Genomic DNA, 72,089 nt, shown 5'->3' with positions numbered 1-72,089 from the left:
GTAAGCAGGGGAAGAGAGAGAATCTAGAGAGAGAGGAAGAGTGCGGGAATCTCTTTTAGAGAGATGAAGTGTGCAGGGGAGGAGAGGGACAGGGACAGGGAACCAGCAGGAGAGAGAGAGAGAGACACACACACACAGGACCAAAGCCAGAGAGAGAATGGGAGGGGCCCGTAGAGAGAGAGAGACCGGGTGGAGGAACAGGGGAGGAGAGAGAATATGAAGCCCCGCTAGAGAGAGAGACCAGGTGGAGGAACAGGGAAGGAGAGAGAATGGGAGGGGCCCGTAGAGAGAGAGAGAGAGACCGGGTGGAGGAACAGGGGAGGAGAGAGAATGGGAAGCCCCCCTAGAGAGAGAGGGAGACCGACTGGAGGAACAGGGGAAGAGAGAGAATGGGAAGCCCCTTAGAGAGAGAGAGAGACCGGGTGGAGGAGCAGGGGAGGAGAGAGAATGGGAAGCCTCTTAGAGAGAGAGAGACCGGGTGGAGGAGCAGGGGAGGAGAGAGAATGGCAGGCCCCCCTAGAGAGAGAGACCTGGTGGAGGAACAGGGGAAGAGAGAGAGAGAGAGAGTCTAGAGAGAGAGGGGAGGTAGAGAGAGAGAGAGGTGGCACGTGTGGTGGCCCATTGCTTTCCGATGTCAGCGCCGCAAAAGTAGAGAAAGAAAAAGCCCCCCCGCCCAAAAATAAAAAAGACGTGCCACGTCATGCCCATATCACCACCACTACCAATATTGTCCATATTATGTATGTAATGTATGTATGTGTAAATTATAGATTATAAGCTACCTGCGTAATTAAATAAACATGAAGGGCCCTCCCTAGGCACGTCCTCACCACCCTCTCCACACTATGTGTACATACTTCTCTATGTACTCTTACCTTTCCATCTCTACCTTTACCATGTTTAATTTCCATAGAATATACATCCTTTTTTTCTCGTATTCCTCGACAACTGCTTGACACGACTATGCATGTATGCATTGTTTTATGTATGTAAGTATGCATGCGTGCATTTTATGTATATATCTTAGTGTATGTATTGTATGTATGTATCTTAGCGTATTTATGCATTGTATGTACATATGTATATGTCATGTGGTTTCTACTTGCTCACTGCCTCCAACCGTGCACCTCCTTGCCTAGGACTAGCTCGCTAAAAGAGGACCCCAAATATTCGGGTAGGTACTTGCGATATAGGTATATTACCCACTCATCAATCAAAACAAGTATGATGATGTATGTATATATATATATATGCTTGTCTCATCATGATGTAGGATCTCTATAGAGCATCTAGCCAACCACAAATCATAGTCCTTTCTCCGACATTGCTCTCTCTCTCTCTCTTGCACGTGAATCTCACCCACCATCTCTACATTCCAAAGCTTTCCTCCATTGTCAACCAAATGGACAATGAAGCTGGGGACAAGGGGTCATCTATGTTTCCCCTAGAAATCACCAACCCCTTACACCACCTCATTCGTTGTTTTCTCTTCACCATTATCACCCATTAATGTGCTTTCTTGATTAAGTACCCCTTCACATTATGCGAATCTTTTTCTTTTTCCAATAACATTATGTGAACTTTTGAACGTGCCTGTGTTTCTTAGGCCATGAGAAGTCCAATGGCATTGGAAAAGTTGTTTTTCTTGGTGAAAACCAGGATTTTGAATAGTTAATTTTCGCAATGAAAACTAGGATTTCTCTCCTCATTTTTGCAGTATCTATGTAATGATTTCCATCATTAAATGATGTGTACCTTTTTGTATTCTCTACCATTTACTTTCTCTCTTAATTTCTCTCCCATGTACATAATTGATCTTCTATGCTTTATTGAAAAATTCTCTCCTCTCCTCTCTTATTGACCCTTACTCTTAGGACATGGATGAGCAACTTTGTTTGTCCAAATACCTTTGCTTACTTTGTCTTGTGCGGTGGTGCATAAAGAAAGACAATGTGAGGGTGCATAGATGCCCCTCGAGGGTCGAGAATGGATATGTATGTAGAGGGGATATCACCCAAATTCTCATCCACATCTATTTGTTCGAGGTAAGTATCAGGCTTTATGGAGACATTTTAATAGGAACCATGAAGTTGTACAAGCGATGTAGGATGCTTCGAGTTGGTTACAATAATCGATGACAAAAGTGTGTAGGAAAAATATGAAAACCAACAAAGTAATATAAAATCTATTACATTGATGGTAAAAAAGTGTCCTATGTTGGTAAGAAAACCAAGACATTAGCATCGCATTATACATCATGTAAGAGGCTTCAGATGTTCCAATAAAGGATGGCTTATAGATCCATGACATTACCTTATTGATTCTAAAATTCCAATAGGTAATAATTATGGTGTAGTGGTAAAGCTTGTGCTTTTGAACATAAGGATTTCTCCCACATCCCAATGAGTGAAAACGATAACATTGCACTTTTTAAGGCAATCCTAAGAAATGTCCTCGTGAGAAAATATTTCCTAAGAAGCCACCACCTAGATAGATATATAGACAAAAAACACACAATGTATGCTAGTAGTACCAAGGTGGTTCCTTGATGGAGTTAAGAGTGAACGAATGGAGGAGAGAAGCCTCAAGTTACTCGTCCATGTGTGATATGGCTTCCTTCAAGATTTTCTTGTTCAATCTCCACTTCTTGGGCAATTCCCATGAGAAGGCAAAAGCTTGGAATGACAATTTCCTCTAGCCCAAGGATACTTTTTAACAAACCTAAACATATTTGGTGTCATTATATAATCAAAAAGATTTTATGAAATTTCTCTAGCAGTAAGAGGTTGGTACCTAGCAATCGAGTTCGAACTAGACCAAGTGATATTGCAACCAAAAAGGCGTTGAACCTCATAAAGCACATTGTGTATTATAGTTGAAGTTTTATTTGCCTTCTCCATAATATTTTTACTTTAAGTATATTTCCATGTGCATGATTTGAGTGTGATTAAAGCTCCAAGCATTGCTCTAAGTAAGTTCTCACGTCAATATGTTCCTCGCCATATGGAGTTGAACCCCACTAATTTATCAACAATGTGCGAGCAAGAAAATTTCATAAAGCGGTTTTAAGATCCTTGCCTGAGAATAGGTTCCTCATTATCTTGGATGGAGCAAATAATAAAAATTCACCCCATGCAAAGGAACATTGTTATAATCCCTCCCCTATACCTAAATTGTACCCCTAGAGGAAACATGTTTCAAATGCCTTGATTTTAGAGAGACTTAAGCAACTCAAAGACCCTTGTAAGACGAGGCCCCTAATATTATCAAGCACTAACTCAAACTCTACTTGAATATTTCGTTCAACTTTATATTGAAATGAACCATAGTTTTGGTGTTGTAGGATGATTACCCCCTTAATAGGACAATTTATACAACTAGTGGGAAGGTGTATAGCCTTTGACACGAATAACATGTGTGTTCTCCGTAGTGTGACTACATCGAGGAGAATCTAAGATGCATTCTCATTAACTGAATACAAATGTTAAGTGCATGCAACTAAACTTTTTAAAATGAACCCTAGAAGTGAGATTGTAAATTGTACTCACTAACCCAAAGAAGTCATAGTGGGGGGATCCCAAAAGACAAGTCAAGACAAAGAAAACAAGTGGGACGTAAGTTGTAACAAAAGACCAAGTGAAGACAAGAAACACAACTGACATGAAAGGGTTAGCTTTTCAAGATTGCTAGCAAAATCTTGTTTGTTGATGGAGATAGCCCTTATCTTGTGAGTGGTTATCCTTGTTTCTTTTATAAAGAAGTTACAACCATTGCCAGATTAAAAATGGCACTCTTACCCCTCCTCGAAAGTAACATGTAAAAGAGTGAGTTTTCCCTTCTATACCAAAAAGTAAGAGCTAAAAATTAATGCTTCACTTTTGAAACATGCTCTAGTGAATATGAATTAAATGCACGGATTAAGGGATGGGGGGATTAAACATGTTTATTAGTGTAAAATTATGAATTAATCACAATAATTAGGTCGGCTAGTCCTTGGTTTAATTTGAAGCATTATGCATGTAGCAACTAGACAACGAATCAAAACCGATTTGTATCAAGACCAATTGTGAGGTTGGTAATCAAAATTTTAAACTCAACAGTTTGTAAGTAAGGGTAATGCCAATATTGTTAGAATCCAAAGGGTCGTAATGCCGATATTCTTAGAATCCAAAGAGCCATAACGCTGATATTTTTAGAATCTAAAGGGCCAATAGTTGATATTACTCGTTATGCAAGAACAAGATTGTAGATCTTTCCTTATTAGAGACAAGTAAAATATGAGCATGTGCCATGCATACTAGAAAAGTTCAAGCAAGAAAATTTTAATCTTATTTCTTTACTGAGAAAATTACCTACGAAATCCAATGGCCTTGTTGTGTGCATTGACCCGAAAACTTGTAATACAATGCAATGTGATGTGAAATCATATCAATAGGCTCCTTTGGGAGATGGCGAGGGAATGCTAGTCATTACATTGGTGTCTTATGTTCAACTAGCTTTTGGTGGTCATAGGAATTTGAGATACCATGTGGACCATAATCAATGACATGCTTTATGAGAGTTCACACAATGTCGTACCTATGTTTGATCTCAAAATTCTTCCCAAGCACCATTCTTGATTACAAGATTACGATTGCAAGTGGAGAGGAGTGTGATTGCTCTTCTGGCATTAAATGGGCATCAAGGATGACAAAATGTGTTGGGCGTGGCCCATCATTTTTTAGTATGTTTGGCATGCTTGTTCTATTCCTGGTTGTGAGTGCACCAAGTGTACTTGATTTGATGTACATTGTGATCATATCATTAGTATCGTTCAAGTTTTGTGGCTGTGTTGTGTGCCAAGCTAGAGGAGAGACCTTTCTTATTCGTTTTTCTTCCATGTTTTTTCGTTGAATCTACCTTACCTCCTTTACCCTAGCCACCTATATATTGGTCTCTCATGAGACTCTGAGCATCACTACATATATTGTGGTTACCTTGATTTGAAGGTGGCAAAATTTTGCCACTTCACCTAGAAAGGGATGATATTTCCTCCCCATACCTCTAGACCATGTTGCAAAACTTGGATCACTAAAACAAATTATCTTTGCTGACAACTACCAAGACAGTATGATAGTAGGTTTTTTGTATGGCCATGTTGTTTTTTGTATGTACCGCATTTGCAAAGAGAGAAATGAGTCATGATTTTAGGAACAACAAGGGTTTTCTATATTGGCATGCCATCTTAAGATATACATTGCTTTTACACCGTGTTAGAGACACTTGAATAATATCAGCACTTGTTCGTGCATTTGTAGCAATAATTTTATGATACTAATGCATACATTGGTAACACAATGGATACCACCAAGAGCATGGAAAGTCTATAGGGTGATATAACGAAAACATTTGAGTAATGAGAATTGTAACCCAATTGTACACATCATGGTGAGCTTGGAAATATGATAATGGCTTCAAACATCGTAGAATATCAATATTTCCATAGTATAATCAAGGGATATTTTTGGTGAATATCCAAAAACTTAGGGTATTATTGTGTTTTTCCTTAAAAAATAATTAAATGTCTAAACTTATAAATGATAATATATAAGGTATCAAAACTTTTGATTCTACTAGAGCATGTGGGGCCGGGGTTTTGTCAAAATCCAACAGTATAAGACTTCAAGTGGACCAATAGGTAACTCTATTGAGGTAGCTCGTACCACCTTGTTAATGGTCATAAGAAATAGAATAAAAATGTTTGAACTTTCAACACTAGCAAGGCATAATCAATGACTTTTTTACTGAGCATATAAACTAGAGTATCTTGGTCAAGTAGACATCCACAATAGACAAAATAAAAAACATTTTGATGTTGTTAATAGTTCAATGTGCATTCCCATTTTTCTTCGGTAAGAAAATAAATAACTACATCGCCTTGTGGTCGTTTATTGTCAATTTACACATAACAGATAGATACATAATTTTTTGCTATTCTTAGAGGATATTCACCAACCATCTTGTTACTATTTAGTTGCTTATAGGAACCATTTTTCTTGAATTAATTATGTTCTAGTATTTTATTGTCTATTGGTATAAATCATACATGCTAGTGTCAAATATAGCCACATTTTGGCTTCTTTGTCAATCACCACTTGATACTTTATTTGCTACTTGCAAAACCTCGTATTTGTCTCCATCTGCTTTCATAATAGAACGTTACACCAAGGGGTTTTCGTATTTTAATTTTAGTGATAACAATGTTGTAGAAACTTTAGGGTTATACAAGAATGGGCTATCTACTACCATGAATGAGTAAAATGATGTTTCAACAAATATTAATGACTTGGCCTATATAAATGTTGATTCAACATTATAAACAACAATGATTTTATCTCGAGCTTATCATGGTTGTTGTAATATCACATTGAATGCAAATGCTTAGTTGCTTTCAATTTGTCATGAAAGGTGGAATCAACATGGATAGCATGGCTATTGAGAAAATGCCCATACACTCAAGTCAAATTAATGATATAAGCATGGAAAGAGCTCAATATTCTTGTCATCACTATTGACCAGTTAGCAACTATAGCTCAATTCATGTTGCTATCCTAGACTTTTGATTGTTTAGTATTCTGATAACTTTTGTAGGACATTTACAAATATGGTTTGCAAAACTTTCAATGTTTTTGGTGCAAAGGTAACTTTTCAAAGCTAGTTGGTTTCTAAGTTAGGGGTTAAGATGCTAGTAAAGCCCTATGATCTTCTCCACAAATGACCCTTCTTTCTCCCGCTAGCGTGTATAACGGACTTCATTCCCACTTCATTCTTTTGATGTGCAGAAGGCCCTTATTGTGAGTTCTAAATTGCTCTAAAGGATTCTCCTTGCTCATTATACCAAATTCCAATGTGGAATCAAGACTAAATCATGCCTTTATTGGTGCACTTATATCAAAGGGGATGATAATCCTAACATCAAAGCATAAATCCTACTCACATGAACCAAAACTATTGAGCCAATAACAAGAAAACAGTGGGAGTCACTCAATCACATCTCCAACACAATGCACCAATTTCACACAACTTCAAGTGGGACACATTCACCCTTATCCCATGTGTTTTACCCTTTGTAATATCATAAGAACCTCTTTGAATTCGTTTTTTAGTTCCCATGCTTCATGTCACTCAATCATATGTGGATGGTACTCTTTGTCTTTATGTTTGTCTCTACATTGCTATCATTTTCATTGGTTCTACTGTCAAAACCATGTAAATGTCAATTGCAAAGCTATTTTGTGGACAAGGGTGAGCTTTTTTTGTCTTTTGTGTGTTTTAGAGAGCTTCTTTTTTTTTTTTTTCCAAAAGAAGAATATACTCCATTAGTTAAAATGACATACACTACACAACTTTAGACATTACCTACTTCCATATGGACTACATCACTTATTTATCTTACACTAAATAGCCCACATGTTTGTTCTCCATGTTTGTCATGTCATTCACGCCCCTCTATCATCTAATGGGAGGGGGGAACAACCATCTCGGTACTACGTTCTGCCATCGTATCTCCACTCCAATTTCTGTAGCCATCGGTGTAGTACACCATCGTTTTCTGAATTTCAGCCTCATTAAATCTGAAGCATCATCTGTTCCATCAATCCGCTCATATTGGGCCCTCAATGTAGTTATTAGCATGTGCCATATTAGCTTAATAGATTCTGTTGGAGGCCGTTTGTTTGCTGAAAATACCCTGGTACATCTTGCGGTCCAAATGTTCCATATGATAATGGGTGCTAGCAACATCCATAGATCTACAATTTTCTGCTTCTGGGCATTACTTCTAGGTGCATTGTTACCAACGATCACTCGAATAGTTCCATTCTCCCCTCTGTACATAGTTGTACATGTGCTATCAAAATTCTCTACGTCATCATCAAGACAATTCCAACAAGCATGTCCCCAATTGAGGGTAAATGAGCTAGAGGCATGGCAAAGCAATCGTAATGCCCTTCTCCATACTACTGTAGCCTCATGACATTCCCAAAGACAATGGGAAATGCTTTCTAGTTGTCCACATGCACTACATCTTGGGTCTACATTGGGGCCTTTAGCCCATGCCCCTACTGGCAAGGCTCTATGCACAATAAGCCATAAGCACATCATTATCTTGTGGTCACCGTTGTCATGCCATATCATTTTCCAGAATTTAGCTAATCTCCTTTCACTAATGCCCTCTTGTATCCAAAATTTACGAGCTACAATATCTTGGTGTTCTTGTTTTAGGATAATTTGCCTCCCGATTTTCGTGTTATACTTGAAAAATTGCACCAACTTGGCACCATCACTTGGACCTTGAGTTTTCCAGAAATACATCGCGGGGTCCCATGATAGCTGATTTGTATGCCCTTCTATCGGCCAACACACTGTCGTTGGTTTCAGCTCACTCGGTTCGGGGTCAACTATCATAGCCTTTCCATTTTTTGCAAGCAACCTAATCAGCCTTTCAGTTTGATAGGCTGGTTGCTCACATATTACCCTTCTATGCTTTATTTTGTAGTAGCATGCCTCATTAGAGTCGGCTTTCGTTCCCTTAATTCCGACTATATAATTTTCAGCATCGATGAGTCCTGTCCATTCCATTTTAGAGGGGCTTATGGCTGCTTCTTCCAAGATTTGCCCGCTGCGTTGTCGTGAAGGATTTGCTTCACGATATAAAAATAAATTTAAATATTGAATTCAATAATATTTCAAACACTTGAACCCGTGCTTCACTATATAAGAATAAACTTAAATATTGTATTAAATAAAATTGAGAGACTTGAACTCTCAACCTTGTATGCCAAACACAAAGTATACACCACTGAGCTAGGTTAGTTATTTTAGAATGCATTTTTATCATTATACTTATCCCATATTTACTTTCATACATGGGAGCTCAAGTGAGCATGATGGCTACCATGCATCACGTGCAATACATGTGCGCCAAATGGCGATCATGCATTACATGTAACTCATGCATTGCATGCATGCCATGCTCCCATACATTATCATATGCATGCCAACACTTATATAAAGAGGGGCAAGGAAAACAAGAAGGGAATCAAGAGAAAGTGGGAGAAAAAGGAATCCAAGCAAGTGTTAAAGATATCTTATTCGGTGAAGAGCCTCACGTTTCAAAGTGGAAGTCGTGGGTTGAAATCAAGGGTCGATAGAAAATGTGTTCAAGCTCATTGGGTGGAGAACCTCTCGTTTCGAAGTGAGGTCGTGGGTTGAAATCAAGGGTCGGTATTGAAAAGATTCATCTTACGATCAAGGATTGTGAAGTTGGTAAAATATTATATTTTTAATATACATCATGTTTATATCATATACTCTTGTTTCTAGAATCATATTTTGTCTAAATCTTCTTTCTTGAATCATACATTGTCTCTATCTTTTATCTATGCTCGTCTCTCTCTGTCTCTCTCTCTGTCTCTCTCTCACACACACACACATTACTTGTAACTCTTCGTCTTACTACCCTTAACCATTCTATCATCACCATACAAGCCTTATTAAAAGTTAAGTTTCTTCAACTCCCCTTAACCTTAGTCCCCGCGACTTCGCCGCACGAACCACAACTACCCCAACAGCGTGCAAAGGCATCTGTAATCCTCATTAGCATGCATTTACCCCTGTTTATCCTCCATATTCTAGCCTTTTGAGTGCCCACATCATTACGTAGAAATCTCTTCCAATTTGCCAATGTATTCCCTTGGGCATTGATTAAATTGGCCCATTTGAAACCTGTTTTTTGTCCTATCATCAGCCCATCCACATCTCTAATTAATGGGTTCCAAACAATAGGCATGTACATTCGAGCATATGCATCATTTCTCCACCTACAAACGATTCCCTTTCTTATTCCATTCCATGCCTTCATAATTCCAACGAGCTTATTTCTTCCGACCTACAGAATCATGAATTGTTTTTATATTGAAAGCAACATCAAGCTCTTGCTTGCAATTTGATGCAAAACTCCTGGTTACATATTCAAAGTTTAAACTTTCACGAAGATAACTTTGTGAATCCTATTAGAAATTGTTGGTGAAGATGTCAAAATTATTTGATGTAATGTTTGAAGGAAATGTTTTCATATTATTCTTTAGCTCATAGGGTTTGTCTTATAATGTTTAAGCAGACCTTGCCTATCCTAACAAAACATATTCCTTATTTCTTTGATTCTTCGTAAAACATCTTAATCATATTAGTCTAATTCCTCGTAACTACGTCTTCTTTATTTATAAACTTTTAAGTGAAGCTTCACAAACATAGACAATTTACTTGTTTTTAGGTAAGGCCACACATGTCAGAGACATTTGACAATCAAGTGTTGAGATATATTAGGATTCATGAACAATGTTCTGGATGCCCATCTACATGGTTCCCTATTTATAGGTGTTTGCCTATTTTAAGTTTTGAGATATGTTAGGAGTAAAATCAATCATGTCCATCTTCATGTTTTCCCTGTTTCCAACATTTTGCCAAAATTAAGTCATGATATTCAGGTTTTGTGATAAGTTAGGAACAAATTTGGGGGCTGTCCATCTACATAGTTTCCCAATTTACAACGTTTTGCTTGTTTTAGGTTTTGTGATAAGTTACGAATAAATTTGGGTCTTGCCTATTTTCGGTTTTGAGATGTGTTAGGAACAACATGATGTAGGCCCATCTTATTTGATCTTTCTATTGAATGTTTTGCCTATCTCAAGTTTTCTCATGTGATTGCAACATTTTCCTTGTTTTAAACAATCAAGTGTCTTTTCCCTATTCCCAACATTTTGCATATAATTAGTAAGTTGTCAAGTGTCAAGAAGGTAAGTTTTTTTACTTAATGGGGAGGATGGGTGGGCCTTAACTAACATAAATAATCACATCTTGGAAATGACGGGTACCAAATCAAGTTGGGAGGTCTTCAAATGATCCTAATCCTCCATTGTGGACAATGTTATGTGCATCAAACTGGACAATCAAGATCGTGAACCATTTAGACACACATTGATTGAATGGGCAAGATGGGTGGACCGAGAATTGAGAAGCTCCCAACTAAAATAAATAAAGAAACTTTCTATATACATTGTAAAATAGAAGAAAATTCAGGAATGGCTAGATGATGATGTTATGTAGTTGTTGCTTATGAAACTAATATATTCTTTATCTCTTACAAGTAAACCAACACCATATAGTAGAAATATGATATTTCTAAACATATATCGAGACATATTCCTTGATTGACATTATGCTCTTCCATGATTTAAACCATCACGTGTAACCTCTTCAAAACTTGTTGCATTTGGTGCATAGATGATGACCATGAACAATAATAAACTTCTAGAGAGAGAGAGAGAGAGTTGGCTTTGATTTTATTCCATTAAAGAAAATCTTCTTTCACTTGCAAGTAATGATGGTGACAAAACAAAGACCATCCTCCTAAGTTTCAGGCTAGAAAAGTTGGCTCCCATTCATCATGATTACGACACTCTTTCCAAGACTCTTGCATGTTTTTATCTCTATGACAATTTTTTATCCTCAAAATAAAAATCCTCTATCTCCTTTACATTCTTCTTCGTTAATCAGCAAGCATCCGATTTGCTCAAATCTTTACCATAATACTTTGAACATATGAACTTTGCAACAAACAAGTGCATAATGGATTGAGATAAATAGACCATGTTTTAGCTGTAGGTACTTACACTAAGTAGGCACTGTTTTATTTGTAGGTACTTACACTAAGTAGTCCATCCGAAAGGCAATGTAACTAGTCTCAATTTCTAGAACTTGATCGGAGGGGATTCCCCGATCTATGCTTAAGCCTCCTTTTACAGTCTCTTTGTAATAATCTTACCTAACTAATGGGAAAGTAGCTTCATTTTGGAAAAAAAGAAGAAGACCATGTTGAGCATTTTCCATGTCCCACATTTCATGCATATTTCACTTCACCACTTTTATACATTGGATTGTAATGTAGGACATGACTTTTGGTGTAAAATGCCTTCAACAACAATAACGTAAGTCATGAGCCATTCTCATTAAGTACCTTTTTCATTCAATATGAAATGCATCAACAAATGTATTGCCTAGGAATGACAAATGGAAAGTTTCAATAATTGATTTGAGATATTCTCTAATACTAATGATATTTGGATGTGCCTATTGAAATTTACATGAGCAAAAGTTGCACCTTGCAGTGAGTCAATATAAATGTAAACTGGCTTAATTACTTAGAGTATAGACAACAAATTCCAATTTTCAAACATTACATAAAATTCTAATTTAGCTATACATTACTTGAGGAGGATTTAGGGGTTATAAAGGAAAAGTTTGGTATATATTCCATATATTTTTGATCTGCTATTTATCTTTCAATCATGAGAACCATCCTTATTAGTTGCTACTACCTAGAACGTACAAGTGTAGTAAACTTGTTATATGATTATACATATACCATATCAATTATGGCATATTTTGGAGATGATTTATGTCATTGCCAATACAAGATCGAGCCGACATACTCCATGGAATTAGGGGAGGTTGGACTATGAGATTTGAAATTATGATATTGCTTAGGGAGGCTGCTCTTATCACAAGACGACAATGGAGAAGTGGATAGGCTACGAGGAGGAGGGCTCTTTGCTCCTAAGAGGTAGGGAAACACCGGATAGGATCGAAGGCCATGAATTGTGAGACAATTACACTAAGTTTTGGTAGAAAATCTAGAAACAACAACACGCGAGGTGAATTACTACGTTTTGATAGCAATTAGAGTGTGGAAGTGTGAGAACCTTAGCTCTCCCAAATTTGTAGCATGCCCAAATGCAACAAAGACAATCTGACACACTTTATGGGATTGCCCATAGACCCATTGAATATGGCAGGGGGTTGACTGCCTTTTGCAATTATGTCAGGTGCAAGGCACAATCAAGTGGGGGAATGTATGTTGGTTATCATGGTAGGCCATAGTTGACAGGTATGAACATCAGGAGGAGGGGATAGCTTTGGTGATAAAAGCACAAGAGATTTTTTTTTCCACCACAATATCCACTCAACTCCGATTAATGCCAAAGCTCAAGTTGTGTTAGAATTGATCAGCCCAATAACTCTTTGGATTCTATGGAAACAACAGGGTAGATGAGTCATCTCGAATGAAACCATGCATCAAGTAATTTTAATGCAAGAGATATGGAGTGAAGTTGTAGCCATTCTAAATATCCAATACGATGGCCTCATAGGCGGATATGATGGAGTTGAAAGACAAGGATTAGCCTTCATCCAACAATGGTCGTCTTCTCCCTTTGTTGAGTAAGTGGGCATCCACATAAGATGGAACTATTGCGTCCCTACAAGGATTTGTATATAACACTCTCATCTCTAAAATTTTATAACTAACTGAAAATAAAAATAAAATTATGGCATATTTTTAAATGTTATGTGACATTTTCAAAGGTCTTGAACATATGGGCAACGTTAGATCCTACACTTGTGGAAGAGCATCACATGAAAGATGTTTCGTTTATTAACTTGTTTTTATGACACTTAGGACGTTGATTCTTAGACCACCAACATGCTAGTTCGTCCAATCTTTGTGCCCCTACATTATCACAAAACCCCAATCATCAAGCAAAAATAACCTATATGGGAGTTAGTGCCACGTCCCTAATACATCTGAATGGGTGTTATCCATGTGCTCTTAGATTCTTGACCTAGGTGTTGACGCCCCTACATCCAATGAAAGCTTGTAATATATGGGAGGTATGTCCGCATTTCTTTATGCTTATTTCCCCACTCTCCATTTCCTAGGTGTGATGAGTTGGCGTAGACATTATTTGGAGCTCCCTATGAGTAGATAACAAAGGATGGACATTTATATATTTCCCTTTTTCTGACACTTTGCTTATTGATTAGGTTTTCCCTATCTCCAACATTCTACAAATGTTCAAGGTTAGATCCTTATAAGCTAAAATCAAAGTTCAAGGTTTCACTCTTTGCAACAAATTGTTTGCTTTTGGATGAGGTGTGCTTATAAGCTAAAACCAATGTTCAAGGTTTCACTCTTTGCAACAAATTGTCTCCTTTTCAATGAGGCATGCCTACATCAGTATAAGCTTAAAACATTTCGAGAACGTCTAAAGTGGATGAAATTGCAAAATTGTCATTGCATCAAATAAATATATGGATGTAATAGCTTCTACCTATTTTCAGAATACTCAACATGTGTTCTACATTTGAATTGGCCCTCTATAAATTTATTAACTCCAAGTGTCTACACAAATGTTTAATTCCAAAGATTGTGTGCTTATACGAAGAGAACATAAATTATGTTTACAAGAATTCTTTCGCAATGTGGGTCTCTCCATTACATTGACCTTCTAAACCTCACACGATTAGATTGCATAAGAACCTCTTGATGTTTCTTAGTATGCATCTCGATGTTCTACACTCTACTAGTATACAATGGGAAATGTAGAGATACATGTTAATAAAAGAATCAGCTCAAACCGTAATCAGTGCTTGTGTAAGAACCTCTCAATATAGAGATTTGACCTTCTTTCAACATTACTTCCTCCTCTAATTTATCTGCTATCTTTTTCAATTCAGCCATCTCTAAAGTTAGCCTTAACACTTCTTTACTCATCTCTTCAGCTTCTTTCCCCATTTCATCTCGCTGTCTCCTAACTTGAGGAAGCTCATTTTCAAGCTGCATTTTCTCTTTTCCATGCTTTTCTATCTCTGCCCGAAGTGTTTCAATCACCTCCTCTTTGCTACCAATCTGGTAATGACAAACAACAAAACAGTTCTTCAGTATGGTAAAGGAAATAAAGCATATGCTTAAGACAATAAAAAACAGTTTTTAGTACAAGAATGAATATCCTAACAGATACAAAAATAATTGAAAGAGAATGAAGAACCACAAAGCGAAATAACAAATCTCCTAACACAAACAAATAGTACCAGTACCACAAAGGAAATAAGAATTATCCCAAGATAACAAAAACGTGTTTAGCACTACCCCACAAACGGAATGAAAAATTTTCTAAAAATGTGCAAAGACATATCATATCTGAAATCAAGAAGGAGAGTGAGGTTTTTAGGACCACAAAAGCAACAAGAAGAAATCGCCTATGACAAGCAAAGATAGTTCTTAGTACATACAAGGAGAATGGAGAAACAAACTCTCAAGATAAATAAAATCATTTTTCAGTACCACAAAAGGGCATAAAAACACTTCTCGTATCACTAAGGGAATGAAAATCCAGGAAAAATCAAGCGGAAGATAGTTTTTTTTAAGACAAATGATAATAGCTTGTTCAGTACCTCATAAGACAAAGGGGATGCAAAATGTTTGGCAAAACGAAAACAGTTTTCCACTTCAAGTAAAAATGCTATAAGGAAATGGAAACCAAATAATAACTTATTATTGACCTTTTTTCCAAGCTCTTGAATCTGATGGTTTGCTGTACAAAGCTTTTCATGGAGATCATCTACCTCAGTTTGTAGGTAATCCCTACTGTTTATAAGTTCTGCTACCTCTTCATCCAATTGGTCTATCTCTGCTTCTCTTGATTTAAGCTTGGATTGGAGGAACTGAAGCTTTCCGTCTTCTTCTTCTTCTTCCTCTTCAGACATCCGGATTTTCTCTAATTTCTTTCCATTTTTCGTTTTTGGCTCGGATTGCATTAACATAATAGCTCGCTCAGCATCCCCTTTATCCCTTATAGCTGCCCTTAAACTCAAAGAAAGTTGCCTATTTTCTTCTTGTAAAGTAGCAACTTTTGTCTGTAGTTTTGTTATTCTTCCTTGCGTATCATGATTTAATTCTATGATATCAGCTGTATCCCCTGGGCGATCGCAACCTCTCTCCTCTTTCAACTTAGATAATTCCGAATGCAATGCATTTACTTCATTTCTTACAACTTGTTCAGCACGAGCAAGTCTCAACAATTCCCTTTGAAGTACAACTACATGCTCACTTTTGCATTCAAACGACCCATTCACTGCTTCATCAAGTTCTTGCCATAATCCTTCAATACTCATTTCTTGATCATTGCATACCCTTCGAAGCCTAGTTAGTTCTTTCTGCATTTCAAAATTCTCAATCTCTAAGCATTTATTCCTCTTAGTTACGCTCTCAAGCTCAGCATCTGAAGATCTTAACTTATTCATTAACTCTTCGGATGAACTGAGCTGCAGCATTACTTTTTCTTCACTTTCTTGAACTCGTTGCTTAAGTGTGGATATGGATTTTTCATAGTCTTTCACTTCTTCGATCCATGATGCTTCTTTGGCTTTCAAAGATGCGATGATCTTTTGTAGCTCACTTCTTTCTTCTGCCATCTTGGTCACTCTTTCCTTCAATTTCCTCTCTTCAGCCCTAATCTTTGAAAGCTTAGCTTGCCATTCTTCTGATCTTCTTTCAATCTCCCTCTCCAAACTTTCTTGAAGGCTAGCCTTATCCTTCTCAATGGCAGACAGCTTCTTTTCCATTTCGTCATCCTTACACTTGGATGCATATAATGCAGATTTCTTCTCAGAAATCCGTGATCGAATCTCACCAGCCACTTCCAATGCTAAATCCCTCTTCTCTCGTTGTAATTTTCTGATCTCATTCTTCAATGCATCAAAGTTTTGCAAAGTCACATATTCTACAGAACTCATATGTCCATATCTACCATCGTTACAAGAGCTCCTATCTTGTTCTAGGTTTGTCGCCAGCTTCTCTCTTGCAATAGCTCTTGCTTCAAGGCTCTGGAGATTGAAAACATCAGTTTTCTCATCAAAAGAGGCTTTTCTAGATACAGATGTGATAGTATCAGAAGAATCCACATCTTTCCAAGGAAACCAATGGTCATTGTGAGTCTGTCTTTGCATTGACTCGAATAACTTAGAAGAAAGGTTAGAATCTAGCCTTTCCATTGGATCTTCAGAAAATACATTTCCTTCCTGGTGGTTTGAAGCATCGTTTGTTTCTTCGTCATAAGACGGTCTAGCTGATTGCCAATGAAGTTTTTCTTTACCCAAAACTTTCACAAGTTTTTCTGCTACCATTCGAGCATTCAAGTATTTAAAGGGTGCACTTCCACCGTTCACTTTTCCACTACTTGAACTCTTTTTTGAGCCAATGGATTCAGAAACCATGGATCTCCCTGAAGAGCTCTCTGTAGTTTTTGTAAAACAACTACTGAAATCAGAGGATGTTTCACTATATGATCTTTCTGATGTTGTCCGAGATAGGGATCTTGGACGAGGGGGTAATGTATCTGACATTGGGGAGCCAGGCTCTGGATCCATATCTTCAGCATTAGGAAACTTCATCCACTTTGGTAACTGAGAAGTTCTCACTGAGGCGGTTGTAAGGTTTTCTTGTTGATCAAGAAATGGCTGATTCTTTGGGACACCAAGGGGCCTCCCGTCACTGTCCTTGATTTTGTTTGTATTAGAATCCCTGGCATGTTTTGTTCATTAGCTCCAAACCAATCAATTTTCCATGCCTAACTTGACATTAGAATTTAAGATGCTCATGCTAACACAATCAATCGGAGTGCTATTCCTAAGCTTGAAATTGGAATTTAACATCCTCAGGCTAACACACTAATTTACTATTATTTGCAGAAACTAGAATATGTAAGTCACTGTGGATAATAAAATATGTAAAACATATATCATAGTTCTATGAAAAGACTTTTTTTTCAACTCACATCAGGATTTCAGAGTTTAACAGGCTCCAACTAATTACATACCATTTCGTTTGATTCTTACAGGTGATAAAAAAAATGGCCGATTGCCTTAATAATGTGAGGATGAAAGGCGTTAGCATTAAAATTATTTTTATTACGCTTCAAAATCACAAAGTCTTAGAATGTAACAGGATTGGGCAGCTAACAAACAAATCTACCAATCTTTGCAAATATATGTAACTATATATGTTGCTCACAACAGAAGATTATGTTTTTGATTAAAGGGATCAGAATTTGAAAGGAAAAAAGATTTATCGTCTTAGAGTTTAATATGGCCCAGGATAACAAAATCTACCATTCTTCGCAGATATAACTACATTATACATATGTACATTGCAAAAATGGTTCTTTCTTTTCAAACATAACTATAGGCGTAACTCACAGTTAAAAATGATAAAACATTGATAGTTATTCTATCCACAGCTATAAGACATGTAAACTCACTCGATAATAAAAAACAGGCTCATTCTTTACACAGCTATTAAACACGTAAAAGTTCATTCTTTTCATAGATAAAAATTATAATAAAAAATGGTTCATTGTTTAGAAAACATTACTATGATATATGCTAGTCACAGCTCCAGATAACCAAAAATGGGACATTTTTAATAGACAGTCTAACTCAAAACAGATCATTAGAAAAAATGTTCATTGTTTGCGAATACAATTACTAGACAAGTAGCTCACAGTTACAGATGATAAAAAGATCATAAAACTTACTGATGAGATGTCGTCATTGCACTGTTACGTTGCTGCTTCTCTACTCTAGCATTTTCTCTAACATTTTCCCGAGGTTTTTCTGACTGAATTATTAAAGAGCTATAACGACCTGAAGAGCTAGCTGTGAATACAGGATATGCAGAAGCTCTATGAGGTCTGTTCTGATTATTCATCGCAAGTTTACTAGACTTGGTTGAAGTAACCTCATAATTGTCAAGGCTATTCTGCCTTATATAATGAAATGGAAGGTTCTCGTCTCCACTCTCAACATTGTTAGGACTGCTGTCCTTAGAGTTGAGTAAATCGCTGTTTAATTTCCTCATCAGTTCAAAATCATTAACAGAATGAGGTTCAAATTCATGGCCTAGCTGACCGATATTATATTCAATCCGCTGATTGTTTACTTTCACGTGATCATCCAGAAATTTGCTCTGATCTTTCTCGTTCAATTCTTCGGCATTAATATAATCAGATGTGCAATTCTCTGACGATTTGAGAGGAAAAATGCGCCGCATAACTGGAATGGACAGATCTGATCCAGAAAGAAACTTCACTGAAAGAAGCTGCCAGAGAAACGGTTATTATTATAAGGCTTGTTTTCTCTGAGCAATCTGCTCCTATAATTGAACTGCCAATCGTATCATTCAGGTTCCCTTCTGCGCTTTTCTCCGATCCTTAAAAAGCTAGCTCCCTTTCTGAAGTTCTTCTTTTATCTGATCAAAGTGCTTCTTCTGAACTGCTAATAAAAAGCACTCTTATAAAAAGCACTCTTATAGTCTTGTCAGTGTGCGAAAAGCTTCTTTACAAAAGAAGAAGTGGAAGACAAAGAACAAAATAACTGTGCGAAAGGTTCTTCTTCTTCATCTTCGGCTTCATAGAATAAACTAACTTAGAAAGAAATACAAACAGGCGATATGGAGTTGTGTCAAACAGAGAAGGCCACTTTTCCAGAAAGAACTAGATTAGAGATTGCAAAAACAGAAGTGAAACTGTGAGAAAGAATACTCGTCAAAGAATAAATGTGGTATAATAGAAAGAAAGAAAAACGGCCATGAATCTGTGAGAGAAATCTTCTTCACAGAATGTTTTGTAGTGGCATGGATCAGCTTGTGATAATATTCAGAGATTGAATGATCATATATTTCCTTGACATGGACGAAAATCGAATATCTCTCTTGGCGAGAATTAAGAAGAAAACTGACTATGGCCATATGATTAAGCTAAATCAGAGACGGTGGAGATACGACAACTGATGGATAGAGAAAGAAAGACAGAAATTGAGAGAGAAGAAACGAAAGGTGAAAATGATTACCTTGATAGCTCATGCTGAAGAGGAACGAAGAAGAAGAAGAAGAAAACGGATGACAACGATGGGGGTGAGGACGAGAAGCAGATAAAAATCAGAGATGGGGGGGATTACGACGGAGGAGGTAAAGAAATAATTAGCAGAAGAAGAAAGAAACGGAAGAAGGATCATTACCTACAGGAATCCTGTTGAACGGCGGCGGCGGTAGGAAGAAGAAGCTTCGTTGTCGTGGCTATGGCGAAGAAACAGAAGAAGAACATAATAATAATTTTTATTTTTATTTTTATTTTCATTTTTATTTCTTATTAGAAATTCTCCTTCTGTTTGAATGGATTAAATTTTCTTGCCAGGTTATTATTATCATTAATGTTTATTTATTTATTTTATTCACGAATGTGCATTTATATTTTATATTTACATACATTCTTATGTGGAAATAAAGTAAATAAACGCGAACAGCCTTTTGTTTTTTTTGTTTTTTTTAAAAACAAGTAAAATACATAAGAACAAAAAACTTTTACGTTATGCGAATTTAAGAGCTCTTCACTTTTCCAACCAAAAATATTTTATTTATTATTAATGAGAATAATAACGATAGTAGCATTGTTTTTTTTTGGGGGGGGGAGGGGGTTTCCTTTTTTAGGACACTTCCTTAAAATAGACAGGTGGAATGAGGAAGTAAAGTAAGTTATTAAAAAAACAACAATTAGAAAAGCTTTCTGACATAGAATCAAAAATAATGGTGGGCACTGGGGGGATCTCCTCCTCCTACAGACACACACGTACACACATTGAGTCATGATAGATACATAGATACATTCATTGTCCCTACACATTGAGTCATTATAGATACATAGATTATAGATACTTCGTCCCAACAAATTGAGTCATAATAGATACATAGATACATAGTCCCTACACATTGAGTCATAATAGATACATAGATACTTAGTCCCTACAAATTGAGTCATAATAGATACAATCCCAACACTTTGAGTCATAATAGATACATAGATACTTAGTCCCTACACATTGAGTCATAATAGATACATAGATACATAGTCCCAACACTTTGAGTCATAATAGATAGATAGATACATCGTCCCTACACATTGAACGATAATAGATACATACGTAAGTACCATCTGGAAGAGGATTAAGAGTTGGCCACTCACCGAGTCCCATGTCCATCCATCATTCAAGTCGAACCTCGATTCGACTCTTCAAAGCTCACACTACCCTTGACTTGCCTCATTACATATCGGCCCCGAGTCTCCTGAGGCTCATGCACCGGCTGTCTTGGAGCTCCTTACAATAGGCTAGTCATGTTATCTTTGGGTCCTTGCCATGATTTCAAATGCATACCTTGAAATTCTTCACTGATGTAGTTTTCGGAACTCTCTAGTCAAACCCATATTTGATGCATCGTAAGAGTGGTTTATTTTTCTACTTGAATAGGTTCTATTTGACCCTCTTAAGATGACATTGGAATGCACCAATGTGAGCGTTGAACAAAGGCCAAAAAAGGTCAAGCACACATCGTAATCCATAGTAAATATACCACACAACTCATTAGGCTCCCATAAACATCTAATAAAGGAAACACAAACAACTTTTTAAAACATGTGTTTTGTGTCCCTTAAGCCCATTGAAGCCTTTCCCTTATTTGATTATAGGACATTTTGACACAATTTCATCACTGATTCATAACAATCAGCAGAACATTACCAAATTTCTCATCCTTTAGAAGGGGCCTTGAACCATCCCATGCTCGAGATACCATCTAGGCAATTCTCGTGGAACATTGCAAGAATTTATCCAAGAAAAGCTTTTGTTCCAAGAGTGAACAAGATTCATATCACTCTTGAGTTGTTAAGTTTGCTATGCTACTCATTTGTCCTTCCATATGCACACTAAAATTGCCTTCAGGTTTTACTGAATTCCATGGTTTGAGAAAACCCTTGATGTGTAGAATAGTTATCATCAATTACCTACATCAGAATGTAGAGACTTTGTCTGGTCATGAAAGATTTAAGCCTCAATGGTGTCCATGAATACGAAAATGGGAAAGTAGTAACATGTACACTCAGAATGAAAAGTGACAGTCCAACTAATTCCCCATTGATACCACAACTGAGGCCCAGATCCATGACCAAATAGTATGTAAATCCTTCTGGCACAGCATGACAACATAGGCAGACCTATATATTAACCCAAACAATGTTTTTTCTCATATTCACACAGGAACCAACAATGACAACACATTACTATCAATGTATCATGTCAGGAAGGAAATTAAAAACTAGAAAAGAGAATCTTGATCATCACTAAAATGAAGTGACCATAAATAATTGTTTATATTTGCATGCGTGGTGTTTAAAAGCTAACTATTGTTTTCAAACATTCCTCCTTTCCATGCTGAAATGTACAACAAAACGTGCACATAAATTGCACATTCATACACCTTTCCACAGTTTACAAAAGAATAGTCAGTACTAATGATCCAACATAATATGTTACTCATGAATACAACATTATGGATACAGTCATATGACCTAAGCTACATAAGAGATTCTTATCTCTTGCCATCTGACAAAATGCTGATGCTAACACTTCCCGAACCAAGGTTCTACAACAAAATGGTTTTCGGCGTCATTTCATTCAATGCACTCTTTCAAGATGAAATGGAAGACATGTTGATGATGGCAGTGACTAATAAAAGGGTAGAATTTCCTCCCATATTTCCATCTGCCTTAAAAAAGCCCAGACATTTGATGATCCTGAAACATCTGGATACACATAACTACTGATTAACGTCTTTCCAGCTATCGGTATTTTGGTTTCAACTCCATAAACCACTCAGGCTATCAAAGATTGAAGATCGACAAAAAACGCAAAAGATGGGAAGAAAGAAGATAAAAGATAAACATAAAAAACATGTTATTGCCGTTGATGTGTGGGCAAAGGAAGTTGGCCATAGTATCCAACCGGTGGCTGCATGGCTTGAAAAGGTCCTTGATTAGGGTTAGGGTTAGGGTTTTGTGGTTGCATGGGCGTCGACGGTATACCAGCAACTACCTGCCTCTGCATAGGAGGCATTGGTGGGGGCATACCATAGCCAAAACTTGATCGAGGCACATTTTGGGCTTGTCCCATGTATTGTTGTGGTGGTGCTGGTGCTTGTTGAGGTCGAGGAAGAAGTGTAGGTGGAAGAGCTTGAGAAATCTGACCTTGCACGTTAGACGATGTGTTCGATGTATGTTGTGGTTGGTGGTGATGGTGGTGTTGCTGCTGTGGGTGGTGGTATTGTGGTGGTGGTTGATGCTGTTGCTGTTGGTGGTGGTGGTGGTGGTGTTGTTCTTGTTGTAGCTGTTGTGTTGCAGGTGCGTGTAATAATGTCATGCTTTGTCGATGTGGCATAGGTGCCGAATGTATAGGATTTGATGGACTCCCCTCTGCATTTTGAATATGTTCATTTTGTCCATTCAATCTTTGCCTTTTGTCTGGAATAAAGGTCCCAGGGGGTGCTTCATCTGCAAGCAAAGAATGTGAAGTAGAAGCTTCTTCCGCAACAAATGATGATAAGACTGATGTTAACATCTGCGCTGAAGAGGCTGATGCTGCCAACTTGGCAGCCACCTCAGCAGCAACGGAGGCAGCACTTTTGGTAGTCTTTGTTTCTTCGGGTATCGAAGATATAGTTTCTACAAAAGGAACAGCTGGCCATGAAAGAGATCCTCCAGCTGGAGACTGTGTATGATGAGAACCTGCATGAGAATCAGGAACAGTTCCCGAATCCTTATTGCCATGATCAACTTTTGGAATATCAGAGCTACTATTATTGGTTAAGAGTCGTTGGCACAAATCTTCTGATCGCTTCGCTTGAGCACGGGCAGTCTGAAAAAATGTAAACCCTCTTTTTATACCTCGCACTTTTATCATAAGTAATTACTTTTTTAACGAACAATGTGATCTTCATCAAGCACAAAAACCAAAAATAACCCCAACTTGTTGGATGTTTACCAGAATATCCTAATTTTTTAAACACTACAAGAATAAGCATGTGTAGTAATAATTGTCTTTGTAGACGGAGTATTCTGCTTACTTTTGAAAAGTTAAATTAGTATTTCAGTGTGTTTCCCCTTAGTAAATAATATCAATAGTTTTAAGCTTAGGGTTAGATGGAAAATTCATGAGTTAAGAATATGTAACCTGCAGTTGTGTTCGGATGAGCTCGAGCTTGCTTTCCTGATTTCAAATGATCAAAATGATAAGGATATACTTTCTATCATTCTCTCACATGTGAATTTCTTATTCAAAAAGATCTACCTGTTCTCGCAATGCCTCCTTTAAGTGAGAAATTAGGGCTGCACGGGCCAACTCGCTCATCTCTAGCTGTTCGACACAATGAGTGAGGATATTCTGTTGCTCTTGCAATTCCTCTACTATAGTGACATTCTGAGGTTCCCCTGCTATATATACCAAGTGAACACAAATCACATGTGGAACAAGATAAAATTTCACAAATACTACGGGTAACAGCAAACTGGTTTTGAAATATTGTAGTGAATAGTATAAATTTTGATGATTATGAAAATAAAATCTAGATTTAATAGCCAGATCACTGGTGAGAATTGAGATATGACAACATGCCTTTGGTATGATGTGTTGGGTCTTTCATTCTTTCATATCTATAATAAAGCGGGCACAGTTGTTCTCTTGCAAGAGAAAACGTGCCCATTTGTAGAACATATGGTCTATCCTTTTAATGTTACAGATCACTATGCCATAAAACTTGGAATCAATTGCATTGAGTTAGATATAGAAATTTTGATGGACACATATAGCACATTTTGAGTTCACCTTGCACACAACTATAGATGTTCATTAGTAAAAGAACTAAAGACATGATCAAGTAAATATCTAAACTACCAAGATACACATTGATACTGCATATCGTGATAGCAGTATTAGTGTCTAAGATTAACGCTCATAAAATAATGCACAAACTTTCACACACTTAGGAACTAAGTGATCAGAATTGGGGGTCTAGGGCAGTTTAGGAAGACTTTGCACCATATCCGGACTAATCTAATACCAATATGGCAATAGTGCATCGGCACAAATACTTCGTTGTCAAATTATTTAACCCTACATTGCAACTAAAGAAAAAGCTAGTGCATGGGGGTAGATGCATAAGTATATATTCAATTGTAGGGAAGAGATCTCACGTCATATTCTTGTATGGTCCAAAATACAAAAGCCATCATTGTTGGCTTGAAGAGAAATACGAATGATGTTCACTTGCAGATATTCTCTAATTTGAATTAAGAAAATAATTGAGGAAAGGATTCACTCACAAGATTTCTTCGAAGTGATAGATTCCTTTTCTATGCCATCAATCCTATTCACTGCAGCATTGCATCTACCCAATGTTGCATCTTCGTCAGGTGCAACATCACTAACAGATCGATATGCTGATGTCAACTTTTCTAGAATACCTCCTACTGGTACCTTCTGCAATCCAAAACAACATTACCAATAAATCGAGGATAACTTAGCCACGACTTACAATCCAGACCATGTTTTGGTATGTGCTTGAAAACGGCAAAGATGGAAACAATGTTACAATTCTAATCGTATGACTTGGTTTAACTTGTTGCTCAGGTAAATCAGTAGGCGGATCATCTCCTAATAACTCCTCTCTTAATGTTCGTGCTCTTGATCCAAAAACTTTCCTTTCATCCCAAATGTCAACCTGCAGCAATCAATCATAATACTCTGCAATTAGACAGAAATCTTTCCACAATTTTGTAGCACAAAAATTCCTTACTCTTGTAAAGGATATTGGTAGAATAACTAATTATTCATAGGGAAAAACTCCCAAAATAACCCTGCATTTCTCATTATTTTCCAAAATGCTATTGGTCAAACCCATCCATCTTGGGCAATTGTATGTGTTATCTGAGCATTTATATGGTAAGTCCATCCCCCTTTTCTCTCTTTCATTGGGATGAGCAGGACATTTGGAAAATAACAAAATCATACAGGTAATCTGATAAAATAAAGAAAAACTAATGGATATGTTCCTATCTTCCCTTTCTTATATTGTAAGTAGTGGTCAAAGTGTTTTACCCCTTGGCAATTTTTGTATCATATACAAAATATAGAACCATTTATTGTCATATAAAAGAAAAACTTACCAATCGAAACACGACAGTGTGTATACGCTCGTCACCTTTTTCCATGACATCCTTCAAAGCTCCTGGAAGAATCCTCCAAAACTCAGCAACAAACTCTCCACCCCTACGTCTGCTGTTTTGCAGAATATCATTTGCAAGGTATAGTAGGGGTATTTGCTGCTCCCTTGTGAGGTCTCGAACTTGTGTATCCCATGTCTCCACCACAAGACGTGCTTTCTTCCGGTGGAAGATGCACCAATGAGAGAGAGCTGATTTATTGTTAAGAATAACATATCACAAATGAAAAGGAGAATCATAAATTTTGATTGAATTAGAAATCTATTATCAATGCAACACTTCATATCTCAGGTAAAGTTTTGAAGATACTTTCAATGCTTTGTTGTGAATTGTTCAATTTCCTCAGCTTTTCAGCCAAAATCTGGTTATTAAATGCACTATTCATCCTCCTCTATTTACGACCTGGAATACAGCATTACCACCTGCAATTTCAAGTGCAACTTAAGTTTTAATCAAAATATATATCGCACCACAATTGTAAACTAGCTGCAATCACCCATATAATTTGGAATTTAAAGTGCTAACTCAAGACTCTTAACTGTTTAAATCCTCTAAATCATTTTATTTGAATTAGCCCTAATCATAAATCGATATTGAAATACATCGATGTTGATGAATTTGAAACACAACTGATGATCTTCCAAATGATTCGGGGTTGAGATTAGAGGTAGGCAAAGACCCAAAATGTAGACAAACAACATCAATGTCATTCCATGTGCAATTTCAGAATCATCAGAGCTTATTGAAATGAATTCTAGACTCTAACATTAAATTGTCCTTATTTCTATAGTCCACATCAATCAGGTTCCTCATCACCATCCATCAAACTGGAAGAAAACTGGAGATGACTTTGTTGACTAAAAACATGCAAAAAAAGTTCTGAGACAATAATATTTAACAACAAATGCATACCAAAAATGTCAAATTACAAAAATTTTGATGGAAAGAAAACCAGATGAAACCCCATAACCCCGTACTTCAAAGTTGCCACACAGTGTGGCCGCCCTCTAAATAATAATAGTGAGTCAATTCAAAGGAAATTCATAAGCATTCCTACTAACGTAAGAACAGTTTGTCAGCCAAGAACAGCACACTTCACATGGCAAGTACATTCTCCTCCAATCAATTCTCATAAGATCAAGATTCAATACATTGTATCTAAGTCCTGAACCACAAGTAAATTACATGGAAATAGATGTCTCTACCCATGACTAGTTCATCACAGCTTATGGACACAATGTATATAGTTTATGAAGTGGCAGACCCAACCTCTAACACTGGAAACATCAGCCTCAATATTGACTCTTTTCCTATACAATTTGAACCCCAAGTTCTTGTCCTGTTTTACTCAAGGCTTTAGATGTAGCAATCTTTACCTCCTTTTATAAATTAAATTTTACAGCAACAATCTTTCCAAGATCAAGTAGATGTTGTGGATAAGTTTAGATTGAAAGGAAAACATTTCTCAGTGTATAATGCTATATTCCTCAAATACAAAGTTCAACAACAGAAACTACTCCAGTTCATGCATACTTATGATTTTAGTTTCGTTTCAAAGTGCTCTAGACATCATAATGCCTTTTTTACCAATGATAGATATGTTTGGCAACATCGAACAGAGAATATGGCTGACTAATATGGTTTCTATAATTGATCTGATGTAAGAAACGGGCAGACGGTAACGCATAAATCTGCATTTGCAGAATTTCATAACTGTATTAGGCATTAAAAAGGTTTGTATACTATCAAGATCTACTCCCATAAATCGAATTGAAATAATGAAAGGAAAATTGTAATGGCAAACATATGCGTTTCTGGAATTTCAATGTCCATTACAAATCTTAGCATATTATCAGGATCTACACTTTTACATTGTAACCCCAAACATATAATAACCCAAAATATATATCAAATTTTGTGTTTTTTTCACAGTACAAAAAAGTGGCAAGGAAATAAGAAACGGGCATATTCCAAAGCTAAAAATATGCATTTCTGATATTTTATCACCAAGTCGGCATTGCAGAAGTCCTTGGATACTATCAAGATTTGTAAATTTCTTCACACAATTACTGAGTAAAATCGAGTTTTATGTTTACGTCATTACTCAACATATTCCAAATTTGTGTTTGCCTCATTACGCAATGTTTGAAACCCAACATGTATCAAACTTTGGGCCTCTATCATTACCTCAACATAGGTAAAAATTTAATCTTATACATCATCACAATCCATATATCAAAACTTATGTTTACATCATCAATCAGCCTATATCCACATAGCTCAAAATTTAAGTTTATTTTGGGTTTCCATCATCACTAACATATCTCAAAAATTTAATGTTATACATAATCATAATGCATTATCAAAACTTATTTTTACGTCATCAATCAGCCTGTATCAACATATCTGAAAATTTATGTTTACATCACTCAGTCTATATCAAAATCTATAGTCACATGGTTACCCAACATATTCAAATTTACGTTTACATCATCACTCAACGTATATCAAAACCTGTGTTTGCATCATGATATTAGACATACATCAAAATCTTTGTATATAACATATGACCAACACATCAAAAGTTGGGATATCTAATTCGTTACCCAAACACGTATCAAAAAAATTTGTGCTTGCAGGCCAATATTAAACATATATCAAATGATGTGTTTGAATCATCTTCAAGACATGCATTTACAAACAAAGAACTACCTCTTCTCTGATACTTAAATTATTCTCTCGAAGTTTTGTTAATCCATGAAAGAGTGGGTTTTCATCCGTTAAGAAAATGAAATAACAGAGAAGGGCTTACTTGTAATGCGATGGTGTGTTCTTCTCCTCAGAATGTTGAATTAACCAAAGTAGCTAAATACTACCTTGAATCTCTAAATATATCGAATGAAAAATCCACTCTATGAAAGCTCTGGAGCTCTCTGCTTCTTCCCGTACAAGAGACTGTCCGTACGCAGAATACAAAACCCTAATCTTTAGCTCTGTGTTCTCGCATCTGTGTCCGAAGAAGAAAGTAAAGAGAGAAGAAAATAGATATATTTACAAAGAATAGCCCCCAAAGTAAATATATTTATAGAATTAGCCCCTCGAAATTCATTAATTACCTTTATTGTGGCCTTTTTTACTCGATAATTCTTCCTAATGCTATTGGGAAGGAAACCCACAAAGAATAAAGAAAGTTGTGGAAAGTGTCAATTAGACACCGAATGTGCTTAAAAAGCACGCGAAGTAAAGAGAATAAGTTTGAAGTGGGATGTCCCTAAATTGCATTTGATCAAATGGCGATTAAGACTAAGGAATTGCTTGAAAGGTAACTCCCAACATTTAGTTTTGATAGACTACATTGTGATTGCAGCCTGCAGGTCATTCGAACGATTCGCTACACCCAAAATCTTGTCCATTTAAGGGAATATTTATTGCTTAATCAGTCACCTGGAATCTATGCAAACGATTGGAGTTAGGACAAGTCAAGGCTTCATCTAATCCCTCGAGATCTAAAAGATCCTACACCACAACCATGAGAAAGAATGTCAGTAATGACAAGATTAGGATAGTTAACATTGCACTCAAATATATTGTGAGATAGTACACATCCTCAATCCTTAATGTCATAGATTGTGTCTTCATTGATACAATATATTTGTATCTCACCCAAGTCCAACACATGGCCAAGAGTTTGTAAATTTGTCTACACACACATATGCAAGGCATCTTAATCTACATGCTACATGCTACATGTGTAGGCTCCATTGGCACCACACACCACGTGGTGTAGACTCACCTACATTTTGATGACATAGGAACCCCATACTTACATCTCCCACATAATAGGCATGTGTTATGATCCGCGATCCTCTCTTCTAGTACCATTGATATGCTTGCAACCAATGGATAAACTATCTTTGCTTGTAACAATGCTCAAAAGGCATAGTGAAGAGAGATTTTGTGAGCATTTCTAAGAATTTCCAAACTCCCCCTATCTAAACTAATACACAGGCTTGAGAATTGCTTTGCCTTGTTTTGATCAATCATATCAAATTAATGGCTTCGCATTCACTTTAGATCCCAATGTGCTCCATTCACTTTCAACGATTAGCATGTCATTCAATGATATAAGAAGATTATGGTCTAATGTCAAATGGATGTATCATGATCCTACTCATAGGCGGGCTGGGAAAATTGAGGAATGTGCATGCTTCTTTCGGAAGAAAACAACTAAAAGTAGAAAAGAGATTAGGGAGAAACTACAGAGAATGCAATGGACACTTGCTTCTATCCAGCGACTAAGAGAACAATACCCGAATAACGTATGGATTGAGGCCCGATTAGAGGAGGCAAAATGCAAACTAGATATGTATCGGAAACTAAGGACTGCCAATGCCTATCGAAGTAAAGCAGCCAGTTGGATGAGGGTAGGAGACCGTGTTACGAAAGGTTTTTTTGAAGTTGTAAAATGCAGAGGCTCTGGGACTCAACCTTCATGTTTGAAAAAGACAGATGGCACAATGGCCATGTGCAAGGAGGAAATGCTTGAAATGGCCTCGAGCTATTATATGCAACTACTGAATGTATGCAACGAGGAATAGATTGATCAGGATGCCTTTAGAAATATAATAAACAGGATATCAAAGAGAGCTATTGCTCAGATGATGGACCGACTAAATACCCCTATATGTATGCAGGAATTGTGGGATGCAATTTCAAATATGAACAAACAAAGTTGTGTAGGCATTGATGGACTCCCTATATATTTTTACATCAAATATTGGGATCTAATTAAGGATGACATGTTGGAAGGGATGCAATACATTATGGCAGAATGTTTAATGCCTCAAACAATGTGTAGAGGAATGATTTATTTAATTCCCAAGGATGGTCATGTATGGCTGCCAAATTGGTTTGGAAAAGATTTTTACGTCGCTTGCATGAGGTTTATGGCTCTAGAATATATAAATGGGGGGTAATTATGTGGGCTAATATTAAGGGTGAGGTACAAGATTATGAAAAAAAAATGTTAACTTTGCATTATATACAAGAGGTCAATATGTTGAGGAAGTGTCGCCATATATGCCTATTAATTCAATCCAAAATGACGTGGTTTGGGGGTTTTGTGGACTAGTACATGTCGAAGGATATTTCAGCAAATTCAATGGAATGTTGTGGATGTAGTCAAGGAGATTTGGATGACCTTACTGCATACACTAAAAGGAGAATATGATGCTATCAAAGGTGATCCAAGTGGAGCCTTTTGAAAGCAAGAGGTTCTTAAGAAGAGATGGAAAAGGATGAAGGTATTCTGCATGGTTAATGGTGGTATACGTTGGAGGTATCAACCACCACTATGGGTATTTTCTCCACCGACATGAGGCATGTGTCAATGTATAACTATTATTATTTATGCTTTGGGACATACATAGGTCTATAGCAGTCTAAGAGTAGTTGAAAGGGACTATGCCGAATTTTGTGACCTATATTTTTACCTTGAAGGCATGCATAAGCCTAAAAGCTATTAGAAGAGGGCAAGAAATCCATAATGAGATCATTGAAAGGGAGTTTGATTCAGATCTATGTCTTGTGGCGATTCTAGTTGATGCATATGCTAAATGTGACATTTTTTAAGATGCTACTGCAGTAATCGAACTACTATCAGCCAAAGGCAATGTTTTCATAAATAGCCTTACTGAAGGGCAAAGATGTGTTACTATACAGTGGGATACATCAAGCTGAAAATTCATGGAATCTCATACATCCAATCCGAAATACAAAGTGCAATTTGTCTCTAAAACCAGTCAACCAACAACAAGATGTACATTTTAATTAGGAGACATTGAGAAAGTACGAAGACTATAGGCAGATATTGTATATGTTTATTGGCATCTTGATGTAAAAGTTTATTGGAAGAGAATGTTATGCTTGATAATACTTTTGTTGACATGTATGCCAAATGTGATGATTTGGAAAAAGCTTAGTTGGTGTTTGATGAACTTCCTATTCAAGATTTGGTCTCATGGAATTCATTGATCTCAAGATATGCTCAACATGGCCACAATGAAGGTGCATTGAAGTGTTTCAAACATATAGGCATCACTTTCACTTGCATCTTGAAGGCATGTGGAATAGATAGGGGGAAACAAATCCACCATGAGATTATCCATATGAAATGCTTAAACAAGCATGTCGAGCTCGGCAATGTGTTGGTGGATATGTATGCAAAATGTGGTGAGCTAGAAAAAACTGCAGGAAGTGTTTGATGAGCTTTGTGTCTGTGGAATGTTTTGATCTTTGGATATGTTCCACGAGGGGAAGGAAGCAAAGCTAAAACTTATTTCAAGAGGATGTAGCGGAATCACTTCTTGCCAAATACAATCACCTCTATTTGCATATCAAAGGCTTCTTCAAGCATAGGGGATTTACATAGAGGTGAGCAAATTCACTGTGAAATTGTAAGTGAAAGATTGATCAGTAAAGTTCAGAAACTAGATACTGCTTTGATGGATATGTATGTCAAATGTGGTGAAGTAGGAAAAGTACAAAAAGTGCTCAAGGGGCTGTCGGTTCAGGTTGTGGCTTCTTGGAATGCACTAATTTCAGGATATTCCCAACATAGATTTGGCTAGGAAGCATGGAATCCTTTTGAACAAATGCAAAATGATGGTTTTTCTCTGGATGCAAACACCCTTGTATGTTTGCTAAAGGCCTATGGCAGTGTAGTGGTGGCTGATAACGGCATAGAAATTCACAATGAAATTGTGAGTACGAGATTGTTGGAAGACAATATCAAGCTTTGGAATGCTTTCATGGACATGTATGCTAAATGTGGCGAGCTTGATAAAACCCAAAAAACATTCAATGATCTTTCAGTTCGGGTGGGCTAAACAATGGATGTGAAACCTATGAGCCACCAACCAACCTATTGTTTAATGCATTTTGGATTATTCAAGCCCTTCAAATCAACATCAACAGTCACTACAACGTTGTTAATGCTTGCATTTGCTGAGCAATAATTGAAGCCCAAAAGCTTTGATGATTTATTGTTGGTTGGAGATATGGTACAATGGACTACCATGTTATTCGGTTATACTGAGCATGATAAGAACGAGGATGCAATGCAATTTTATCCTCAAATGCTTGTGGCTTCCTCTTACCTTATATGATGACATTTTTTGGTATATTGAAAGCATGTGGCAACATGGGAGAATTGCTTGTACATACAAAAATGAAATTAGATTTTGTGATGGATGGAGGTGTTGTGGGATAGATTGGCTTCAATAGTTGCACAATCTCTAAGGAAAACATAGCATTGTAGCTGATGTGCCTTTTTTTAAACTAATGAAAGGATATTTTGTTTAAAAAAAAGATCCGACAATACTTGATAATTAGCAACCATTGACGATTCTAACTAATGCCTATAAGATCATGGCTAAAGTTGTAAGTAGTCAATTGAAAACGGTACAAGGGGACATTATAGATACAATGCATTTTTGCTTCCTAGAAAACCGAAGCATTGTTGACAATGTGATAACTTTTTGGGAGTATTCAGCATGGGCGGAGGAGCAAGAAGTGGACCTAGCAGTAATGGTACTCGACTTCGAAAAAGCATACGACAAGATCTCATGGGAATTCCTAGAAGTAGTGATGGATGCCCTAGGCTTCAACCAACAATGGATCCTTGGAACGGTTGCCTTTTACAGGGATGCTTCCAGCCAGGTTTTAATGACTAGACGCTTGGGGACGAGCTTTAGGATGACACGATCGGTACGTCAAGGATGCCCATTGGCCCCGAACCTATTCATTACTGCAGCAAAAGATTTACATTATCAGATTGTTGATAGATATTGGCAAATACAAGGCCTTCCCCTACCCGAGGATGCAAGAATGATGCTTGATACAGAATATGTTGATGATACAACAACTTACGTTAAGGAGGATGCAAACAACTTGGACAGACTACAAAGTGCAATAAATGAGTTTTGTAGGGTATTGGGTGCTAAAATAAACTGGAATAAATCAGTTGGCGTTTGGGGGAGCTTGCTTCAGATCACATAACCTTTTATTCCATCAACATACTATCTCCTCCTTGTCCAATTACGAAACCCTAACAAGTCACTCCATATATACCTTCTCCTTTATATTGATGTGTAAGTGCAATCTTCACATCAATCTATTCAAGCTCATGTCCTCCTTTGTCTTTGATTGCAAGTAAGATATGCAATCGTCATCATTGATGTCATTCTATTGCTTGAATCCATTGCTACAATTTGGGCCTTGCACTTCGGGTTAGGGCTACTAGTGTGTGATTTTTTTAATAATTCCAATTACACAACAAAGTTCACTTACCAATGTTACCATCAAGTAGACAATCTTGCTCTTCTTGTCTAAATGGAGTCCATTTTCATATATTCTTTTTTTTTAATTCAATGGTTGTTTTGGCTTCAATTTGTGAGATAAACTATGTTGACAACTTCAGAGATGGTAAACTACTTATTTTTACATGTATAGTTTCACTATTTGAAAGAGCATATCCTAGACATTCAAAGTAGAAGCAAAACGTGAAATCATTACATGAATGTTTAAATTAAAAGACAATAAAGTAGAAAAACTTGTTTTCACTAAGAAAATGAACTACATAAAAAAGAAAAGACAATAGAGATTATTGTTTTTGCTAACAATATTAGCTACATTGTTTAGTGCTACAAAAATCCCCACAATGAACTAGAGCGAATATATATGTGTGAAAGCATCAATTTTAAATTCATACAATATTACATTCTTCATGAAATATCATAATGTTTTATGTTAAATTGTGGTAGCATTTCATTAATGACGGCTAGTTGTGAAAACTTTGAAAAAAGAGGAGAAATCTGAAAATACTGAAATGTAAGGGTTTTGGAGGCATGGTTACCATTTATCAAAAGGGAACCTTATCAATATTGTATGGGGCTTTTGTAGAATTAGTCACCAAATTCCCATCGACCTCTCATTGAAATACTTAGGGTTGTTGGATTAGACTTCTAACAAAACCCCAACCTAGGTGAAGCCTCTATCTAAGAGTGAGGGACAAGCAAAATGTTCTTTTGAATCGTATTGATGAAGATTTGACTTTCGTAGGGATAGAGGTTCTCATTCCTTCCTTTGCATCTCATTAAGCTAAACACTTTTCAATTTCCCTAGCACGTCTCTAATGCCTCTCAAAAGTAATAGTGGAGGAATTGATTTTTGACAATGCTAGCTAGGGATTTGTACATAATTGGTATTTTGTGGTTACCATTGTAATTTGTTTTCACACAAATAACAAGTTTTAAATAAATAAAAAAGTTTGTTAAAACATGATGGTGTGTTGGGAAAGCTAACACTTTTCAAGCTTGACAATGTGGGTTGAAAATTTGAGCAATGGGTCTACCATCACACTTTTCATAAAACCTAACTGATGTCTACCAATGCTATCTAAACAATGTTATGACTTGTTTTTCTTGTAACGATACATTGATAATTACATTATTCTAAAGCAATACATGGATGTCAACGCTCTATGATAGTGCTATCCTAACAAAATTAATCTATTATTTCTTCTAGTAGAGCAATGTTGGTCAATACACTCGTTTTCTACTAGAACGCATGAATATGGTGTGAATGCATTGCAAACATAGTTCAACTAGTATTCCAAATAAATCTGATCCCAAACAAAAATTCCAAATTTCAGATGTATGAAACAATGGATCACTCCTAAAGTGGGAGTCGTAGACTTTTTTTACCAATGTTGACAATCAATACGAAAACTACAATGTGGTTATAAATATCCATTATTTTAGTAGTAGTGAGACTTGCAAGCCTTCCGTGTCTCACTTGGATCTTATGAGCAGGGAACCTTTTCAGCATTAATTGACTTTGTTGAAGTAAAAGTTGTTTGGTGAACAAGCACTGAATGTTCAACATACAAACTGTCTTGACTCTTGACATCCTATATACGACACACTTCTTCAATAAGATTTTGCTAAGTGGAAATATTCAAAGCATGGAGATAAGCTTCAAAACCACGATGTTTGCATGACATTCTTGAAATTTGAAGAATAGAATGTGATTGACAAAGTCAACCTAAAATCCATTCATGGTAAAAAACCAAAAAATATCGTCCTCTTAAATTATGAGGGGGATAAACATCCCTAAACGACATGGGTTGTAATGTCAATGCTAACAAATGTGCCCCTTTTTGTGAATAACAATCATTATTCTTCTTCTTCATGTTATGACACATAATCACATGGGAGAACACGGTTTCCTTACACACGTAATTGGACAAAATTTTGCAACTTGAAGTGGAGGAATACTATGTTTGTTTGACATTTGGATGCCTTGAAAATAAATAAAATTTTCGAGTTTATTTTATATCGTACACATAAGCATGGAGCATATGCTTGCTCTGTTTACAACAAGAGAAACTTGGAATCAACAATTGATAGCAATGTCTAGTGTAAACATCCTTCATTCTCTATAAAGGCGATTGAAAATTGAGCCCACTCTATAGGAACAAATTACAGGTAGAAACATGAAAAGTTTCTGCCTAAGTTTCACTGAATAATATACATTCCAAAAAAGTTTTTGATGGGGGTTGTGATCTCATTTGGAACTTATTAGCACGTAATGAATGTGAAAGTTTGAAGGATGATGAGGGATCACTAGTGATGTGGATGCCTCAAGGCCACCCTTTTGAGCTTTTAGGAGAGATAAAAAAATGTGAAAGGCCATATAAGTGTGTGTGTGTGCGTCTATTATAAGGGCCCAGGGGGTTTATGTACACGTAATGTTAGCGTGTGCATGGTTTAGAAAACAATAAAAGTAATACTTCCATTCGCATGAAAATGTAAGATTATACAACAAAAACCTTTGTATGAGGTCACAAAAATGAATTTAGAACAAGAAGGAAGTGGGTTTTCATTCACGACAAGATTTACTTACGATTTGCTATGGGATATATTAATAATTAGAGAGCTAGCTAGTCCTAAGTTCTAACTCATCAAATAAAAAAGCTTCAACTTAGCAACGGTGGTGGCGATTCTGATTAAGAAAGACAAACAGAAAATGCGACACTCGTAGAATATATGACCGTGAGGATGAAATGCATTTCCCATGAATTTGAGCGGGTCGGTCATGTTTGTGGATTTCTTAAGAGGAGAAAGGGATATTGGTTGTGATGGCCTGCCAAGTTGCTTAATGACTCTCATATATTGATGTGTCTTGTTCCATGGGATCACATGAACCCTCTCCCAATGTTTGACCAAATCATACATACATCACATACATTCACACACACAATTCATACATATATGCATAACATTCAAATTAGGGTCATTATCCCCTACCTACCTAGCTTCAACATACATACATACATACATATGTAGATACATACACCCATATATGTTCGTATATACAATACATATATAGATACATCATACATAGATACACACACGTACACACACACACACACATACACACATACACACACACATACATACATACATACATACATACATACATACATACATACATACATACATACATACATACATACATACATACATACATACATTCATCCATTCATATATATACATATGTGTGTGTGCAGTTTCGAAGAACATAAGTACTCTCTCTCTCTCTCTCTTTTCCAGAATCACAAAGTACTCCTTTCAGAGATTCTTCTCCCTCATTCTCTCTGTTTCCAAAGAAACAGAGCTTTACAATTATCTGGAGATTGCAGGGAGCTTTTGTCCTGTTAGTCTCTGTTTGCTGCTACATGACGGTGAGTTCCTGATCTCTTTAATGCTGCCAATCTCTTTCATGTGTTCTCCGTGTATGCAGAAGATGTGCCTGAAACTCGCTAATGAGGTCTGCATACATATATTATGGTTATGGAATGGCGATTTCCCTTCCCACATACAATAGATTTCCTGGTCCTCAACCTAGATCATGGCTGCGCTTTCTTTCTGTAGCTCATTGTAATGCATGCAGGGGAACACATTCAGATGTTATTAAGTGTTTCAGTATATAAACTGTTGCTGTTGTAGGTTTTCTACTAAACCTGAATCAACCCCCTATACCCATTTTGGATTTATCTGGCAATCCCAAGGATGAACCTTAACTTCCACCTATAGTTTCTCGTTCTTGGCTTGTTGGAGCAATTTGTCTGTGTATAGCTGTTAAAACAATGTGTTGGGATTACCGTCCCACATCTTTAGGTGTACAGGCTCACTCATCATAAGCCTAAATCTCAATGAGAGAGAGGTAGATAGATAGCTAGATTATGAACTTTCTCTGCAGACCAGATATGATCTGAGGGATGGCTGTGAGCCGCCCATGGCAAGGATTGGACTTGGGGGCTCTAAATTTTTATGAATATGAGAAAAAATATATGACTATGAGTGTGTGTGTGTGAGAGAGTTTTTGATGTCCATGTTCTCTGTATTTCTATGATTAACAGACTAGTATTTACCAACATTCTGTTTGTTTTGGTTTTGTTTTTTGTGTTAGTGTAGCTACAAGGAAAACCTCCACCTTCACCTCAAAGATATAATCCACAATCACCAATCTCAACCCGAGCCTACAACCGTAAAGATTATGAATATATCTCATCTTTTCCTCTCTCCACTGCAAGACCCAAATACACTAGTACTGAAGAGGAGCTTTTGCAACATAAATTTCATGATACTGTCCATTTTAGTCGGTTGGGCTACAATACCTCCAGCAATTCCTCCATTGAATCACTTGGTTTTAATTCCATTGGAAGCTCAAATCATGACCTACATAATGTAGAGATGAAACTTGATTCCAATAACTTATCACAAATGAAGCTTCAATTACACAGCATAGAGGCGGAGTTCGATTCCGATAGCTTATCGCAAACGAAGCATCAATTACACAACACTGAGGTGGGATTCGACGGGGATAGCTTATTGCAGATGCAGCATAAATGGAGGCTGGAATCAGATCTTGATAGCTTATCACAAATGACGAATCAATTGCACAGCACCAAGGTGGAATCCAACATCAATGCTTCAAAGGTACTGGAATTGGATGCCGATAACTTATCACAAATTCGGCATAAAATATTGTATAACAGTAAGGCGGAATTTCGTGATACTAGCAATGCTCCACGAATACATCATGCGCTGCATAACACCGAGGTGGAGTTTGATACAGGAAATTCAGAAGAAGTGCAATATGAAGGGCATCAAAAAGAGGATATGCATGTGAAATCTAGTGACACGGATGAATACGATGAGGATGAAATGCAGTGTGCACCAAAGAAGGGGACAAAGCATAAGGTTCCTGATGTATGTAACTTGGCTATCTTCAACTATCCCTTTAATATTCTTTTATATCATTTTGATATGTGTAATTTAACTCATTTTTTTGGTTTTTGTGTTACTTTGATGTGTGTTCTTAACTATCTAAGTGGGTTACCAATCTTCCATTTTTGAACTTGTTCTTTTTGTAGAAATCACATGCACTGGTTCCTGAGTTTGGTACATGGGATCGAGAAACGCCTAATTCATCGACCGAAGAATCATATACACATGTTTTTGAGAGAGCTCGAGAGAAGAAGTTAGGCAGAAGATTGCCAAAACAGTTTTCCGTTACACATGAGCAAAACCTTATGGAGAAAGGATGGACTTTCCCCTCACAAGAAGCATCCCAAATCATGAAGCAGAGATTGACCTTGGCAGATTTGCTACGGCATGCCAATCCTCATCGTCGGAAATCATCATCCTCTGTAAGTGATGAACATTCTTCCCCCCTTTTTTTTTTGTAATGTTGGGTGTTAATTGTGTGGAGCAAAACACCAAATATATCCCATAGGGATAAGATCATGTTTCGATATCTAACTTCAAATCATTTGCATTGTTAAGCCTTGGAGGTTTTGTTTTCTTTCCCCAATGACTTTCGAGTGAAGTTGTTGTATTCGTGGAGGCATCTTCTTCCTCTGCTTCTTCGACCCAACATGTACATGACCACTCTGTGATGGAAGGCGAATGTGGCGACCCACTTCCTCATCTTCTTGTTTATATAGTCTTCATGCTCACACCAGGGACATGGCTCACACAATCATGGCTAATAGCCTCTACTAGTCTAAGCATACTCATATTGGTCATTCTATTTACCATATTTATGAGAATGAGAATGATGAGGATTCCAAACTTACTTCTGATATGTATGCTGTGTCAATACATTAGACAATAGACCATGCTAATGTGAATATGAGGATCATGTATAAGGATCATGTACATTAAATGACCCGGCATCATTGATTAAACCATTATAGACTTGATCCAAATTGTCATCATTGTTAATATTACTAATATCATTAATATTTTCAATGCTAGTATTCAATTTCTACTTTATATATTGCAATCAGATGGCTTAGAATCATCATCATCATCATTATTATCACAGCTTGTTAATCCACCATTAACCTCAATCATTACTTGGAAATATCCTGCGCTAGTGGCACACAACTTTGTTGTGTGGAGATAACACGATGTGTTTTAAAGGAACATAATTTAGAGAGAACCTTCGAATTATCCTTGGGTATTTACTAAATTGACAGTAAAATCAATTTCATAGACATACACAAAGTACATTGCTAATGAGATCAATCATAAAGATATAGTACTCAATTTGACAACAAACTCAACTTTGACTCAGAAAGATCTTTCTTTTTTGTCCAAAAAATGAAAGATCTTTCTTGGATCTACAATCGTGCAACTTGACATGTTGAATAGTATTGATGCAACTTGTTTGTTCTAAAGAAAGTATTTGGCATACCCTGTTGGAATAGAATTAATTTATTGTTGTAGTGTGCCAACATCATTAGAGAAAGTGATGTGTGAAGTTTGAACCTTGCATTGTTGCATTGATGGCTTTTTGAATATATCTGTGGAAGACAATGGAAAATGAGCCGGCATGGATATATTGTCACTTGATTGATTGGTTATCCAAATTGAAAACTTGATATGCATTACAAAGTACAAGTGTGATGACGAGGATTACGCTCGATATTTGCAATCCTACAAATATGTTGAGGCACCATTGGTCTTACCACTCACAAGAGGTTGAAGGTTAAATATACTGTATATCAAAGTAGTTGGAAAGAATTTATTTCTTCTACAGCCGATCACATAGGAATCAGAACTTTGTTTACACTAAGAATGGTATCTTTTTAATTTTTATTTATTCATTTCTTCTACATATAAAAATTGGATCTTGGCATATTGTGGGCACATACAATGTATAATTTGTTGCTAATTATTTTGATAATTTGGGCCAATTTGTAATTAACCCACAATCAAATGAATATGCTCTTTGTTATATAGAGGTTCTTTGTGGTCGTGCACCAAACTTGAAACCACAAATTTAAAAGTTGCAATTTCATCTCTCATGAAAATGGTGTATGATTAGGAGAATGCATGAGTGCACATGGAATTAAAGAATGTCAATGCTCATAGATATATGTTATAGCTCCCCCAAATCCCCATGGAATGAAAACCCATTACTAGGTTCACTTTCTCCAACTCATTGCCAATTGTCCCATTGTTTGTCCAAGATATATAGAAACCCATCTTGAACATGAAGAATATGTGGCCGTTGGACACATATGTACCTCTTCACATAAACTCAAAAAGAGAGACCAGTAAGCAAGAGAAGTGGACTACTGGTCTCTCTCTATGTGAAATTGAAATTGAGTTTCCATTACATTAGGACATGTACGACACACTAAGATAGGAAATTATTATACCATTATTTGTTCATAAAGGAGCTGAGATTAAAGCATTAGGTCATGCAATTCGAGTGTTGACAGTGTTCAAGTTTCTATCTCATCGAGTTTCAAGGGTTCGTCATTGACTTTAACTAGGCTAGGGCACTCCCATGCCCATTCCAACAACATAGGACCTTTTACTTTAACATAAGTATCCCCCATATCCCACTTACTATAGTTTGAAATTCATAAAATTGAAAGAACCCAGGTTTGATCCTCGCCATGAGCTTGACCCTACCCCATAGATCTCAATCAATTTCCCATGGAAACCGTGAGATCACATTGTAAAGAGTGATATCACTTTGGAGGGAGATGAAGAAATTGGGGTTAGGTGACACCCAAGCCTACTTGGGAAAAAATGAGATGCCCACTTCAAAAACATACAAGGTTCATCACTCAAAGACATGGGAAGCTCGAGGTGAGATGCCTCAAGCACCACAATTGAGGTGAGGAGTCTCCGATAGCTTTGGGGTGGATCAACATGGCCAATGTAGTTTTCATTGTTTTTATTTTTTTAGGGTGTCTTGTTTTCATTCCTGATGCAAGCAAATAATGGGTGACATTGGACTTTAAGAAGTGTTGTAATGTCTCCAAAGAGGTCAATGTCACGTATTATATGCTTGCATGAGGTATGAAAATAAGAAACCCTAAATAAAAATTAAAAAGAGAGACAACAATTGGTCTCTATATATAAGCCACATTTTATGGATAGTCAAAATAAAAGTAAAAAAATAGAGATTGTTGCCTTCTAATGAAAAAATTAACCACATTGTCTAGTGCTACCAAAAGCTCAACAAATTTGGGTTTCTAATTAATTGCAATACAACTTTATGTCCTTATAAAGAAGGGCATCATGTTTTAACTTGATCCACATTCACATACTCGCAATATGAGTTTTGAAATTTATGTTTGTGGGTAGTATAGAAAGCTTACATTAGTTTGTGATTGTATAATCCCATGGTGGGATAGCTTTTGCTTTGGAAATTGGGACCTTGACATTACCTTCAATATAAAACCCAAGTACTATGAGCTACGTAACTATAACGAATCAACGACCCCCATGTTTTTTGTAAAGGTACGTTCTTTGATACGCTATTGCAAAGCAATACTAATTAATGATTTCCAGATACAGTGCTACTACAAATTAATTATCTACTAAAGCAATGGATGAATGTCAACCTTTCCAGATTGCCCTATCCTAAGATTCTTTTTCTAGTAGATTGGCAACATTCATTAATCCCAAAATTTTGTATTGAAGCAACACATGAACATAGTCTAAGGCTACATCTTATCCCAATAACAAGATCGAATACTTTTAGTCATGCTAATAATCAATATAAATACCCCAAGTTCCTTATCAATACCCGTTATTTTAGTAGCAATGGGCCTTGCGTGTTATTTGCACTCACTCAAACCTTATGAAATGAGACCTTTCTGGCACTTATTGTCTTTGTTAAAAAAAGGCATTTGATTGAAAAACCATTGAAATATTCAATGCAAGCAAAATTTCAACCCCTATAGAAGACTCTTCTTCAATAAGGCTAAACTAGTTGGAATAGTCAAACTATAGATAAAGTTTAAAACTATAACTATTTGCATCATAACATTTTGAAAACACAAAGACAACAATAATGTCAACTATGTATCAATCTGCTCATCTTAAAATTTTTAATAATTGTTTGCACTTCAATTATGAGGAGGATAATCATGCCTAGACAACATATTGCAATATTTGTGTTGAGACATATATGTGACACATCATTACATGGAAGAAACAATTTCTTTATGCATGTCGTAGGATAAAAAATATGCATGTGGAACTCTAGGGATACTTGTTTCATATTTGAAGGACCTTGAGAATCAAACATAGTTTTCAAGTTTCGTTTATCTTATACACATAACTTTGGATCCTAAAATCTATGGACGCTTCTGATTTGATGTTATGAAGACATTCAAACCTTTTGATTTGGTATTGAGACATCACATTTGGTCTGGATTTGTAAGTGAAACTAAGAAAAGAATGTTAGCTAGACACTCTTGGTCATAACATTCCCATAAGATTTCCAATTGATTCCTTTCACCGTTGTTGATGATGACAACAATTCGGTTTTGTGGACTTGTCACTCAATCTAAAGAAACAAAAACAAAGAAAACATAATTGATATTCATAATGAATGCAAAACACATATTATAACAATGTTCCAAGAAAATGATGCATTGTTTTTTTCTAATGAGAATGACCCAAAAGGTATTCCTTTTGGCATTCCACGAGCAACTAACACCAGATGTTTTGACAAACTTATCGTGTCTTTCGATGAATGTTTTTTCACTCATTTTTGTGGAATGCACAATGAAAAACTTCTTATTTCGACTAATTTTCTTTCACTTTATTCCTTTTTCTTCTTTTCTCTCTAGAAAGAATATCCTTCCATTAATTAAGAATAGCCAAACGGATACAACATACAAATTAGATAGAAAGGAAACCAAAAGACTTCCAAAACCATCATGTGAAAGTAAATGATTAGCCATATATCCTTTCCCTAAGCGAGCTAAGGAAATGACTCTATATATATCCGAAGTAGTAGAAAACAACCAATAGGGAGAGAACTGTCTGGTAATACTACAATCTTCCATCCAAAAAGTCTATTTGTAATAATAGTCTCTAGTATGTATAGGAGTACTATCGTATTTAGCTTTTAAAGAACTCACCAATTCTAACCAAGTAGAAGTGATGGTTCCTTCAATTGGCACTATTTGACCTTGAAACATCCTCACACACCTAGCTTTCCGTAGAGACTGTTGAGAATCAAGCTCAACTTGGTCTAGTGTGTGAACTCACCTTGAGAGTGAATAGACACTCCAACGGTCAAGAGTCACCATTATGTCACCACTTTGTATTATAGCATTTAGTATGAGTCATAGAATCATATTCTATGACACATAACTTATGAGCTTTCACATTCCCCATGCTCCGTGAGTCTTGTAGTTAATGAAGAGAGAGGGTGTCTATATAAAGCACCCTCTTCCCACCTTGTATAACGTTGAGTCTTTCTCCTTTGTTAATATACTTTACCTTGCGTATTCTCTGTGTCTTACTCATTGTCTCTCTCTCTCTCATACACACACACACACAATTCATATCTATTCCGTTGCACAGAATCCATCTCTTGATTCTTTACATGGTATCAAAGTGACTTGGTAGCTCGATCTAGCCCATCCGCATGCGTTGTGTCCTACGCCGACGACCAAGAACCAGCTCATAGCTATCGTAGCTTCGCTACATAGCTCGCATTCGAAGAAGAAGAAGAAGAAGAAGAAGAAGAAGAAGAAGAAGAAGAAGAAGAAGAAGAATCGACATAATGAATACTCAAATGGGGAGCGCTCTCCCTACCGAGAAGTTGGATCGAAACAACTTCACATCTTGGGAGTACAAGATGCACCAATACCTTGTCCGACAAGGCTATTGGAGCTACATCAAAGGAGCGCATGAAGACCGACCCGTCGAAACGGCTCCCGGATATGCGACATGGGAGCAAGCCGCAAGCCGTGTGATGTATTGCTTGGCGACATGTGTTCACGATCACATGCTCGGCTACATTTGCGAAGCCAAGACACCGAAGGAGGCATGGGAAAATCTACGAAAGATTTTCGCGGTGAACACAACCGCAAGAAGACTTCAACTCTGCCAAGAGTTGAACAACATTAAACAAAGGGACATGTCCATCACGACATACACCTTGAAGATCAAGGAGCTTTGCGACTCGCTTGGCTTGATAAGCGTAAATATCGATGATGATGAGATGGTGCAAATATGCCTCGGCGGCCTCGCACCACGGTTCGGCGCGATGCAAACCACCGTTCTAGCAAGGGAGAAATCTCCCTCCTTCTTCGAGCTCCAATCAATGCTATTGGTTGAAGAAAACCACGTGCGTACAAGGAGCAATGAGTCAGAAGGCCACATGCTCTACACACACTTGAACGGAGGAAGAGGATGCAGACGAGAGAGAGGCCGATTCGGCCAAGGACAAGGCGGACGAGGTTCGACCTACGACAACAACTCCCAATTTCGGCCGCAAAACGGAAGCCAACGAGGAACCTTCGCAAGAAGGGGGAGCTTCCACTCCGGCCCAAGCCGTCAAAACGCAACCGAATGCGGATATTGCGGAAAGCTCGGCCACCACGAAGAAGAGTGCCGAAAGAAGATGCGCGAATCGGCGTCCACAAGCCGACAACTCCCGAATTACGCGCACAATTCCGACTACGAAGAGTATAGCGGAATGTATGGGCACAACTCCGACCGTGGCGGAATGTTCATGATGAAACATAGAGCAAACTCTATGTCAGCCTCTACCTCAACTAGTGCCCTCAAACTGGAGGACGTATGGTTTGTTGACTCCGGAGCCTCAAACCATATGACATCTCATAAAGAATGGTTTCTCGAACTTCGAGAGTCGGAGCGACCCATTTATGTTGAAACCGGAGATGACACTACGCACCCGATTCGGCACATTGGCAATGTTCCATTTGGCGAAAGAGGTAAGCAAACATACATTAAAAATGTCTTGCATGTTCCCACCATCACGAAGAATTTGGTCTCGGTCGGCCAAATGGTTGAGCAAGGGATGCAAGTACGATTCGACCAAGCAGGGTGCTTCATCAAAAAAGAGGGCCGAATCATCGCGCGCGGAAGAAGAGAGGGCCGGATGTTCATTCTCGATTCACATGAGATGAAATCCGCCATGTTCACAAAAAGCACTAAAGCCGACTCCGGCATAGAGCTATGGCACAAGCGAATCGGTCACATCAATCTCAACAAACTCAAAGCAATGAAATCGAAAGGAGTCGTCATCGGACTCCCAACATTCAAAGAGAAGGAGATTGAAGGTGTATGCGAAGCGTGCCAATTCGGCAAGCAACACCAACACCCATTCCTGAAAGAGCAGAACGTGAGCAAAGGTCTACTCGACGTAGTCCATTCTGACGTATGGGGACCGGTGCAAACGGCTACATTCGGCGGATGCCGATATTACGTTGTCGCGTTACTACGTGCGTGCGTGGAGAAACGAGGCGGGACCACCGGGGTCTTGGACCGAAGAGCAGGTGATAGGAAGGGAAAGAGAAAGAGAGAGACGACCGGTAACGTATGAGCAAGAAACACAGGGACACGGCCTGTCAACGCAGAAAACACGAATGGACACAGAGACAGAGAGACACGAATGTTTGTATATTATCAAATGACACAAAACAACAGAACACGCGAGCGGTTACAACCGAACATGCCGGCGAACAGATACCGATGCCTACTCGTCTGCGCACGAAAGGGGGATAGGGTGGAGGTGCTGCCGGAAGCACACGGGCGTTCCTCGAAGCAGCGCGAGCCTCCCGAAATCCTGCAGAGAAGAGCGATGGAGAATGAACAGAGGAGAAGCGTTCGGTTACAGTCCGACAACACTTCGTCCTCCTCAATACGCGATACCTTCTCCTTGCGTCTCCCTCTCCTTTATATCGTCAAGAAGGGAGCCGTCTCCCTCATTTACTTCCTACCTACCAAATCTAACTACCCAAGTTATACCTATGTACTTAATTCCCTATTATATACATTAAGGGTGCGCACACGTGAAGAGCCGGTTCACGTGCGCTATGCACCGATTGCACTAAGGGACGATTTTCTTCACGACATCCGCCCCCACCTAACCGCGCATCCACCGGTATGCGCCAAAATTGGGTTCTGGTTGGAGAAAACCGGTCTGGGTTCCGGTTCTTCGCCCATCGGTTCGTCCTCCGTTTCGGACTGTTCGTCGTCGTTGTCCAGGCCTCTTAGATCCGGTTCGCCGTTGTGGCGCTTCTTGAACGCTTTGATCCACTTCCCTGCTACCGGTATCGCCATCCTCGTACCGTCGAGTTCCACCAGGTGATACGTCCCGTTGTCGTTGGCGCTCGTTACCACGTAAGGCCCGAACCACCGCTTCGCAAACTTCTGTGTTGCTCGGTGCTGGTTGTCGAGGCTGCTGTCGTAGACTAGCGCTTAGTCGCCTTCCTCGATTTTCTTCGGTTGGAGCCGGTGCGTTTGGTCGAACCGGGCTTTGTTCTTCATCCTCACCGTCCGAAGTCTCTCCGCCGCTCGTTCCACGTCCTCTGGCCTCCGCTCGAGCTGCCGTATACGCGCCGCTAGCAGTTCTTCCCGACTCATCTCGTCTCTCCAGTCTACTGTCGCCCAAGAGGAGATCGTCCGTTCCATTGGCATGATCGGCTTCTGTCCGAACATGAGCTCTGACGGCATGAACCCGGTTACCGAACTGTGCGTTGTCCGGTCCGCCCACAAGGCACAGGGTAACAATCGTGGCCAGTTCCTGACCTGTCCTTCGCACGCCCGGACTAGCGCTTTGACGATCGGCCCGTGCCCGCGCTCCACCTTCCCGTTCGCCTCCGGATTGTACGTTGTGGTGAGCGAGAGCTTGATCCCTAACCGGCCGAACAGCTCCTCAGCCTCTTCGGCGTCCAACTCCTCGCGGTCAGCCACGATCTTCCCGACGCACTTGTACCGGCATATCACGTCCTCGATCAGGAACTGACACACGGCCGCAGTCGTTTTGTTCTGCAGGGCTCAGCCTTCTACCTGGTTCGTCAGGTCCTCCCGGGCCAGCACCAGATATCGCATCTGCCCTACGCCCATCGGCATTGTCACCAAATCTACCATCCATTTGAAGTGGATGGCCGGAGGGTATGTAGGGTGAAGCTCGTCCCGATGTCGGACTATGGAGTGCATTTGACAGCTCTCACAAGTTGTCACGAACCGATGCACGTCCCAGTACAGTCCCGGCCACCAGTACTTCCCCTTTAGTTTCTCGAACGTGGCCCACGTCCCACGGTGTCCAGCCCAGGGGCTGTCGTGGTAGGCCTTCAACAACTCCCCTTGTTCCTCCTTCATCGCCACTACTCGGAGCGGGATGCCGTTTCTCTTCTTCGGGTGTTTCCATAAGTATCCTTCCAGGAGAAAGAATCGGTACGCTTTCTTCCGGATCCGGTTGGCCTTGTCCTTTGTCCATGACGCGTCCGGCGTCATCGTCCTTAAGAATCCTCCAATCTGCAGCCACTCCCCATCGTACTTGCTTTCGTTAAAATCGTTAAGCGCCGGAGTGCTCCCCCTTTCGGTTGTTACGTAAGCCGCCTCGAAGAAGTCCACGCCGACTTCCTCGTCCTCCGAAACCATGCCGCCCTCGTCGTCGAATCGCGCCCTCGAAAGCATGTCGGCCATGGCATTGTCTTTCACGGAAATGTGTCGTATTTCCGGATCCAGGGACTTGATGTACGCTATCCACCTGAGCATTGCCAGGTCCGGGGTTGCGCATCCGGAAACCATACCGAGAATCGGCAGGCAGTCCGTCTCGATAATCACCTCTGTCCCGATCAAATAGTCTTTATCGGCTTTTACCGCCGAAACGATACCCCAGAGTTCGCGTTTAACCTGGGCGTATCCTCGCTGTCGCTCGCTGAGGACCTTCGCGCCGAACCGGATTGGGAACCGAATGCCGTCCTCATCTTCTTGGTTGACGACCCATCCGATCCCGGTTGGACTCGTATCTACCGTTATGTAGATGGGAGTGCCTTTCTCGTAGACAGCCTTCCGGAGTGCCGGAGCTGCAGCAAGAGCCTCCTTCATCTTTCGAACCGACTCCGTATGCTCGTCTCGCCACTCGAAATTTTGCCCCTTTTTCAGCAACCCGCATAGCGGCTCGGCAACGTGGGCGTAATGCGGATCCATATGTGGTAGAACGCGCATGCTCCCAAGAACCTCCGTACCTCCGTGACCGAGTTACAATCGGGCTTCATTGCGGAGATGGCTTCCACCTTAGCCGGAGACGGTTTCCGGCCATACGGTCCGCATAGATGTCCGACGACCATGATCTCTGATTGCCCGAAGGCCGATTTCTCCCCGGAGAAGGTGAACCTCGCGTCCTCTAGCCTCTGCAGCACCCTCTCGTAGCCGTCAATGTGTGTCGCCACGAATTTCCGGCATCCGTCCGGTCCGATCGTTTCGTCCTTTTCTTCCACAGGACACCCCTTGATCGGGATGTCGTCCAAGAATGGCATGGTGATGTGCGGGATACAGTCCCTCAGCACCTTGTTCATCGCATTCACCATGTGGGCCACGGAGTTCGTCCCTCCTTGTGGCAGGGTACACATCCGCACTAGGCCGAGAGGAGTCCGCATCGTCGTAATGTCTCTGCTCTCTACGGCTAGTTGGAACTGATCGTACCCCGAGTACAGATCCCCAACCGAGTAGATCGACCTTCTGGCGAAGGCCTCCGCGAACTCGTCTATCGTTGGTCCGATTCCTGCGTTCCGAATGGTCACTCTGTTGACCAGTTGCAGGTCTTGAATGAAGCGCAACGTCCCGTTCTTCTTCGGTACGGTAAACCACTAGTTCGAGTACGGGGCACTCGACGGTTCGAGGATGCCCATATCGACTTTTTGCCTCAATAGCTCCATCAGCTCCGGGATGTGAGCTCTCGGTACCGAAATTGGCTTGAGATTCCACGGCACATGCGGTACCGTGAATATCACCATCGGCTTCACGACTGTCGGGTCTACGCACCCGATCTCTTCCGGCAAGAATGCGAAGGCTTTCCTGTGCCTTTCGAGCATTCTCCGAAACCGGTCTTCTTCCGCCGGCAATAGGAACCCGCCCCCACCTATTTTGAGCTCCCGTAGCGTTTTGTCGGTGAAGGCGTGCCCTATGCAGGCCGGATCTCGTAAACTGGGGTCCGACGTGCCCCCCTCGATTCGCAACTCGCTGCCCTCCGGTAAGGGTGCCGCGACTAGCCTTACCTTCCGGTCCACAGTCTTGTACTTCGTGTTAACCCGGGCCGTCCGATCCGACTCGAGCCCTCAACTGAAGTCCGCGATGACTTCGTACATCTCTTCTGAACAAACCGGTATCGTCCGGTCCTCTTTAAGGCCCTCTCCGACCACCTCTCGCAGTATTCCCAAGGTATCATCGAAGGAGACCGCCTCCACAGCTCCGTTGATTTCCTTGCTGGGCCCGAGAACTCTGAACACCCGAAGTCGCTCTTCTGCCCTTGTCTTTTCTCGGCCTACGATGCCGACTATCGTACACCCTCCGTTGTCGGAGAAACAAAACTTCCTACTTATGGTACAAGGTTTCTTCGGTTTCGCTTCTATCGTACATTTGTGGGGTTTTCCCGGAGTGTCCGGACTGTCGCGGCCCCACGCCTTGGTAGCCCTCTCTAAAAATCCTCTCGGTTCTCGCCACCGAGGGACTTGCGGTTTCGCTCGTGGTTCGGTCGCACCGTTAGGAACTGGACCGAATGACGCCCGTCCTGACTCTTGACCCTCGCGTAAGCCGACCTGTTGTCCAACACCTTGGTCTCCATTCGCGCTGCTGTTATGTACGGTTCTCCCAGTATGACCGGGTGCGAGGACGTCTCCTGCACAAAGAAGTGTTGGTCTATCTCGACGTCGCCAATCTTGACTCGCACGTTTGGGCAGGCCCCGTGTAGTTCCTCGGTGGCGCGCGTCGCCACCCGTATCTTCCACCCATGCTTAGTGTTGATCGGCCATTTCCCCTTCTTGAAGAAGTCCATGGACATCAGGTTTATTTCCTGTAAACGTAAGTGTTTGCGGAAGCGTAAAACAGAGAACAACAGAGAGAGAGAGAGAGAGAGAGAGAGAGAGAGAGAGCAGAACACAATTTCAAAATTACATCAAGACTGTGTATACACACTATGCTAAGTAGCACTATTTATACAAGTCCTCTTGGGACTGACAGAAGTACCATGTACTTCAATGCTCACACGAGCATCTGACACTTACTACGAGACTATAGCTACCTAGTAGTCTATCCTATACTAGGCTTCCGATTGGACTTCCGGTTACGGATTGCACCCGGCCTCCACTACTTGCCGGTTCGGTTGCTCACCGTCATACCGATCCGTTTCGCCCGATCCGTCTCGCTTACCGGCTCCGGCTTATTTAGCCGATCCGGCTCCGGTTGAGCTTGCCGCTCAACACTCCCCCTCAAGCTCAACCTGAGGTGGGGTCGTAGTGTCGACCTCTGTGGCAGTCGGTTCTTCCAACCGACTTCTCTTGGCGTCACTCCGCCTTGCTCGCGCTCCTCATCCGGTTCGGTCTCGTTTGCCGCGACCCCTTTGGTTCTACGCGCCTCGACCCTCTCGGTCGACATGTCTGCTCAATAGGCTCATCTCAGCACTCACATTGCTGTGACTCCGGCGCTTGCCGATCCGTCGGTTCTCCCACGATGGCATCGACTTCCGCTGTGTCCGTGTCCCCTTGGCCTTCAGTCGATCCGACTCATCCGGATCCATCTGTTGATCCAAGTCAGCTGTCTCCGACTCGTTCCAGCTCTTGTCCGAATCGGTACACTCCGATTCAACTTCCGGCTTCAGGCCTCTCACCACATTGGACCACTTCCGAGTCTTGGCCTTCGCCATGCTTCCCTCGGCTTCTTCAGCCAGTGAACCGAAATCGAATTCTTCATTCGACTCCGCATCATGGTCAGTACCGTCGTGATGACCTCCGCCCAACATGCACTTCTCTTCCTGAGTGCACAACTCTTCTTCACAGTTGTTTGCTCCGACTTGTTCGGATGTGTCGACTTCCTTCGTCGACTCGGCTTCCTTCATCTTCTTGTCTCCTCTTCTTCCGGCTCTCCTCTTACCGACGGGTTCAACAGTTTTTTGGCCTTTGCCCGTTTCGGTAGAGACTTTGCCCTTGCTTCTCCCCCTCAAGTGCGGCACGTCGAGATGCTGAATACCAAGCATGTCGGTAAAATGCTGCAACTTGTCCGATCCGAGCGGCTTGGTGAAGATGTCGGCAACTTGCCGATCCGTATGAACATACCGTAGGTCAACTTCACCGCTCCGGACCCGCTCATGCACGAAGTGTAGTGCACCTCGATGTGCTTTGTGCGAGCATGGAACACAGGGTTCCTAGCGAGCTGCAGGCTGCTCATGTTATCGCAGTAAATCGGGATCGGGGTCGATGCCTCGATCTGCAAGTCTCGCAGCAGTCGCCGAAGCCAGATGGCTTCACAAGTGGCAACGATAGCGGCCCGGTACTCAGCCTCAATGCTTGACAAAGCCACTGTGGGCTGCTTCTTGCTGCTCCACGCAACGGCCGCGCTACCTATGGAGAACATGTATCCGGAAGTGGAGCGGCGATTAGACGCATCGCCGGCCCAGTCCGCATCTGTGTAACCGACAAGCTCTTCGGGTATACCTCGCCGGTATAGCAGTCCCCGATCCTTAGTGCCGCTGACATACCGTAATATTCGTTGCGCGCACTGAAGGTGCTCCACGGTCGGCTTCTGCATGAACTGACTTACCATGCCAACCGGATAGCTGATGTCAGGTCAAGTGATGGTTAAGTAGATCAGGCTTCTGACAACCTGTCGGAACCGTTTCTCATTGCAGGCCGGTTCGGAGTTGGGACGAAGCTTCTGGTTCCGGTCCAGGGGTGTGGAGACAGGTCGGCAATCCGTCATGCCGAACTTATACAACATATTCAACACGTAATGTCGTTGTGAGAGCAATATGCCGTCGGGGGTCCGGAGCACTTCGATCCCAAGAAAATAATGAAGGTCCCCCAGGTCCTTCATTTCGAATGCGTCCGACAACTGGGACTTGACGCGGTTGATTTCGGGAAGACCCGGTGTCGTGAAGAAAACCGTCCACAAGCGGAATCGGTGCACCGGAGCGTAGGAACCGGCTCTTCATGCACGTACGTCTTATGTTGTACATAAGAGAGAATTAGGTACATAGAAGATCCTAGGTAGGTAGATTCGGTAGGTAGGAAGTTAATGGGAAACGGCTCCTTTCTTGCCTATAAAAGGAGGGAGACGGGGAAGAGGAAAGGGATCGCGGTTAGAGAGGACGAAGTGCTGTCGGGTTGTCGGCCGAAGGCTTCTCTCTCTTCCATACTCCGTAGCTTCTTTCGGCGCAGGGTTTCGGGAGGCTCGCGCTGCTCTGAGGAATGCCCGAGTGCTTCCGGCAGCACCTCCAACCTACTCCTTTCTTTCTGAGCGTTTACGAACAGGCATCGGCATCTGTTCGCCGGCCGGTTCGGTTGTAACCGACTTCGTGCTTCTTGCTGTTTGTCCTTGTTAATATATATATACATACATTCGTGTCTCTCTACGTCGGTGTCCCACTCGCGTCTTTGTGTCGAAGGGCTGTGCCCCTGTGAATCTACGCCCACACGTAGTGGGCCCCTTTCCTTCTCCTTTGTCTCTTGCTCTTCGGTACAAGACCCCCGTGGCCCTGCCTCATTCCACGCATCCGCGAGGAATATCAGCACATCTTGGTGAACCCGACGTGAAGGAGGCGGCAGAAGAGCAGAAGATGAAGGGGTCGGATCTTGCGGAGGCCATGGCTTCGGCCGTGGATCGGATATTGAGCGCACGCGAGGGCACCGACGCCCTCGATAGAGCCATTGAGGTGGTCGTTGGTACGATAGGCCGGTTCAGCGGAAAGGATGCCATGAAGTATTTGGCGTCCTACGGGGCAGAAATGCTGATGCGGGACATTCCGGAAGAGAGGCGTCTTGCCGGGTTCCCTCGAGTGGTGATGCCGAGCATCCATATGGAGGTGCTCGAGGTACGGGTGGAGAGCCGTACCTGGGAGGAGTTCGAAGGCCGACTCCTAGAAAAATACGGGCTGGACGACGCGCTCCGGCTTTCGAAACGGGACTTCATGGAATGGGTGGAGTCCCCCGGCAAGGGAAGAAACGCGTCGGCACTCCTCTAGGAGTTTGAGGAACGCTTTGCGCTCCTTTCGGCGCTTGACCGAACCGTTCTGGATACGAGCCGGGTCCTACTGTTCGTCAAGTCGGTGGACGAGCGGGACCGGGATCAAGTCGGCTCCTTGTTAGAAACCGAAGACGGGCTGACGACCGACTAGGCTGCGGTTAAGAGAGTCTGTGGCCATTTCGACAAACGGCGAGAATGGGCTGACAACGGGGCGGCCGGAGCGGGCTCTGTCACAGCAAGGGGGCTTGAACCGGCACCGCAAGGGCGAAGGGCAGAGACCCGGGAGTGGCTCGAAACCGGTTCGGCTCCGACCGGCATGGTCAATGACTCGTCCGGAGGAGCAGCGCTGGAGGAGTTGACGCGGGCGATAAAAGATCTCCAGATTGCCCAGACTCGAAGGGAAGGCGGCGAACCGGCTCGTGACCGACGGCCGGCAGCAGGGAACAGGTGCATGTGGTGCGACGAGGTCGGCCACATTCGGAAGGACTACGGCGATTTCGCAGAGGCGTTGAGAAACCGGGTGGTGTACCTATGGGAAGGCCGGGTGCACGCCGGCGATACCAGAAGGGCCCTAAACCGGAACGACGGGCGAGGAGGTATGAAGAGACTGATGGAAGAGGCAGCGGCCCGACACGTGGAGGCCATCCACTACTCGGCGACGGCCGGTATTCGGGTCGGGGGCAGCGAGGCCCGAAAGGAGAGCAAAGACGGATTCTGGTCGGCAATGCTGGAAGGCCTCGCCGGCGCACGGCTGAGGAAAGATGAAGCGGACCGCGCTGAGAGACGGGTCCGGGAAATAACCGGGTGGAGCGACCTGGTCGAGGAGAAGACGGGCTTCGTAGAAGCCGCCTGCCGGAACTACGAGGCTCTGGTAGAAGACAAACGAGTGGGGAAAGTCGGAGCGGTCGGGTCCTCACAACGATACGAGACCCGATTCGGGCAACGACGGAACGAAGCCGGTGGGTCCGGCGCGCAAGATAACCCCAGGAAAGGCGGATACCGACTGGGGATAGAAATAGAAAGGACCACGGACCTACGAAAGGTCCTAGAAGAACGAATCCTCGACAACAAAGTGGAGCTGTCATTGCGGGAGGTGCTAGGGATCGCTAAGAAGGAGTTCCACGACTCCATTGTGGACTTGGTGAAGCGGAAGAGGCTGTCGACGGAGACGGAACCGGAAAGACCGGTGGAGGTGCGGACGATGCACATCGAAGACTTGGCGCTGGAACATGAGTGGGCGGAGAGCCACTATTCGAGGCCACACTGGGCCCGAGCGACCACGGAGACCCCGGTGAAGATCGGAGATGTTCAGGAACCGGTGGTGGCACTGGTGGACCACGGTTCGGAAATAAACCTGATGTCCATGGACTTCTATAAGAAGGGAAAGTGGACGATCAACACCAAGCATGGGTGGAAGATACGGGCGGCGACGCGCGCCACCGAGGAACTGCACGAGGCCTGCCCGAACCTGCGAGTCAAGATCGGCGACGTCGAGATTGACCAACACTTCTTCGTACAGGAGACGTCCTCGCACCTGGTCATATTAGGGGAACCATACATCACAGCGGCGCGGATGGAGACCAAGGTGTTAGACAACGGTTCGTCCTACGCGAGGGTCAAAAGCCAGGACGGGCGCCATTCGGTCCAATTTCTGACGGTGCGACCGAACCACGAATGAAACCGCGAATCCCTCGGTGGCGAGAACCGGGAGGATTTTTAGAGAGGGCTGCCAAGGCGTGGGGCCGAGACAGTCCGGACACTTGGGAAAGACCCCACAGCTGTACGATAGAACCGAAACCGAAGAAACCCTGTACGATAGGTAAAAAATTTTGCTTCTCCAACAACGGAGGGTGTATGATAGTCGGCATCGTTGGCCGAGAAAAGGGAAGGGCGGAAGTGCGACTTCGAGCGTGCGGAGTTCTCGGCCCGGACGAGGAAATCAGCGGAGCCGTGGAGGCGGTCTCCTTCGACGACACCTTGGGGATGCTGAGGAAGGTAGCCGGAGAAGACCTTAACGAAGACCGGACGATACCGGTATGTTCCGAAGAGATGTATGAAGTCATAACGAACTTCAGTCAGGGGCTCGAGTCGGATCGGATGGCCCGAGTTAGCACGAAGTACAAGACTGTGGACCGGAAGGTAAGGCCAGTCGCGGCACCCTTACCGGAGGGCAACGAATCCCGAATCAGAGGGGTTGCGTCGGACCCCAGTTTACGAAATCCGGTCCGCATAGGACACACCTTCACCGACGGGACGCTCCAGGAGCTCAAAATAGGTGGGGGCGGGTTCCTACTGCTGGCGGAGGAAGACCGGTTTCGGAGGATGCTCGGAAGGCACGGGAAAGGCTTCACGTTCTCACCAGAAGAGATCGGGTGCGTAGACCCGACAATCATGGAGCCGATGGTGATATTCACGGTACCGCATGTACCGTGGAATCTCAAGCCGATTCCAGTACCGAGAGCTCACATCCCGAAGTTGATGGAGCTATTGAGGCAGAAAGTCGATATGGGTATTCTCGAACCGTCAAGTGCCCCATACTCAAACCAATGGTTTACCGTACCAAAGAAAAACGGAACATTGCGCTTCATTCAAGATCTGCAGCCGGTCAACAGAGTGACCCTTCGGAACGCAGGAATCGGACCGACCATAGACGAGTTCGTGGAGGCCTTCGCCGGAAGGTCGATTTACTCGGTCGGTGATCTGTACTCGGGGTACGACCAGTTCCAGCTAGCCGTGGAGAGCAGAGACATTACGACAATGCGAACTTCCCTCGGCCTAGTGCGAATGTGTACCCTCCCACAAGGAGGGACCAACTCGGTGGCCCACATGGTGAATGCAATGAACAAGGTACTGAGGGATTGCATCTCGGACATCACCGTGCCATTTCTAGACGACATTCCGATAAAGGGGTGCCCGGTGGAAGAGAAGGACGAGACACTCGGGCCGGACGGATGTCGGCAATTCGTGGCAGCGCACATCGACGACTGCGAGAGGGTGCTACAAAGGCTAGAAGATGCGAGGCTCACCTTCTCCGGGGAGAAATCGGCCTTCGGGCAATCAGAAATCCTGGTGGTCGGACACCTATGTGGACCATATGGCCGGAAGCCGTCTCCGGCAAAGGTAGAAGCCATCTCCGCGATGAAGACCGACTGTAGCTCGGTTACAGAAGTTCGGAGGTTCCTAGGGGCATGCGCATTCTACCACATATGGATCCCGCATTACGCCCACGTTGCGGAGCCGCTATACGGGTTGCTGAAGAAGGGGCAAAAATTCGAGTGGCGAGACGAGCACACGGAGTCGATCCGGAAGCTGAAGGAAGTTCTTGCGGCAACACCGGCGCTCCGGAAGGCTGTCTACGAGAAGGGTACCCCGGTATACATAACAGTGGATACGAGTCCGACCGGGATCGGATGGGTCCTCAACCAAGAAGACAAGGACGGCATTCGGTTCCCGATCTGATTCGGCGCGAAGGTCCTCAATGAGCGACAGCGAGGGTACGCCCAGGTTAAACGCGAACTCTGGGGTATCATTTCGGCAGGAAAGGCCCACAAAGACTACCTGATTGGGACAGAAGTGATTATCGAGACGGATTGCCTGCCAATTCTCGGCATGGTTTCCGGATGTGCGACACCGGACCTGGCGATGCTCAGGTGGATAGCGTACATCAAGTCTCTGGACCCGGAAATACGACATATTTCCGGAAAGGACAACGCCATGACCGACATGCTTTTGAGGGCGAGGTTTGATGACGAGGTCGGCATGGTTTCGGAGGACGAAGAAGTCGGGGTGGACTTCTTCGAGGCAGCGTACGTGACGACCGATGGGACGAGCACTCCGGCACTCAACGGCTTCGACGAGAGCAAGTACGACGGCGAGTGGCTACGGATCGGTGGTTTCATAAAGACCATGACGTCGGATGCGTCATGGACGAGGGACGAGGCCAACCGGATCCGGAAGAAAGCATACCGATTCTTTCTCCGGGACGGATACTTATGGAAGCACCCGAAGAAGAGGAACGGCGTCCCGCTTCGGGTGGTGGCGATGGAGGAAGAACAGGAGGAGCTGCTGACGGCCTACCACGACAGCCCTTGGGCTGGACACCGTGGAACGTGGGCCACGTTCGAGAAGATAAAGGGGAAGTACTGGTGGCCAGGACTGTACCGGGACGTGCATCGGTTCGTGACAACTTGCGAGAGTTGTCAGATGCACTCCATAGTCCGATAGCGGGACGAGCTTCACCCTACGTACCCTCCTACCATCCACTTCAAATGGATGGTAGATCTGGTGACGATGCCGATGGGAATGGGACAGATGCGGTATCTGGTTCTGGCTCGGGAAGATCTGACGAACGAGGTGGAAGGCCGAGCCCTTCAGAACAAAACGACCGCGGCCGTATGTCGGTTCCTGATCGAGGACGTGATATGCCGGTACGGGTGCGTCGGGAAGATCGTGGCTGATCGCGGGGAGTTGGACGCCGAAGAGGCCGAGGAGCTGTTCGACCGGCTAGGAGTCAAGCTCTCGCTTACCACTGCGTACAATCCGGAGGCGAATGGGAAGGTGGATCGCGGACACGGACCGATCGTCAAGGTGTTAGTTCGGGCATGCGGAGGGCAAGTCGGGAACTGGCCGCAACTGCTTCCTTAAGCGTTGTGGGCTGACCGAACTACGCACAGTTCGGTGACCGGATTCATGCTGACAGGGCTCATGTTTGGGCAGAAGCCGATCATGCCGATGGAACGTACGATCTCCTCATGGGCAACTGTGGACTGGAGAGACGAGATGAGCTGGGAGGAACTGTTGGCGGCGCGTATATGACAGCTCGAGCGAAGACCGGAGGACGTGGAGCAGGCTGCGGGAAAGCTTCGGGTGGCAAGGACGAGGAACAAAGCCCGGTTTGACCGGACGCACCGGCTCCGACCGAAGAAGATCGAGGAAGGCGACTGGGTGCTAGTCTACGACAGCAGCCTCGACAACCAGCACCGAGCGACGCGGAAGTTCGCAAGAAGGTGGTTCGGGCCTTACGTGGTACAAAGCGCCAACGACAATGGGACGTACCATCTAGCGGAACTCGACGGCACGAGAATGGCGATACCAGTAGCTGGGAAACGGATCAAAGCGTTCAAGAAACGTCACGACGACAAGCCGGATCCGGTTAACCTGGACCGCAACGACGAACGATCCGAAACCGAGGAAGAACCGACGGGCGAGGAAGGCTGGACCGGTTTTCTCCGTCCCAACTCAATTTGGCGCATGCCGGTGGATGCGCGGTTAGGTGGGGGCGGATGTCGTGAAGAAAACCGTCCACAAGCGGAATCGGTGCACCGGAGCGTAGGAACCGGCTCTTCATGCACGTACGTCTTATGTTGTACATAAGAGAGAATTAGGTACATAGAAGATCCTAGGTAGGTAGATTCGGTAGGTAGGAAGTTAATGGGAAACGGCTCCTTTCTTGCCTATAAAAGGAGGGAGACGGGGAAGAGGAAAGGGATCGCGGTTAGAGAGGACGAAGTGCTGTCGGGTTGTCGGCCGAAGGCTTCTCTCTCTTCCATACTCCGTAGCTTCTTTCGGCGCAGGGTTTCGGGAGGCTCGCGCTGCTCTGAGGAATGCCCGAGTGCTTCCGGCAGCACCTCCAACCTACTCCTTTCTTTCTGAGCGTTTACGAACAGGCATCGACATCTGTTCGCCGGCCGGTTCGGTTGTAACCGACTTCGTGCTTCTTTCTGTTTGTCCTTGTTAATATATATATACATACATTCGTGTCTCTCTACGTCGGTGTCCCACTTGCGTCTTTGTGTCGAAGGGCTGTGCCCCTGTGAATCTACGCCCACACGTAGTGGGCCCCTTTCCTTCTCCTTTGTCTCTTGCTCTTCGGTACAAGACCCCCGTGGCCCCGCCTCATTCCACGCATCCGCGAGGAATATCAGCACACCGGTCCGGTGATGACTAAATCATCCACATACAAGAGTATACATACCGGACCGTCAGAGCCTTGCCGGATGAACAACGAAGAGTCCGACTTAGAGACAGCAAACCCCAGCTTACGCAGCCGGTGCGTGATCTTAGCGTTCCAAGCTCGGGGGGCTTGCTTCAAGCCATAAAGCGACTTCTTCAGTCGGCATACCGCCGACTTGTTCATCTCCGATTGAAATCCGGGGGGCTGAGTCATAAAGACTTCTTCTTCAAGCTCTCCTTGAAGGAAGGCGTTCTTCACATCCATCTGGTGAAGATGCCACCCCCTTGCCACAGCAACCGCCAGTACCACACGAACCGTCGTCATCTTCGCCACAGGAGCGAAGGTCTCCTCGTAGTCGATTCCATGGGTCTGCGCGTATCCCTTCGCCACTAACCGGGCTTTGTACCAGTTAACAGAACCGTCGGCGTTGTACTTGACCTTGTACACCCACTTGCATCCGATCGGTTTACAGTGACGGGGAGGATCAACTAGGTCCCAAGTTTCGTTGGCATCGAGTGCCCGCATTTCTTCGTCCATAGCGGCACGCCAATTTGCGTCCTTTGCCGCTTTTGCGTAGCTCTCCGGCTCACGCACTTCTGTCACCTTAGTCATGTACGCATAATGATGCGCCATGTATTCATTGTACCTGTACCGCATGACGGGATCCTTCTGACGGGTTGATCGGCGCAACGCACCGTCACCTGATTTGAGGCCTTTCTTGGCCAGTTCTGTCTTCGTTGCCGAAGATCCGCCTTTCTCCTTTCCGGAGTCGGATATGCACCGATCCGACTCATCGTTGTCGGTTTCGAATTCCGGCATCTTCCTCTTCCCCTTCTCTTTGCGCGTGAACCGTTTCCTTGGTTCCTTGCGCGGGGAGAGCACGACAGAGTCTCCACCACTTGCCGTCTCTTCATCCGACTGGTCCAACTGACTCAGTCGCTCGTTCGGTCCACTCAACCGTAACGATTCCGGACTCTCATCTTGAGTCCCGGCTTCATCATCCTCTGTTAGGGCTAATTCCGGCTCACTGGCCTGATCTTTCGGCATTGGGTCGGGATCGGAAGTCGGAGTCGGTACGGAGTACCAGGATGCCGATTCATCGAACTCGACATCCCGGCTAACTCGGACTTCCTTCGTCCGGGGGTTAAAGCACTTATACCCCTTTTGCTCTTGAGCATAGTCGACTAGGATGCATTTTTCCGATTTTGCATCCAGCTTTCTTCGCTTCTGATCCGGCACATGCACATACGCTATGCTGCCGAATATCCGAAGGTGTCTTAAGTTCGGCTTGCGCCCGAAATACAGCTCATGAGCTGACACCTTGTCACCAATGCGGTTTTGTATGTAGACGGCCATCCGGACCGCCTCCGCCCAGTAGAACCGGGGCATGCTCGACTCCTCCAGCATTGCCCTTGCCGCTTCGACGAGTGTCCGGTTCTTCCTTTCGGCCACACCGTTTTGCTCCGGTGTGTATCTGCAGCTGAACTCTTGCCGAATTCCCTTATGCTGCAGATAACTAGTGAATTGGCCGGAAAAATATTCCTTTCTGCCATCCGACCGAAGGCATTTGATCTTCCTCTCCGATTCCCGTTCCACCATCTTCTGAAGGCTCCGGAAACAGTCGAAGACTTCGCTCTTCCGCTCAATGAGGTAGATCCAAGTCTGTCGAGTATAGTCGTCGATGAAGGAGACGAAGTATCGGCTCCCGCCAAGGCTTACACTTTGTGCCGGTCCCCACACATCCGAATGGATGAAATCGAGCTTGTTACGGCTCCGGTTCCGTTCGGTGGGGAATGGAAGCCGGTATTGCTTCCCAAGTTGGCAGGCTTCACAAATGTCGGCTCTCCGGCCGCTGAACTTTGGCAAACCGAAAACGACTTGTTTCGTTTGCAGGTCTTGAAGCCTCCGGTAGTTGTTGTGGCCTATCCGCTTGTGCCATAGGTCGATGTCCGACTCGACCTTCTGTCGTTTCGTGAACAGAGCGGTGCCAAAGTCGTTGGTGTTGAGGATAAACATCCTCCCGTCTCTGCGCCCTTGCGCAATGACTTCGCCCTCATCCTCAATGAAGCACCCAAGGTGCGTAAACCGCACCTGCATCCCCTGGTCGACAATCTGACCGACGGACACCAGGTTCTTCGTGATTGTCGGAACGTGTAATACGTTCATCAGCTTCCCTTTCTGTCCGACGTGGCTTAGAGGGACTTCTCCGACGTGCACGATTGGGTGAGGAGTGTCGTCTCCGGTTTCGACTACTCCTGGTTGATCCGGTTTCTCCAGAAAGGAGAACCACTCTTTGTGGCTCGTCATGTGGTTCGACGCGCCGGAATCAACATACCACACTTCCTCCGTTTTGGAAGTGGTCTTCTTCATTGAGTTTGCCTTGTGATTCATCACCAAGGCTGGCCCCTTACCGGCCTTTCCAGTTCCGGATCCTCCTGATCCGTTTGCGTAGTGCGAGTTTTGCCAGCCATCCTTACCGGTCTTGCCGGATCCGGATTTGTCCGAATCGGCACGCTTCTTCCAGCACTCGCTTTCCCTGTGGCCTTTTTTGCCACAGTACCAGCATTCCGTAGCGGATTTGTCTTGCTGGCCTCCGGCACCGCCTTGACTCCCCCTGCTTGTGGAAGTCCTGGAACTGCTGTCGGCACGCTCATAGTGCCTCCGTTCCTGCTCTTGCTGGCCGCCTCCATTGCGTGTCGACCCACCTCTTCCACCACGCCCACGGAGCCGATCCGTTCCCATGTACAACATTCGGCTGTCCGAGGATGCACTGGTAGATGCACTGGCGTGGTTCTCCTCTACAAGGAGCATCGACTATAAGTCGAAGAATGAGGGGGTATTCTCCCTTGTACACACCGCAGTCCGGAACGCTCCGAACTTGGACGCCAGGCCTCCGAGACATACTTGCACCATCTCGTCTTCCTCTACGGTAACATTGATAGAGGCGAGCGAGTCGTAGATCTCCTTTATCCGGCCCGTGTAGTCTGCCATGGACATGTTCTTCTGTCGAACATTGTTCAACTCCTGTCTGAGTTGCAGCTTCCGGGCAGTGGTGCTTGCGGTGAAAACCTTTTTCAGGTTCCCCCAAGCATCCTTCGGTATCTTGGCGTCACGGATGTGGCTGAGCAGCTGATCGCCGACACTGGACGCGTAGCAGTACATCACCCTGCTTGCCGCCTGTTCCCATACCGGGAAGTCCTTGTGTGCCGAGTCGGGCGCTGCATCATTCGCTCCTTCAACATAACTCCAGTACCCGTGTCCAAGCAGGTACTGGTGCATCTTGTAAGACCAGGATGCGTAGTTGCTCCTGTCGAGCTTCTCCACCGGGAGCGACGTAGCCATGCCTCTATCCATGTCTTCTACTATGTCTGTTTTCGACCTGTTAGGGTTTTCTTCTCAAGAGTAAATGTCTGCAGCAGAGGTTCTCAACCCTCGCGCTCTGATACCATGTAAACATAAGTGTTTGCGGAAGCGTAAAACAGAGAACAACAGAGAGCGAGAGAGAGAGAGAGAGCAAAACACAATTTCAAAATTATATCAAGACTGTGTATACACACTATGCTAAGTAGCACTATTTATACAAGTCCTCTTGGGATTGACAGAAGTACCATGTACTTCAATGCTCACACGAGCATCTGACACTTACTACGAGACTATAGCTACCTAGTAGTCTATCCTATACTAGGTTTCCAATTGGACTTCCGGTTACGGATTGCACCCGGCCTCCACTGCTTGCCGGTTCGGTTGCTCACCGTCATACCGATCCGTTTCGCCCGATCCGTCTCGCTTACCGGCTCCGGCTTATTCAGCCGATCCGGCTCCGGTTGAGCTTGCCGCTCAACATTTCTGAACCGTGGTCCACCAGCGCCACCACCGGTTCTTGAACATCTCCGATCTTCACCGGGGTTTCCGTGGTCGCTCGGGCCCAGTGTGGCCTCGAATAGTGGCTCTCCGCCCACTCGTCTTCCAGCGCCATGTCCTCTATGTGCGCCGTCTGCACCTCCACCGGCCTTTCCGGTTCTGCCTCCGTCGACAGCCTCTTCCTCTTCACCAAGTGCACGATGGAGTCGTGGAACTCCTTCTTGGCGATTCCGAGCACCTCCCGCAACGACAGTTCCACTTTGCTGTCGAGGATTCGTTCTTCCAGGACCTTTCGTAGGTCCGTGGTCCTTTCGATCTCCGTGCCCAAATGGTATCCGCCCTTCTTGTGGTTATCCCGGGCACTGGACTCACTGACCTCATTCCGTTTCGGCCCGAATCGGGTTTCGTATCTCTGTGAGGGTCCAGCCCCTCCGGTTTTACCTACCCGTTTGTCTTCGACCAGAGCCTGGTAGTTCTGGGAAGCTACTTTGACGAAACCCGTCTTTTCTTCGACCGGGTCACTCCACCCGGTTACCTCCTAGACCCGCTTCTCTGCGCGGTCCGCCTCGTCTCTCTTTAGTCGGGCACCGGCGAGGCCTTCCAACACCGTTGGCCAAAACCCGGCTTTGCTCTCCTTCCGGGCCTCGCTGCCTCCGACCTCGTCGCACCACATGCACCTACTTCCTGCCGGAGGCCGTCGGTCACGAGCTTGATCGCCGCCTTCCCTCTGAGCCTGGGCGATCTGGAGATCCTTTACCGCTCGTGTCAACTCTTCCAAAGCTGTTCCCCTGGACGAGCCTCTGACCACTCCGGTTGAAGCCGAACCGGTTTCGAGCCACTCCCGTTTCTCTTCCCTTCGCGCCTGCGGTATCGGTTCGAGCTTCCTTGCTGCGACAGGTCCCACCCTGGTCGCCTCTGTATCAGCCCACTCCCACCGTTTGTCAAAACGGCCGCAAACTCTTTTTACCGCGGCCCCAGTCGGCCGTCAGCCCGTCTTCGGTTTCCAGTAAGGAGCCAACTTGCCCCCGATCCCGTGCGTCAACCGATTTGACGCACGGCCGCAAACTCTTTTTACCGCGGCCCAGTCGGCCGTCAGCCCGTCTTCGGTTTCCAGTAAGGAGCCAACTTGCCCCCGATCCCGTGCGTCAACCGATTTGACAAATAGTAGGACACGACTTGTGTCCAGAATGGTCCGATCGACCTCAAAGCGTTCCTCAAACTCCCGGAGGAGTACCGACGCATTTCTTCCTTTGTTGGGGGACTCCACCCACTCCATGAAGCCTCGCTTCGAAAGTCGAAGCGCGTCATCCAACCCATATTTCTCCAGGAGCCGTCCTTCGAACTCCTCCCAGGTCCGGCTCTCTGCCCGGACTTCGAGCACCTCCGCATGGATGTCGGGCATCGCCACTCGAGGGAATCCGGCAAGACGCCTCTCTTCCGGAATATCCCTCATCAACATCTCCACCCGGTAGGACGCCAAATAACTCGTGGCATCCTTTCCACTGAACCGGTCGATCGTACTGACGATCGCCTCAATAGCCCTGTCAAGGGCGCCGGTGCCCTCGCGCGCGCTCACTATCCGGTCCACGGCCAAAGCCATGGCCTCTGCAAGATCCGACCCCCTCATCTTCTGCTCCTCTACCGCCTTGTTCACGTCGGATTCACCAAATATGTCGCGTTACTACGCGCGTGCGTGGAGAAACGAGGCGGGACCACCGGGGTCTTGGACCGAAGAGCAGGTGATAGGAAGGGAAAGAGAAAGAGAGAGACGACCGGTAACGTATGAGCAAGAAACACAGGGACACGGCCCGTCAACGCAGAAAACACAAACGGACACAGAGACAAAGAGACACGAATGTTTGTATATTATCAAATGACACAAAACAACAGAGCACGAGAGCAGTTACAACCGAACAGGCCGGCGAACAGATACCGATGCCTACTCGTCTGCGCACGAAAGGGGGATAGGGTGGAGGTGCTGCTGGAAGCACACGGGCATTCCTCGAAGCAGTGTGAGCCTCCCGAAATCCTGCAGAGAAGAGCGATGGAGAATGAACAGAGGAGAAGCGTTCGGTTACAGTCCGATAACACTTCATCCTCCTCAATACGCGATACCTTCTCCTTGCGTCTCCCTCTCCTTTATATCGTCAAGAAGGGAGCCGTCTCCCTCATTTACTTCCTACCTACCGAATCTAACTACCCAGGATATACCTACGTACTTAATTCCCTATTATATACATTAAGGGTGCGCACGCGTGAAGAGCCGGTTCACGCACGCTATGCACCGATTGCGCTAAGGGACGGTTTTCTTCACGACAACGTGCTCTTCATCGACAACTTCTTTAGGCACACGTGGCTCTATCTAATGCGGCAAAAGAGCGAAGTGTTTGGATACTTCCAAAAGTTTAAAAACGAAGTCGAAAAAGCCACTGGTCATCATGTACAATGCTTTCGATCAGATGGCGGCAAGGAGTACTTCTCGGATGATTTCACGGTGTATCTCCAAAAGGAAGGAATTCGGCGAGAATTCACTTGCCGACACACTCTGCAACAAAACGGAGTAGCCAAGCGCAAAAATCGGCACATCCTCGAAGTAGTGCGGGCCATGATGAACGAGAAGCATATGCCCAAGTCATATTGGGCCGAAGTTGCAAATACGGTCGTTTACCTAATGAACCGGTGCACAACATCCGAAGTGCACGAGGTCACTCCGCACGAAAAATACTTCGGAAAGAAGCCGGACTTATCGCACACCCGGATATTCGGTGTGATAGCATACGTGCACATACTTGACGTAAAGCGGCAAAAGCTAGATCCAAAGTCGGAGAAATGTATCCTCGTAGGATACTCACTCGAACAACAGGAGTACAAATTCTACAACCCATCTACCCGAAAAGTTCAAGTAAGTCGAGATGTCATGTTCGACGAATCCACATCCTGGTACACACCAGAGAAGATTCTGACTTCGATACCGATCGACGCGGAACCGGCTTAACAAAAGCAAGAAGGTGGAGATCCCCTCGAAGACATGTTCGAAGATAACCCGATTACCACAAGGCTAAGTGGGCCACAAGAGCCCCCGAGCGATCAAAGCACATCACGACCTAGCCCGAAGATGGACAAAGGCAAGGCGAAAATGACGGAATACGAAGACGATCGCTTCAACGACGATGAGACGACTCATTCACTTGACAGTGAGTTCGGTGGCTTCGATGTACCAATCGGAGCTAAGAAAGCCCTCATCTCTGCAAATGAAAAGCTCTGTCGCTCCACCCGTGAAAAGAATCCGGCCAGCCGATTCGGCTACAACGACTACATGGCATATCACTATGCCTTTATGATGAAGGTGGTGACAATACGTGAGCCGGAAACATTTTCCGAAGCAGCCAAGGATCCGCGATGGATCAAAGCCATGAACGAGGAGATGCAGGCACTACGCAAGAACGAGACGTGGGATCTCGTTCCCACCTCACCACACAAAAAGGCGATCGGATGCAGATGGATTTACAAAGTGAAGTACAACGCCGACGGTTCCGTCAACCGCTACAAAGCGCGACTCGTAGCGAAAGGCTACGCACAAACGCATAGAGTTTACTACGAAGAGACCTTTGCCCCGGTAGCAAAGATGACGACGGTACGGACCGTAATTGCGCTTGCCGCGGCGAAAGGGTGGCACCTCAATCAAATGGACGTCAAGAATGTCATTCTACAAGGAGAATTAGAAGAGGTGTACATGATACAACCACCCGACTTCAACTCGAGCACCCATCCGAAAGCTGTATGCCGACTCAAGAAGCCACTCTACGGCCTCAAGCAAGCACCACGTGCTTGGCATTCGAAGATAATGGAATATCTTCATCAAATCAGCTTCCGTATGTCAAAATCGGACAACTCCCTCTACATATGAAGCGATTCCGCAAGTCCGATCGTCATCATCTTATATGTGGATGACCTAGTCATTGGAGGTGCGCATCTCGTTGAAATCAATAAAGTCAAATCCCTCCTTTCTGACAAGTTCGAGATGACGGACATGAAGGAGCTCCACTACTTCCTCAGCATCGAGGTAATTTGGACCCCGGCCGGAATCATGATCTCTCAACGGCACTACATCCTCAACTTGTTATACAAGTTCGGTATGGCTGAGTGCAAATCTGCGGAAACCCCGCCCGATCGCAATCTCAAACTAGATTCAAACTCCGGCACCAAAGTGTGTGAGCCAACTCAGTATCAGCAACTCATATGGAGTCTCATCTACCTCACGATCACTTGACCCGATCTCAGTTATCTGGTCGGTCTCCTTAGTCAATTCATGCAAACACCGCGTGATACTCATTTGGACTGCGCTAAGCGAGTTCTACGATACGTGAGCGGCAAGATGGATTGCGACATCCTCTACAAGACCGCAATGCCAATACGACTCGAGGGGTACACAGATGCCGATTGGGCCAACTACAAAGCCGATAGAAGATCGACCTCCGGATTTGTTTTTTCCCTCGACAACGGAGCAATATCTTGGAGCAGCAAAAAACAACCAACCATCGCTCTTTCGAGCACAGAGGCGGAATACAGGGGCGCGGCAGTGGCCACATGTGAAACCGTATGCCTCAAAAGGATACTCAAGGATCTGGGCATACCCATCAAGGATCCGACTTCCCTTTATTGCGAACAACATGAGCAGTATCTATCTGGCTCGGAACCCGGTGTTCCACGAGCGGACAAAGCACATCGAACTACACTATCACTTTATCCAAGAGCATGTTCTAGTTGGCGATGTCGACCTACAATACATTAGCACAAATCTTCAAACGGCCGACATCTTCACTAAAGCCTTAGGAGCCGACAAGCTATGGTAATTCATGACCGATCTCAGATTGACGATCCCTAACCTACCACGCTTGAGGGGGAGTACTGAAGACACTACGCAATAACGCGTGGATTCCGCAACCACGAAACGAAGCCGTGAAGAGCTGATCTACCGCTGTCGAGGTATTCCTCGCGGATGCGTGGAATGAGGCGAGACCTCGGGGGTCTTGTACCGAAGAGCAAGAGAGAAAGGAGAAGGGAAGAGACCCACTAGGTGCGAGCGTAGAACCACAGGGACACGGCCCTTCGACACAAAGACGCGAGTGGGACAGCGACACAGAGAGACACGAATGTATGTATGTATTAACAAAGACAAACAACGGGAACACGAAGTCGGTTACAACCGAACAGGCCGGCGAACAGATGCCGATGCCTGTTCGTAAACGCACAGAAAGAAAGGAGTAGGTTGGAGGTGCTGCCGGAAGCACTCGGGCTTTCCTCAGAGCAACGCGAGCCTCCCGAAACCTGCACAGAAAGAAGCTATGGAGTTTGGAAGAGAGAGAAGCCTTCGGCCCACAATCCGACAGCACTTCGTCCTCTCTTACTACGCGATCCCATCTCCTCCTCATCTCCCTCCTTTTATAGGCAAGGAAGGAGCCGTTTCCCATTAACTTCCTACCTACCGAATCTACCTACCTAGGATCTTCTATGTACAACATAAGACGCACGTGCATGAAGAGCCGGCTCCTACGCTCCGGTGCACTGATTCCGCTTGTGGACGGTTTTCTTCACGACACCGCGCATCCACCGGCATGCGCCAAATTGAGTTGGGACGGAGAAAACCGGTCCAACCTTCATTCCCCGCCCGTCGGTTCTTCCTCGGTTTCGGATCGTTCGTTGTCGTAGTCTAGGTTAACCGGATCCGGCCCGTCGTCGTGACACTTCTTGAACGCTTTGATCCGCTTCCAAGCTACCGGTATCGCCATTCTCGTGCCGTCGAGTTCCGCCAGATGGTACGTCCCGTTGTCGTTGGCGTTTTGTACTACGTAAGGCCCGAACCACCTTCTTGCGAACTTCCGTGTTGCTCGGTGTTGGTTGTCGAGGCTGTTGTCGTAGACTAGCACCCAGTTGCCATCCTCGATCTTCTTCGGTCGGAGCCAGTGCGTTCGGTCGAACCGGGCTTTGTTCCTCGTCCTTGCCACCCGAAGCTTTTCCGTAGCTTGTTCTACATCCTCCGGTCTTCGCTCGATCTGCCGTATGCGCACCGCCAACAGTTCCTCCCTACTCATCTCGTCCCGTCCCTCCAGTCCACGATGGCCCATGAGGAGATCGTACATTCCATCGACATGATCGGCTTCTGCCCAAACATGAGCTCTACCGGCATGAATCCGGTTACCGAACTGTGCGTAGTTCGGTCCGCCCACAACGCGTAAGGCAGCAGCCGCGGCCAGTTCCCGACTTGACCTCTGCATGCCCGTACTAATGCCTTGACGATCGGTCCGTGTCCGCGCTCCACCTTCCCATTCGCCTCCGGATTGTACGCAGTGGTAAGCGAGAGCTTGACTCCTAGCCGGTCGAACAACTCCTCGGCCTCTTCGGCGTCCAACTCCCCGCGATCAGCCACGATCTTCCCGACGCACCCGTACCGGCATATCACGTCCTCGATCAGGAACCGACATACGGCCGCAGTCGTCTTGTTCTGATTGGCCCGGCCTTCCACCTGGTTCGTCAGATCTTCCCGAGCCAGGACCAGATACCGCATCTGTCCTACTCCTATCGGCATCGTCACCAGGTCTACCATCCATTTGAAGTGGATGGTCGGAGGGTACGTAGGGTGAAGCTCGTCCCGATGTCGGACTACGGAGTGCATCTGACAGCTCTCGCAAGTTGTCACGAACCGATGCACGTCCCGGTACAGTCCCGGCTACCAGTACTTCCCCTTTATCTTCTTGAACGTGGCCCACGTTCCACGGTGTCCGGCCCAAGGGCTGTCGTGGTAGGCCGTCAGCAGCTCCTCCTGTTCTTTCTTCATCGCCACCACCCGGAGCGGGACGTCGCTCCTCTTCTTCGGGTGCTTCCATAAGTATCCGTCCCGGAGAAAGAATCGGTAAGCTTTCTTCCGGATCCGGTTGGCCTCGTCCTTCGTCCATGACGCATCCGGCGTCATCGTCCTCAAAAATCCACCGATCTGGAGTGCTCGTCCCATCGGTCGTCACATACGCCGCCTCGAAGAAGTCCACGCCGACTTCTTCGTCCTCCGAAACCATGCCGCCCTTGTTATCAAACCTCGCCCTCGAAAGCATGTCGGCCATGGCGTTGTCCTTTCCGGAAATGTGTCGTATTTCCGGATCCAAGGACTTAATGTACGCTATCCACCTGAGCATCACCAGGTCCGGTGTCGCGCATCCGGAAACCATGCCGAGAATTGGCAGGCAATCCGTCTCGATAATCACTTCAGTCCCGATCAGGTAGTCGTTGTCGGCCTTTACTGCCGAAATGATACCCTAGAGTTCGCGTTTAACCTGGGCGTACCCTCGTTGTCGCTCACTGAGGACTTTCGCGCCGAATCGGATCGGGAACCGAATGCCGTCCTCGTCTTCTTGGTTGACGACCCATCCGATCCCGGTCGGACTCGTATCCACCGTTATGTATACCGGGGTACCCTTCTCGTAGACAGCCTTCCGGAGCGCCGGTGCTGCCGCAAGAGCTTCCTTCAGCTTCCGGACCGACTCTGTGTGCTCGTCTCGCCACTCGAATTTCCGCCCCTTCTTCAGCAACCCGTATAGCGGCTCCGCAACGTGGGCGTAGTGCGGGATCCATATCTGGTAG

At 43.5% G+C, this 72,089-nt stretch overlaps 3 protein-coding genes across 5 annotated transcripts; 1 reads left to right on the top strand and 2 right to left on the bottom strand.

Annotated features, from left to right (window-relative positions):
* Positions 1-14,289: 14,289 nt before the first annotated feature.
* Positions 14,290-19,823, bottom strand: LOC147867000 (uncharacterized). Its single transcript, XM_087339655.1, has 4 exons — positions 19,783-19,823; positions 18,471-19,206; positions 15,439-17,467; positions 14,290-14,785 (listed from the first exon to the last, which is right to left on the bottom strand). The coding sequence occupies exons 2-4, from the start codon at positions 18,983-18,985 to the stop codon at positions 14,504-14,506; spliced, it is 2,826 nt and encodes a 941-aa protein (XP_087195781.1). The 5' UTR covers positions 18,986-19,206; positions 19,783-19,823; the 3' UTR covers positions 14,290-14,503.
* Positions 19,824-22,097: 2,274 nt separating this feature from the next.
* LOC147866999 (uncharacterized) lies at positions 22,098-29,069 on the bottom strand. 3 transcript variants are annotated; one of them, XM_087339807.1, is made up of 8 exons: positions 28,849-29,069; positions 26,346-26,458; positions 25,980-26,227; positions 25,433-25,534; positions 25,137-25,293; positions 24,106-24,248; positions 23,989-24,024; positions 22,098-23,673 (listed from the first exon to the last, which is right to left on the bottom strand). In XM_087339807.1, exons 2-8 carry the CDS (start codon positions 26,419-26,421, stop codon positions 22,717-22,719), a joined length of 1,719 nt encoding a protein of 572 aa, XP_087195933.1. In that variant the 5' UTR covers positions 26,422-26,458; positions 28,849-29,069; the 3' UTR covers positions 22,098-22,716. The 3 variants fall into 3 exon arrangements, with proteins under 3 accessions (XP_087195933.1, XP_087195931.1, XP_087195932.1); XM_087339805.1 differs by having other exon boundaries at positions 25,406-25,534; positions 28,849-29,068; XM_087339806.1 differs by having other exon boundaries at positions 24,106-24,245; positions 25,406-25,534; positions 28,849-29,068.
* An 8,650-nt stretch (positions 29,070-37,719) lies between these two features.
* On the top strand, positions 37,720-40,417 carry LOC147866998 (uncharacterized). The gene is made up of 4 exons (XM_087339804.1): positions 37,720-37,842; positions 38,576-39,373; positions 39,538-39,813; positions 39,950-40,417. Exons 1-4 carry the CDS (start codon positions 37,837-37,839, stop codon positions 39,989-39,991), a joined length of 1,122 nt encoding a protein of 373 aa, XP_087195930.1. The 5' UTR covers positions 37,720-37,836; the 3' UTR covers positions 39,992-40,417.
* Positions 40,418-72,089: the final 31,672 nt, after the last annotated feature.

Source organism: Azolla caroliniana, unplaced genomic scaffold, assembly GCF_043228905.1.
Source record: "Azolla caroliniana isolate FFs.n. ecotype wild unplaced genomic scaffold, voAzoCaro1.0.p SCAF_2, whole genome shotgun sequence".
Taxonomy (NCBI): Eukaryota; Viridiplantae; Streptophyta; class Polypodiopsida; order Salviniales; family Salviniaceae; genus Azolla; species Azolla caroliniana.
Note: the sequence above shows the minus strand (reverse complement) of the source record. Positions and strands in the feature narration are given on the sequence as shown.

Bases quoted from the DNA above. Each gene is read 5' to 3' on its own strand.
- LOC147867000 (XM_087339655.1), bottom strand. From the start codon at position 18,985: ATGCGGCGCATTTTTCCTCTCAAATCGTCAGAGAATTGCACATCTGAT. The intron at 17,468-18,470 runs GTAAGTTTTATG...CTAATGAACAAA, and splicing joins GCAATGACGACATCTCATCA to ACATGCCAGGGATTCTAATA. The intron at 14,786-15,438 runs GTCAATAATAAG...TGTCATTACCAG, and splicing joins TTCAAGAGCTTGGAAAAAAG to ATTGGTAGCAAAGAGGAGGT.
- LOC147866999 (XM_087339805.1), bottom strand. From the start codon at position 26,421: ATGAATAGTGCATTTAATAACCAGATTTTGGCTGAAAAGCTGAGGAAA. The intron at 25,535-25,979 runs GTAAGTTTTTCT...TGATTGCTGCAG, and splicing joins ACACTGTCGTGTTTCGATTG to GTTGACATTTGGGATGAAAG. The intron at 23,674-23,988 runs GTTACATATTCT...ACATTTTTTCAG, and splicing joins TCATCCGAACACAACTGCAG to ACTGCCCGTGCTCAAGCGAA.
- LOC147866998 (XM_087339804.1), top strand. The intron at 39,374-39,537 runs GTATGTAACTTG...TTCTTTTTGTAG, and splicing joins CAAAGCATAAGGTTCCTGAT to AAATCACATGCACTGGTTCC. The intron at 39,814-39,949 runs GTAAGTGATGAA...TGCATTGTTAAG, and splicing joins GTCGGAAATCATCATCCTCT to CCTTGGAGGTTTTGTTTTCT.